The sequence below is a fragment of the Idiotropiscis lumnitzeri genome, chromosome 1 (assembly GCF_059441095.1).
Source record: "Idiotropiscis lumnitzeri isolate Australia: NSW breed Sydney's pygmy pipehorse chromosome 1, RoL_Ilum_1.0, whole genome shotgun sequence".
Taxonomy (NCBI): Eukaryota; Metazoa; Chordata; class Actinopteri; order Syngnathiformes; family Syngnathidae; genus Idiotropiscis; species Idiotropiscis lumnitzeri.
Window position 1 is genome coordinate 15,602,791 of NC_142391.1, and position 72,089 is coordinate 15,674,879.

The 72,089-nt window shown below is 41.4% G+C and overlaps 1 protein-coding gene across 2 annotated transcripts; it reads right to left on the minus strand.

Moving 5' to 3' along the window:
* Window positions 1-248: 248 nt before the first annotated feature.
* Window positions 249-50,027, minus strand: runx3 (RUNX family transcription factor 3). 2 transcript variants are annotated; one of them, XM_088312471.1, is made up of 8 exons: window positions 49,906-50,027; window positions 49,550-49,644; window positions 26,282-26,523; window positions 25,692-25,848; window positions 24,384-24,488; window positions 13,445-13,588; window positions 7,226-7,300; window positions 249-3,002 (listed from the first exon to the last, which is right to left on the minus strand). In XM_088312471.1, exons 2-8 carry the CDS (start codon window positions 49,605-49,607, stop codon window positions 2,533-2,535), a joined length of 1,251 nt encoding a protein of 416 aa, XP_088168597.1. In that variant the 5' UTR covers window positions 49,608-49,644; window positions 49,906-50,027; the 3' UTR covers window positions 249-2,532. The 2 variants fall into 2 exon arrangements, with proteins under 2 accessions (XP_088168597.1, XP_088168088.1); XM_088311962.1 differs by having other exon boundaries at window positions 7,226-7,303; window positions 49,906-50,024.
* Between the last annotated feature and the right edge of the window lie 22,062 nt (window positions 50,028-72,089).

Below are 72,089 nucleotides of genomic sequence, written 5' to 3' on the forward strand. Positions count from 1 at the left end.
CTTGGGTGGGATTTCCCTCAAAGTGGCCCATGATCACTTGTCATAATACTCCAAGACTTTCTTTGCACTCTCTCTTTCTCTCTCTCTCTCTAACTCTCGCTCCCTCTTTTTGCATGTGCTGTATGATATTGATACTGTATATGTATTGTTATATGCATATATATGTAAAAAAGTTATTGTATTTATATATATATATATATATTATATATTATAGTAGATAGTAGGATTGTCTGAAAAACAAATTATAACACATTTGTTTTAATTACAATTATTAAAAACTACATTATTTGCAAACTTTACAGGCACTCATACAGAAACATGAATGATAATACATACAGGGATTCTTTAAATTAACATCAGATGTATACATGCTTTGAGCATAAAAACAGAGAAAGCAAGTTAAGGTTTTTGGTACATTGAAAGAAAATGGGAATTCTTTTGAAAAGAAACAAACAAGTAGTAATGTGTCCGGCAAGCCAATATACAATAAAATACAATTCACTTGTACACTTTGGCTTCCTAGTTTTACATTAACAATGACAAGACTTTGACCACACATTTTTTTTTTACATGTATAAAAAGTTTTTTTGCGTTGTTGTTTGTTTTTTGGTTTATCTAGCTGCATATTTGTTTTTGCTAAAATAAAAGTCATCAACCACATTGAAAAGGGGGGTTAGGCATGTGCTTTTTCTCTGCAGCACAAGGAGTCAGGAATGAGACATAATAAGAGGAATAAGGCTGTGAATAGCAGCCCATGGTGTCGCCCACCTCTTGCCCACAGTCCGATGGGATAGCCTTCACCTCACCCGTGACCCTGAGGACAAGCGCTCTCAAATTAGGCCTGTATGATTGCATAACTTGGAGCTAATGCATTTTTTTTGTCATGACTCATGTTATGGAAGCTATTCTCTGAGCTAGATACCTGATACATAGAAGATGATACTGTGGGGGCGTATGAAATAGTCCCAGAGTCAAGAGCCCCTGGCAACAGCGATCTGTAAATTAGTCCAAAAGTAACATTGAGGGCCATAAGGGCTTCAAAGATCTTGCAGATTATCCAGAACAAAGGGCCTGTGAACAGTTAACAGCTTTCTCCTTTGGCATCATTTCCTTTGGTGTTGGTAAGAAGACACCGCTGTGACCCCCCCAAAGCCATACCTCTCTCTTCTTCCAACTTAAGCAATTGAAGGATCACGTGGGTGACTATGGGAGGAAGTGTGAACAAACTCACACACATCTGTGATGTGTAAATTAGGAGTGGCACATGTGTGAATTCATCAAATATGTACTGTACACCAACATGGACAAAACTAGCACATGTCTAGATTTGTGTGAAAAGATTTCAAGGGGTGGGGATAGGGGGAGGGAGTTCGAATTGGATAGTGCAAAAATTAAGCAAAGGGCAAATTTGTGAAATTTAAAAGATTAAAAGGCTTTAGTTATCCATCTCACTAACAAAGTCTGTTGGGCGTGGTTCATACAGAATAACGAATTATAGTGCATCAAAGCGACATTGGAAGACAAAAATAATAACATTAAAGCTTCAGGGTTTTTTTCATAATTTAGTTGCAATATATTACACAAATTCCAAATGTATACTTAACAACAAAACTTGATATGCAAATACTGTAAAAAAAAAAAAATTATATATATATATATATATATATATATATATATAAAATAAGAGGATGGACGAAGAGAAATGCTTCAAGGATGCAGGGGTATATGCAAACATTTCCTCAGAATTTGGCTCAAATAAATATCAAAAAGTAAACCAGTTTCAAAACACCAGACTTTTCTCTTTCATGGAAAAAAAATAGGCAAAGAGTTAAGGGTTTATTCCTGCATGGATTAAAAAGAACAAACTCTCCTCTGTACATTCCTCCAAATATTGTCCACCGTCATGCTCAAACTTGAGTCACTGGTGTCACAGCAGAGGACGTCCATTGTGCTGAAGCCAGCCTGCATACAGCATCACCAAGGCCAAGGTGTCAATTTGGATCATAAATTAGGACTTGTTGAGTATATGAAGACGCATAGAATGACACCAGGGGGAGTTTTCATTTTTTTTTTTGACATCATGTGTTTTGCATAATTCCAAATGGAAGCTTAGAAAGACTGATCGCTACAGCAGTGCAGCCAAGCCTTGGAGGGATGTTTGAGTCACTCATGGGGCAAACATTCAGTCTGGTTGCTCTCCTCCACCCTCATGAGGGCTGACTCAGTCTGAGTCTGTCCACCGTTTGCTGTTAACTATATGGCTTCTCTCAGCTCATATGGCTTTTTATAGGCTTCAAGGGTACATATCTTAGCACAGTGCAAAAATTCACGCGGGGTTTACAAAATGCGTGGATGTTTTGTCAGCGTCAAATGCAGAAAGTCTTAATAAGCGAGTGCCGCGGAAATAAAAGAGAAACATGCATCGTGTCTCTCTTTTTTTTTGTTTCATTTCTTTCAGTGTTCGGGATTTTGTTCATCATTCTCTTTGCTTTTCCACCCCTCCTGCATCATCGGATTCCAGGCGTCAGCCAGTCAGTAAGGCCTCCAGACGGATTCATCCAGACGGCCCGATGCACTCATGGCCGTGGGGGAATTGCTGTGGCTGCCGTCAGCGTCTACGCCGTCGCTCTGGGTGTTCAGGCCCGGGTTCATCAGGCTGTTGGCGCCACCGGTGCCCGAGGCCCCTGAGCAAGAGAGGAGACGGGTGGGGGAGCGCTCGCCCCCGGTGTTTGCCACCATGGAGAACTGGTAGGATCCAGATCCGGTGCCGTAATACAAGTAGGAGTTGGATTGGAAGTTCTGGCTCTGGTTGTTTGAGTAAGGAGGCGGCAGGTAGGTGTGGTATCTCGATGGGGCCGACATGCTGAGGCCACTAATGCCAGTGCTGGAAGTGTTGGTGGAGTAAGGGAAGGCCCCTGGGTAATGAATGCGGGGGTCTGAGAAGCGAGGGTCAGTCAGTGGAGACGGGAAGGTGGTCCTCTGCTGGAAGAGATCAGTTGTCCCTATGGGCAGAAGCAAACATCGGAGGGTCAAAAAACATTTTGGAAAGAGGGAACAGAGCTGTCTGCCAAGCATTTATTTTTTCATGATTTTTTGAACAATATTGATTTGGGTATTTTGGTTTTTGTCCACACAGCAAAAAGGACGTTGCAGAAAACTCTAGCCAGGTTTAAGATTCAACTTGAAAACCTCCCTGGTGAAGGGTGTAAATTTATTTTGTTTTTTTACTCCAAAGTGACTCAAATCTACATTTTTAAAATCTGCATGGATGTGTGGACGGATCCCTAATCTACATCTTTAAAATCTAAACAAGTTGGAATTCAACCTAAAATTGAGGAAAAGCTGCTTGACCAAGATTCTCGAATGAGACAAAGTGGCTTGGCATCAGCTAAACTCCTTCATATCATCGCCTGCCGGTTTGTATTGAGTCGCCCACCATCTCATTTTAAAACTATTAAGATGTGGCCCCGATATTTGACTGCGCTCGAGACACTGTAACCATTGTCTTGTGATTTTCAAGGCTCTACTGTTTGCCTCCCAATTAGAAATGTTTTCTTGGCAATGATCTTAAAAATGGTCATCTTCATCTTCCCACCACCTCATGAACATGAGTGAACACAAGAGACCCTCTCACCACATCCCACCTATCGTTCTTATGAAAACAGAAATCAGAAAAATATTCCGGTTTTGCCAGCGCGATGAAAAGAAGCTTTGTCAGTCAGCCCTGACGTGTGCTTTGTACAAACACAGGCAACTTGTTGAACTGTTGTTGTGTAACTCATCATAAATTGTACACAAGATGCAGACATGAAGACAACAAAGGCAAAGGAAAAGGGGAAGTCCGGGAACAAAGAAAACATTTATGGATATAGTTAAGAATGAATGTGTGTCAGACCTGTCAGAGGTGTCCTGTGTTAACCTCAGATAAATCCTCCAAGTAAAGACCGCAGTCTGACTGAACACATGCTAATATTTATTCAAGCGAAAACATGAAAAAGAAGCAGAGCTCCTATAGCGTAAGATCATATCAACCTCACATCCTGAGCTCAGGCAGCGTATCAGTCGCGCCAGTCTACATGCAGCTGAAGCGAGCACATGGCTTTGCCTGACTTGTCGCGTGTGTTCACTTGCCATGCTGCACAATTCTGACAGATTTTGGATGGAGGCAATATGGCCATAAGCCATAACCGTAAACGCCCTGAATCCAGTTGAGGCTTATAATAGAGTTCCTCATACCTGGTGACACCTGCTGCTTACATAGACACGCACGCACACACACACACACACACACACACGAGTCCATTTGTTTAGCTGCTTGTGGCTTTCATGTGTCCAACATGCCCACATGACTGCAAGTGTAAAATATGGATTTGGATGGCAGAAAAAAAGGATCTTGTATCAGTGAAGCAAGCAGTTGCATGCTACAGCCCTGAGGGGGAAAATGCCAAACTTGCGTGCCACAGTCTTGTTCAAATGTCTTTTCCCGATGTCTGGAGAACTGGGGTCCATTTTCAACTTAAAAAAATATTCCTTTACACTTTCCATTGGTCCTGCTGTGCGCTTTTTTTTTTTTGGTCTTCTTTTGGGGATGACGGAGTCTAGTGGTGGTGGTGGGGGTTGTTTCTTTTTCCAGAGTCTACCAGGCGCTGGAGTTCATATCTGATTTCACGCAAGGAAAATTCGAGCCTTCAGCTGCTGTTGATTCGGGTGAAGTGGAGTCGGCACACTAATTCCTACCGGACTCCCAAAAGAACTCTGTCTGTCTCTTTCTCTCTGTCTGTCTCTCTTCATCGTCTTGTGTCTGTGCTATTTTTAGGTCTCAGGGTGCAGTCCTTCAGCAAGGGGAGGGCTTGTGTGGCGTGGGGTGGCGGCGCGGCCCTTCTCGCACATGATCCCCACTTGATTGGAGTTGGTGGAAACGTGTCGGCTAAACTGCGGTGGGGATCGACTCCTGTGTACTTTCAGGGGAAACTGGACTGGACACATATCACAACATCTTAATGGGCTTGTGCAGTCTCCAAGCTCTTGGCTGGAGTCCAAGAGGAGCTCGCTACCACCCAAAACTCTCAGTAGTACAGTAGCTCCCTCTAGAGGAAAGGGCTACATAAACTGTTTTGGAATGCAGAAGCAAACTTTTTGCAGTCTGTTTTCTCTCTCTCCCAACCACGCTGCATACTTTCCTGCCCCCACCCATCATAAGTACAGGCCTCACTGTTGTGGCTGTGGTAACTGTGGTGTATCGTTGGCAGAGAAAAACTGAAACTAGTAGTAGCTGCTTGTAACCTCCGCATCCCCAAACCACACATGATCTCCATTAGGCTCATCTGAAATGTGTTTGCAAGGACAGGAGAGGAGATGGACCCCAGAGGGCTCGCTTGGCACGGTCCAAAGTCTGTGATGTTCACAGGCTACAAAGCGAGTAGCAGGGAACCAGAACTTTATTTTTTTTTTTATAAGAACACAGTGTTCCGTTGCTCTCTTTCCTCCTCTCCCTCTGAAGCGGAGCGGCACACACTTATTTAATTCTGGGGTGGAGTCCTTTGCCTCATTTTTGCTTAGCTCAAAAAGACCACTAGTCCACAGTGAAGCGTGTAACCCAGATTGGATAGGAGGTTTGACTCATTTGCTTATGAGGAAAACGGATTTTGCTTGTTAACACAAGGGCAAGTTTGAAACGACCACGTCTCGCCGTGGGATCGTGCACAATCGCGTATACGTGTGTGTGACTGTGCATGCGCGAGGTGGTTAGTTAAGAAGAGATGCAAATCCAGGTGCTCACCTGTGAAATGTTTACATAGGCTTGATGCAAACTGTGACGACCAGCGCACAGGCAATGTTGCCTCAGGCAAATGAGCAAAGGGAAAGAAATGGGCTGCACCGGGAATCATTTTCAGATCTTTTTCCTCATACCTTCCTTAACATACGACGACAAACTTGTGTACTGCACTGAGGTTTTCTTAAAGTAGGCCCCTCTGAGGTTAACAGGTTCTCTTTGAATAACTGGTTTAGGTAACGAGAAACTTGTATGCCATAATACATGCAATTAATGCTGATAACTGGGTGTGGATGACATAGTGCTGCCGCCGTGCTTCTGCTGTACAAGCAAAAAAAAAAAAAAAGAAAACCCAGCAGACTCAAGTGAATGCAGATGATTTCCAGTTGTTTATTTAAGTTGTAATGCTTTGAGGTCAATGCATCACGTTGAACGCAAATGTTATTTACCTCTTCTGCATGTCACCATGCGACACGCAAAAAAAGTGTTTATTAATTAATCATTCAAGGTTTGGTCTCCATCCTCGTTTGTTGCCATTGTATCCAAATTAATTAGCCCAACAGACCCTTTTCGCTAATTATAGTTTATGCTTCCAACATTGATGGAATGGTTTGAAAAACGAGCTTTTCTAAAATTAAAGAAGATTCTGTAGCAGGAGTGAACGAGGAACAGGATTTTGTTAATGTTCTCAAACCACAAACGTACACAAATGTTACACACGAAAATATTCCTTGTCTTTGTATTGACACAAGAATGGCAAAATTGATCATAGGCAAAGAAATGTTACTGGGTCAATGCGCGCATTTTGCGTGCGTACTCATCATAGTGTGTGTAGATGACTCAGTGCATGCTGTGTGGCGTGGTGGTTTGTGGTTGTTCGGGACAAATAGGAGAATAAGAGGGCCATTTGACAACTGAGAAAACCCAAATTGCCAAGAAACAAATGAAAGAAAGAAGGAGTGGGAGGGGAAAGATGAAGATGAAGAAAGTCAAGCAGGGTGGTGGCGTCCTAGGAATGTTCCGGGCTGTTCAAGCGCCCTACGGGCACAATGAAACAGACTCTAAAATTGTCAGAATGGCACACCCTGTGTTGTGCCCGCCTTTCCCCAGTCTCTACTGTACTTTATGATTATTCTCAGAGTCGGACAGACTACGATTTTATTTTCAAATCTCTGCTTTGATAAGCGATGCTCCTGAGCTGAGTAAACAGATCTGTTTCTCAGCACAAACCTCAACTCACCGTACTGCTTATTAAATAGACTTTACCTCATGAGTAATAAATGAACCACACATGCACATGCTTATGCAGTGTACCGTATGAACTGCAGACAAAAACACACGGCACGCTTTACATTCGAATAAAGTCTGGAAGAGTCATCCATTTTGTGAGGAAAATGGAAAAATTCTGTATAGTAAAACCAATAGAGATGACAGGTCTTGGCAAAGTCTCACCTGGCCATGGTCTGAGGTCCTCCTCCACCTTGCATGTCTTCAAAGAAGGGGTGTCCATCTGATCTTGCCACAGGGCTGCTGAAAAACACACATTGCGTGAATATTTTTGGACATAAAAGGCACAAAATTGTACTTTCAGTATTTTGTGGCGGGCATGCAGAACCGTGTGGAGGTGGCATATGTGCAGGGTGAGGAAGTCACCACCTGAGCAATATAAATAAAACTGAGTCCAGAAAAAACCTTCAGGACAAACCCGTCAAACTGTCTTGGCATTTGCAGACGTGTCTTCCTGTCACAGGCTGGCCTCTGCTGACTGAGCAGTGGGCAGTGACGGCCGATTTTCTCACCAGAGTGAGAGCAGCCTTGGAGAAAACATGCCTGATGGCTGCTTGGCAGATATTTTGGGGTCTTGCAGGCGAGAGACAATGATGGGGCAGTGGAGACTTGTGAAAGGCAGCAGCAACCCAGCCAGTAAAGTTGTCAAGAAGCAAGCGAAGGTCGAGGAGCTGCTGGCCCAGCGCGTGGGACCCTGCTTCGCACTCAACGGTCACACCGCAAAAGGGCTGACACAAACAGGCTCTGTTTGCTCTTGGTCTGAAATGATGCGCTTGACTCAAGTCAGCTCGCACTCACTTCTACAAAAAACTCAACACATGGGCACGCATGGGCCAGTCAACATGTCTTTGACACGCAACTGATACATTATATGGACAATAGAGTTAAGCCATTACACCCACAGGTGGGGAAAAAGGTGGAATGGTCTTCCTTCAAAGACTTTTACCAGATGTTTGAGGATGCCAATGGGATTTTTTTTGTGTTGTCGTTAATCCAGGAGAACGTTTGTGAGGTCAGAGTTCATTGATGTTGAATCAGAAGTTCCGGCTCACCATCTCTGTTCTAGACTAACCCAGAGCTCCTTAAAGGTGTTGTGATGCATGATCTAAGTTCTTTCACGCTCAGTCACGCGTGCCTTTCGGGAGCTTTTGTATGCGGGGGTACAGTCATGATGCAACAGAAAATGGCCATACCCAAACTCTTCCGCATAATTGTTCAAAATATCTAGCTGAAATGATGTCTCTAAAGTCGAGCCACGTGGTGTCATGTCTTGCTACTGCAAATGAGTCAAGTCGCTGTTTTGTCAATTAGGGCAAATGTGGATGCCAAAAGCAAGTCGGGGATGGAACCTAATGTTCACCTATAGCCACACTGGGCACAGCATGTGTAGGATCCACGCTTCCCCTTCACTTCCTCTGCAAAGGACCAAATCAGCACTCAGTCCCCGAGAGGTCCTGCACTCTGGCTCACAATGGCAAATTCTTACATATAAATGGCCTTATTCAGACGGACTTGCAAGCAGCTGGTGTGATTTGCTCAAGAAAATAAACATTTCCTTCAAATATTTTGATTGGCCAGCAGACAACATCAATACCAGAAGCACAGATTACCCCTGTTAATAAAAAGGCCCACCCCTGGGTGGAGTTGGGGGAACGGGTGAAGCTGCGAACGAGGCGGCTATATCGCTAATAGCCAGCTTTGGGGTGTCGTTTTGAGGAGGACATAAATAACAACAAGCTACTTTTTGAAGTTTAATGCGCAGTGGCCGGGAAGACCTTTGAGCCAAAATGGCGTCCGTCCTCGTGACTTTGGGTTCCGCGACGCCTTTCAGATGTAATGCGCTCGCCGAAATGAAGCGTGTCATTGAGAAACAGTCAAAGCGGGCCCTTGTGCTGGCTTCCTGTTTCACTTAGGCCTTAGGCGTCGCAACAGGGAGAGAATGCGAGAGCGCGAGCCAGTGAGAAAGAAAGACGCCAACGAGAGCAGGGAGAGGATAGAGAGCGTGCTCGAGATGTGAGGAACATGGCCTTGGCTCAGCTATGTTGGACATTTGATATGTCTTTTGAGCCCTCAATTATAACGTGAGCAAAAACAAACACATGGGCTGAAAATTTTGAAGCTCTTCTCGAGGGCTTGTCACCCCACCACCACCACCCCCGCCCACACTTCCTCTTTCCCCCAGACTCAATAGAGACTGTTCATGGTGCACATGTAGTTTCTATAATTGCATAAATGTAAAACTAAGCCTAACTCTGATGCAAAATTTACACAAACAATAGAGCCCGGTAAAATACAACTTGCTCTCACTTCTCCATTTTTATTTTTTTTTTTTACACATCTAACTTGTTTTTCTTGAAACATTTTCAGTTCAAAGTATTGGTTTCAGGGTCAAAAAGAGAGGGTAACCACAAGAGAAGCTTACAGGCACCATAACAAATAAACTTCATGGCGGCCATTGGCATATTGTATAAATAGTGTCGTGTTTTAAGGACTGGTTTGGTTGCGTTGGCCTTGGAAGAACAGCTTCCTGCTGAGGTTTGGCACCAATCTTCTTAGAGGGTGACGGCTACACTTTAAAGTCCACGCCATAGCTACCTGACGGTGCAAATGTCCTGTCTCGCTCATGCACCTAATTGGCTGATCATGTCACTCTGGATGTGGGAATTACTCAGATACTCTTGGCTGCGATGGTAGCAGAACGCCACCTCGAACTTGGGGGGCCAGTCGGCTTGTTTATGTGGAGTAAACACTGTGGTCAGTGTGGACGAGGCAGGAGGGGCCTGGTTATGTTAGGCTGGTCCTCCATCAAACAGGATTTTCGTAAGCCCAGTCCAGAGGTAATAGTTTGGGCTCATAGAACAAGAAGGCACAGCTGTAACAGATGTGTTCCGTGGAACAGGAGGAAGTCCGGGAATTTGCCCCGAGTCTCATTAATGGAGACAGTGCAAAAGAATTTGGAACGCTACAAATTGAGGTTGATAATTTCTGCCTTGTTCCATCACTGATTTTATCAACATCATCATCCGGAGTGCTCATTGGGGCAAAAACACACATTTTCAAGTTCTTATCAAAGCGAGTGACTGGCTGAACGGATCTGAGACTCTACTTCAGAGCGGAACACACACATACACGCAGAGGGGCTGGAGGAAAAATATGTCAAGTGATACTACCTTTGCTTCCTGTTGTTAAAAAAAATGTTGAAAAAAACTCCTTTGTGATCATTAGAAGCCGCGCCACAAGCATGTTGCGTTTTGGCTGGATTTTGCATGAAAGACAAAACTGGAATCATTTCCAAAATGATGAAAATCACATTGCCTTGTTTGTTTATTTAAGCAGTAGTTGGGATTTATTTCGGGATATTGCAGTGGTTAACTTCGAGTGAGACGTGGCCTGTTTTTGTTATTTTTTTTTAAAGACTCTGATGACATCGTGAATATTATGTTGCTTAAAAACAGTTGAGTTCCAAATCTCCAAAACATTTTGTTGCTCAAAGTGTCATTACTGTTGCTCTTTAAGTGACGAAAGTGTCTATATAAGAAGGCGAGGTCATGGTTAGATGCAAAAGGATTAACACGTTCTATATCACAGGAAGACAGCAAGTTGCCACCCACAGACACATGCAGTGCACACACAGACGATCTAGAATAACAATTTAGAGCTCTCAAGCGTCAGATCTGCTTGACTGCACGAGTCAAACCCTGAATTTTTAACCGCACGCACACAAACACTCCCTCCGCAGTTTGCTGGGAATGAGCTACATGTCTAGCAGGCTTACCTGTAACCACAAAAGAACAAAAACAAGCAGTGAACGCAACGTCTGCCAAAGTGCAGGAATCCTGTTACTGCTTGCACCGTAATGAGCTCTTAATTACCCTGCCTGTCTGGGACACTTGTGAAGAATTTGCATTACTGGCATGAAACTGTGTACGTGTGACTCGTTCTTCATCGGGCCTGTGGGGCAATTTTGTGTGTGTGAGTCCAGTGTGTTGAGCAGATGCTCGAGATCTGCTGACAACAAACGTGAGCCACTATTTCACAGCAAAGAGAAACAAATATTTCAGGCAAGGAAATTATGCAAGGTGACTTTAGGCATAGACGCCACCATGCTGTCTTGGTTTGTCGCAATGCTCCAGCTGTTGTAATGGTGAGGTTTTGCCTTGTGTTGATGAGCGAGTGATGATTCAAACTAGCCGGATTAAAAGCACCGGATCGGCACATTACAAGAGTGGCTGACTGCAGTTTTGTCTGTTTATGTGTAAACACCTCGTCTAAATGGGTTTGATGAAAACAGGAGTCTTTTGTTTGAACCTGCAAAACTGCTGCCTGTGCATGAAGCCTTCAAGTAGTGTGTCTTCATGCTCTTTTGCCTGGTTCATATTCAAAAATAAATATATAAATGCCAGCACCCGCAACCAAGGTGTGAATTTTAACACCTGAGACTCAACGCCCACACCTCTTTTGATTGAAAGCATTTATATGGCAACAATTCTAATTATGTTAACGAACAACCCACACTTTGATGAGTTCTGTCCGAGAGGGATAGGCGAATGTATCTATTCCAGCTGTAAGTTTATTACTACCACAAATGCGGTGTGAAAGTTCTTATGGACAAGAAGGGAGGCCGCATGTCTGTTATTTCATTATTTTTACAGCACTTGCCCTGTGGTAAGCCATCAAGACGCTAATACCACATATTAAGGTGTGTGGGTTGTACTGCCGATCCCTTTCTCTCTTTTTCACACACGCCTCCTGTTAAAGGCCTCCAGCCATTGGCAACACAAAGGCCTTTACCCACCCTGTTAGGTTCTAATCACGATAATGTGTTGAGTCTGCTCAAGTGTGTATACAGTGCGTGTGTGAGTTGCAACATCACAATGCCCACAAGCCTCTTCACAAGACTCTTATGATCTAATTCCTGAACTAATTCTGGTGTGAAGCAGAAAAGATAAGCGATGCTCTATGTCTCTCTTGAGTTATGAGATGGCCTCCCATTTCACAGTCAACACGAATAATTGAAATGTGACTGTGTATTGTATTTTATTTTTTGCAGACAGCATAGTAGACATATATTATTATAATTTTTTATTATTATTATCATATTAATATTGTTATTACATTATTATTATTATTATTGTTATTGCAGCCAGCACCTTATCGTGAAAATAAACATTGCTCCACTTTTACAATTGACAATACTCTAAACAGAAGTGCCAGAGTGTGACATTGAACTTAAATACAGAAATGGCATTCGTGAAGAAAACAAACAATACATGACTCTTTTTTTCAGAGAGACAGATTAAGATACAATAATTGCTGGCTGTTTTCATTGCCATCAACAGTGAGTTTGGAACATGTGGGAGCTATGTAAAAGTCTCCGTGTTGTCCTTAGTCAGCTGGTAGATACTGTAGAGCCTACAGGTCCATTCTGGTGACTCAGTGCTGGGTAAGCTGAGCCCAAGGCCAAACAGTGGTGAATGGTTGTGATACACACTGATAATACTGCAGCCAATGCACCCACGCACGGTCTCGGGCTCACAAACAAGTGGCCCCGAACACAGCAACGTGCTGATACGAAGGTAATGAGATTCATTAGCCATCATGAGAACTAAAGAGTGGGTGGGAGCAAGCTGTGTGTGTTTAGTCTGCGTGAATCCAGACATGGAATCTTGTTAAAAAGTCTCTGACATATGACAGAGAACGAAACGAACACTCATCTTCACTGCAGCCATCGCCCACGCACACATCACACCACCTAAGTCTGAGTCCAAGCCCACTACCCCGCTGCTCCTTACAGCCACCCCGCCCCCCCCAGCCCAGTATTCAGCCAGTCTGAGAGTGACGTGATTGCCAAGGTAGCGGGCAGCTGTTACATTCCTGAGGCTGTCGTGTGTGGAGTGCAGAGGCCAACTTCTGCACCCACGCCAAGTTGGGGCTGGCAGCATCCGCCGCAGCACCTGGCCGCAGCGATGCACGCTGTGGGGCCTTGGACCCACCAATGCAGGGCATGTGGGGACAGAGGTTACATGGACTTCCTTTCAGACAAAAAAAAATGTGGGGTACACAAATAACCCCTTTCCAATGTTCAGTACAGTGGAATATTTCAATAAGAATCCTTCGATGCACTACTACTACTTATGCACTTTTTGAACGGAGATTTGTGAGACAAGACAAAAGACTAAAATTCTAGCACTGTTCTGATAGTTTTCCATGGTTGATGGTCAGGTCACACCAAATGCGTGTGGCCAGGAAGAATTATTGGGGCTCAAGTATGTGCCAGTCGCACCCACTTGGTTCTTTAGAAGGCCAACTAAAAAAAATGACGTTCACATGATGGGTTGTTTTATACTGTAGGTAGATGCAACTGATCATGTGACACATGCTCACCTGGTGTGGTGCTGAGGTGGCTTTGGGGAAGAGGCCGAGGATTATTGTTCACTGGACCTATTCGCATGGTTCGCTGGTAGCGCTCGATCTCAGACAGCCTGTCCGAAAATTGCTTCTGCGAATCTTCCATCTTCACTCTGTGCCCTAAAAGATAAACAACAGTGAAAAAAATGTTATTGCAACAATCACATTTAGAAAAATGACACAGAAAAAAGATTGTTCACAAAACATCAGAACGTAACAATGAAATGTGCATCGCGTGCCAATGATTTGGACTGCAAGGACCGCTGTTGCTTCCTGTTTTTATTTTATTTCTTTTTTTTCACAGTCACCCGGGATGACGTTATACAAGGGGCCAATGTAACCTCCTGTTTTCAACCTCCAAATGCGAAAATATTGTTAAGAACGCTGGCAGACCTTGAAATACATGGGCGAGACTCAAGCGATACCCGAGCCGCACCTGCTGTCGTGTCATGCACAGATAACAACAGTAAAAGTGCGAGAAATTATTTGTTGTAAATGTTATTTTCCTTGAATTGTCAGAGCAAGAAATATTGACCGAACACAAATCCAGCTTCGACCGACGCAGCACTTAGTCATCGGGAAACTCCCGCGCAGAGCTCGAAGAGCATGCAGTCATCAGTATTTTGTGTTTGTGTGAACATGAGCTCACTTTTAGCAACCTTCACGTAGACCCCAGAAGATGAACCCAGCCCCTTTTGCCTTAATGTTCACAATTAAAATAAATAAATAAACAAATAAACCTCTTATCGTGGCTTTTATGTGGACACTCACATGTCCGCTCACATGTACACACACCACACACTTTACATTTATCTGGACACACCTTAAATGTCCGAGTCCGGATGAGGGTTATTCCCTCTAATGGGAGGAAGAGATTTTAATGTAACTATCAATGCACCAAAACTGTGTGTGTGAACCGGCATGTATACATTCTGTGGTTTTCTCATTGGCATCTCTGCAGACTACCCTAATGTGAAGTAATGGCTGGATTTGAATATTTTATCACTATATAAAGGGGGCAAGGCAGACGGAGCAATATGGATTTTGCCCGTCCTTTCTCTCCCTGACCCATGGGCAATATATCTTCACTTGGAGGCTGACCCATGGGTAAAGTTTCCTCTCGTTTACCGCACTGTCCATTTGGTTGTGCCCACCGCCTCCCCTCCATCCTCTCTTTACCAACAGTATAGAAATTTCAACCTCGGTATCCCCCACCACCTACAACTCACGTATGCAAGAAGACACACACTCTACTGGTGTGTGTGTGTGTGTGTGTTTTCATATAATATCATCTGAAGTGCATGCTGGCCATCTTTTATACGTCAGCTCCGATGGCCCAGCAACAAAAAGTGCGCGTGTGTAAACGAGAGACACACTAATGACTCATCTGTCTGAGCAGACACAGCAGTTGTGTTTATTTTTTGGGATGTTATTCCGCCCACCGGGCCAGCCTGTGCCATTCCCAAGGAACATGCAGGGGAACACACTCGGTTACACTATATGGACAAAATGGCGGCACAACTGGCCCTTAGGAAGAGAAATTCGTTTGTTGCTGTTGTCTTCCAATCTCCTGGAAGTTCTTTGTCATCATTTTTTTGCCGGCTATGAGTTGGCCAATGTTAGACGAGGGTGCCTGATCAAATTCTTCCGCACCAAACACATCCAACCATGCCTTTATGAGCCTTGCTTTGTGCAATGCGACAGTCATGCTGGAACAGAAACGGGAGTGCGCACAAAGCCGGTAGCTTTATATTGGCAAAACGTCTTGGTGTGATGAAGAGATAAGGATGAAGATTCTGAGGAATTTAGGGGAGGACAGCATGGTTAAATAATACTGAACAAATTGGCCTCACAGTCGAGAGGGTGATGAGCTCTCTGTGTAGATTTTGCACTTTCTTCCTGTGCTTGTGAGAAAAAAAAAAAAGCTTCTGACATTGACCATATGTGTAAATTAAGTGTGAAGATTGTGTGTCTCTGTTTGGTGTGAGATTGGCAAATGTTCTAGAAAATTAATGCATGGGCCGAGTTTAAAAAAAAAAGAAATTGGTAAAAAGTGACCAGTGCAAACCCCTGTTTTGAACAACACACCGTCACACTCAATTATAAAACGAGGCTACCCACATTTTTTTTTGCGTGGTTTATTCATTCGACCCAACTTTTGGGTGAAGCAAAAGACTGATTAGCTGATGAAGCAATACTTGTATTCACATAAGTTTATGTTTTATTCACATGCAGTCCACTTCTTTTTTCAACCACGGAAGGAACGAATGAAAGTCAGACCCCCCCCCCTTATTTCCCCTCTCACACTCACATTATGACACACACACACACACACACACACAAACATGCACGCAGTCAGTCGCCCACACTGAGGCTACTGTCTGGTCTGGGGGCTGCCAGGCGAGGAAAGCCTCCAAATATAGCCCCTATATGTGTCCTTGTGTAGTTATTAAGAGATTTACACCACCTCAAAAGGATCAGGTCAGGGAAATGATACATCCCACCGATCACTGCCTGGAGAAAAAAAAAAAAAGGCCGACCGGCAGGGAAAAAAATGATAATTGGCCAGTTTTTCGAAGGCCGCAAGAGGAATAGTGTGCCTCTTTAGTGATCATTCAAGCTGGCCACAAGCACACTCACGCACTTGAAGACTGCTTCCAGAGGAAGGTTATAGTAGGGTGAGAGGGTTATTTTTTTTGGGGGGGGGGGGTGTAATAGCGGCTTCATTAGAATGACGCCTGGAGCTCATTAACACGGGGCCCACAGATGCTGTTAACACCTCTGATCAAGCGAGAGGAAGCGTTAAACGCTCTTCCTCACCTTCTCAAATGTTTGCTGAAACGCTCTCGCCCAACCTGGATACGTCCCAGTTGAGTTGAATTGAGTGCGGAGGACAGCACGCTTTGACTCATTCACTCATTTTCCTAAAAACACTTTACTCTAATGGTCGGTTATTTTCTTTGCTTCGTATTGTTGAACTTTTGCTCCTTGATACTAAACGGAATTTTTGGGCGTATGCGTCCGACCCGTATCTCCCAGTTAACCTCCACGTTCAGGTTAATGCCGTCTCTTTGGCTTGTTGACCTCAGTCGTAGAAGCGCGTCTGGAGCGACCGCTGTCGTTTGACTTCTACTCTGCAAGGCCAGAGGGGTGCCGGAGAGCCACTGCAGCCCCATTTCAGAGGGGTTTTTGTGGTCGGATGAATATTTTATGTGTCAGGGTGCACTTAGGAGAGAATGCCCTGTTTTTTTTGCTATGATATCATAACCACAAGATAGAGCTGGGAGACAGGGGCCAGTGCACACATGAGGCCTAAACAGCGGCGCTCAATATGTAGCCAAGTAGAAATGGATGCTGTAGATTTACTAGCCTCCTTTCTGAATCATCTGAAAGCATTATGGAAGTCTATGAAGAACAAATAAAATGCTTGATATAAAATGTCTGGTATTAATAATGTACTGAGAAGGAATGGGTGTGTGTTGTGAGTGTTATATTTCCTAATTGTGTTTTATCTTGATGGCAAAACGACTTCCCTAGAAGCTTCTGCGCTATACTGCGTTTAGTGGTGGAGCTGCGAAAAGTTGTTTTTCACAACATCGGCCCGCCACGGCGTTTGAATGCACAACGTATTAACAGGAAAACCTGATTGAGTTGTGGCCAACTTTCCCGCCACAAAGTATCAACCCAACATGGAGACAGTATTGGCCCGCAGCTCTCTGATCAACTACCATGACCTATATCCTTCCTTCATCCTCCACTTGTTCCCTCTATGGGTGTTTGTCTCCATGGAAATAAAGAAACGTGCCCCCCTTCCAAACGAAGGCACATTAAACACAAGCTCTTTTCTAGTAAAGGGCTGGGTGCTTTTTCAGGGACAAACTGAAACTCTATCTGCACAGCAAAGGGCAATACGTGCTTTGGCCCGAACCCAAGTCTGCACCAAGTATATCTGAAGTGTAAATATTTGTATTTGCAATATAAATGGACTTGATAGGCTACAGATAAAAGGCTACAATTGAAGTGGACTGAATGAATCACACATTGAAATGAAAGCTATGTCCGAAATGTAAAGTGAGTAGCTGGCTGGCGTGAATAATGGGAAATATATCGGCGTGCTATTTTGAAGACATTCAATTTAATTTGCACAAAAAGCCCGTGTCGAATGTTCAGTCCGTTCATCAAAAGCTCAGCTGTGGGACACGATCCAAAGTTTGTTAAATTGTTAAAGTGGAGCAACAGTTGAAGCTTGTGAGCAAACTTCCGTTTCAACAAGGTTTCAACATGTGTTGAGTAAAGTCATGCACACCTGTCTTTCTCTTCCTCCTGAGCCACTAACAGCCTTGTTGCCACCCAGCCAGTCTTTCCGCCTCTTTTTCGTCTACTTCCCTTTTTGTTTTGTTTTGCACTCGCACCAACGCACAGCCCAGAGTGGATCACCGCAGCAGTACGCGGCTCGGTGCACCCATTGCCACCAATCACACGTTTAGGTATCGCGACTGGTGCAAATCAAAGTTCTTGTTTTGAGGCTGACCCTGAAGGATGTGGTCGTTCCCCTTGGTTGGTGATTGTGGCTGTCTCGTCTGGGCCTAAATGAGTCCGTGCACGCCGCACGCAGACGTTACACAACTGGTAGCTCGTTTACATAAGCCTTTTGGTCGTCTTTGGGAATATACCACATTTTCATCATCGTGCAGGATATGTGCAAAACGGCAAACTTTTATCTTTTCAAACATTCTGCCATCTTTTTTCATCGCTATCTCCCCCCTTCCTCGCCACAGCGCTCCGGTCCCTCGGGCAGACGCAGCATTCGTCTCGGGGGGACGAGAGCAGTGTGAAAATCCCCCTCTCGTTGACGGAAGTTGCTACATGAGACTGCTTGAGCAGAGAGCGCAGCCTTCCTTTTCTGATAAGATGATAACACTCATTGCGTGTATCTGCTAAAATGTGTGCGCGCGTGCGTTTGCAGAGGAGGCAGTGCCAGTGCCACAGAAGGGCAGGCAGGCCTTCAGGGAGGCAAGTTGAGGCAGGCAAAGAAGAGCAAAGAGTGCCAAATGCACCCGGATTCCCGACCAACACAATAGGGCCCGTAGCATGCTTCAGAGCAATCAGCTTGCTTTTGTGCTGCCGCTCTGTGATGTGTGTTATGACACTGTCTTCTGGAGGATATAAGATGAGCTTTTTTGCCAGGCTTTATTTTTTTTCTTTTTGCCTTTTCCACTGGTGCTTGTGAAGCACAATAGCTGCAATGGGCTCCAGTGACATTCTATTAACGCAATACAGCTTTTGCTGTGATATAGTGGATCAAACTTTTAAACGTGAATGGGTTGTTGTGTTTGTCTGGGCATATATGTGTTGAAGTTGAAGGCATCGAGCGAAAAGTGGTGCTGTGGGAAAGGAAAGAGCTGCTGTTGCTGTCACATACATAAATACAGCATCGGTAAAAAGTGTGAAACGGCTTCTCGCTGCATACTATCTCCTGCACAATATCATGCATTTGCTCCTCGCTACTCATGACAATTGAGTTAAAGTGACGTGTGAAATATAAAATGTGTGACTTTTTCCGCGGTGCGAGCAGGCAAACGCGCAATGTGTCACTTTCACACTGGCACTAGAAGTGGGGTTACAAAGAATGGGCCTCTCTTCATCTGTGATATTTCCGCTATGGTTTTACATGCCGAGGCTTCCCTCTGTGTTTACCCACACAGGATTACCACCTTCTGTACTCCTGGAATGACATAAAAGACCTTGCTTCACCTATTATTTGCTCACTGTTCCAAACCAATAAAGTCGGAAGAAATAAACATCCAAACCACATGGTAGTGGTACACAAAGTCCTTTCCAGTAACCAGCAGGTGCTTAGCCGCGCCACACACACATCAACACACACACACACACACACACTGCACTTCACCCCTGTGCCCGATGGCTGGGCGAGAGAAAACGGTTTATTGTCATAATGCAGCCGAGGAGAAAATATTCCCTCACTCATGGGCCATTTATTTTTCTAAATGCAGATCGGAACTTTTATTGAATTATGCCTGAAAGCTTGTAATGGGTCCCTCCTGTGTGGGTCCGAGTAAATATGGAAGAGCGAGGACACACAGAGCGAGCATTTTACTTCCCCTCGTAGGTAGGTAAACAGGAAAGACGCTTGGCTGGTGCATTTAGCGGCTCGAGGGGAGAAAGGAGGGAGGCGAGCAGTGGCGTTGGCGGCGCGTCTGGGGCATTCTCACAAAACGTCTTCCTTGGCGGCATACTTGCATGATCGCAATGAATTCATAGTGTTGTCTTAGGCCTCTGTAAATAATTTGGTAATTCATAGTGTGTCTGGGTGATCTATCTGGCGTCAGCAAATATAGGGTGGAAATTTTTGTCTGAGTGGAAAAAGAGAGGGCACTTCAGCCTGAAGCTATTGTGGCTTTCACAGACATCAGCTGGCTTAAAGAGAACATTTACACTCTTTCACTTTGACTATCTCTTGTCCTCCCTCTTTTGGTAGTAGAAACGGGATTAAGAATAATTATCGAGTTAAATTGCAGTGAAAATGTAACATTTATTCAAAATGTGTTAGAATAAAATTTTGAGATAAAATTGGCTTTCTTACTTATCACTGGGACCAAGTAGTAGAGTCAATAAGTAGAATCACCGGCAGCCAGCTAATCAACTGCTTGGTTCGTTTATACTGTATAAAATCATCTTTTTCGCATCTCTGTGTATGAGTGAGTGTTACCTACAAAAAGACAAAGAGAAGTCAGGAGTGTGTGCAGGCCACCATGTCTCCAGGTTATGCAGTTCATCAGACAGTCGCAGCGCAAGGCATTAACAGTCAGGAAAGCACCCAGCACACGCCCTCCCCTGGCACTGATACACCCGCAGGCCTGTCTTTCAAAGACACCCATCTCCATTTTCAAACATCAAAGTTGCCTTTGAGCGAGCAATTCGCACCGAGGCCGAGCCTTTCATGTGATTTGTGGAGCAGGGGCGTGGCCCACGTGGCGCCGACTTAAAGCGATGGAAGCACCTGGCAGGTGCATGAGAGGCACAACGCTTACGCGCGCACACGCACGCACGCACGCACGGGGGCAACAACATCCAATAGAGCCTTTTGTTGACTTTATGGAAGGACTGCAATATCGTAGGAAAAAGAAGCAAATGTCATTGTGAGTCTATTTGCATACTTTGGACTGAATGTGTGCCAAATGCAAATAGCCACACACACACACACGCACACACGCACGCACACGCACGCACACACGCACCCATTCAGTGGTGTTTTGTTGCCTGTATTTATTCGACTGGGTGTGTGCAGCTACCTCCAACTCCAGGAGTATAAAGGCGGACTTGGGGTTTGTGTATATTCGTACGAGTGCATGTGTGAATGTGTGTTCATAATCATTTCAAGTGTCACTGTATGATATATTTCAGAAATTTGAGCAGTTCACTCACTTGTTCTATTCAGCAGCTCAAAAAGTATTTTGGATCTTTAGAGGAGGAAAATGTTTGGAAGCTAGTCTGGCCAGTTTGAATTCTCTAAAATATGTGAGTTAGGAATCGAGCTGTTCATTTTAAATATGACATTGACTTGAGAAAGACATTTTACAGATGACTGACATTTTACACTCAATTTTACATTTCTGACTGCCTCTAAAATTGACATACAGAGAGAATATTACTGACTTGAGAGAAAAACTGGCAGGTATTAATTTACCAATACTTATCAATACGTTTATGTGAATGTAATTGTGATGAATAATAGCACAGTTCAATCTACATTTTATCTCTCAAAGGTAACAATACACAAAGTTTAAAAATATTAATAAATGCTTCTGTGACAGCGTAAACACCGAACATGATATAAATCTTTCATATAATATTTAATCAAGTGTCCTGTGAGTTTGCACCTTCGACATGTGTTATATTAGTAAGGTGATGTCAGTCGCTGAAAATACAGACGGCCATTTAAAAATCCAACTTAAACGCGATGACTTCATGAAGGTTCTGATTCATCTGACAGCAAAGAGCGATGCAGCTACAGAAATACAAACAGCGCAGTGCATCAGCAAACCCGAGAGTGTATAGCGAGCGGCTGATCTCATGCATAAGTACGGCGTTGAGAAGAGCACCCAAAATATAGTTGGAGGATTCACCGGCGAGAGGAACCATGCAGGGGTGTGTGGTGTGAGGGAACTGATAGCAACGACAACCAATTTTTTTGAGTGTCTGTTGGTTTAAGTCAAAACTGCTTCTGAGAATTAGAAGGGGGAGGGGGGCTGGGGGTTGGGGGTGGGGGGGTGCTTTCAGTTGCGACAGTTGTGCTTCCAGTTTGGCCTCAGCAGAAGTTTGATAATAATACGACAGATAGATCGAGTGGAGTGACGCATGCCGGATGTGTGATGAGGAAATCAGCAGCGAGGGAGACAAAAATACTTGGCTGAACATTTGAGTTGGGGACATAAGTAATGTGAATTTGCAGCATGATGAAAATGAGCTGAATCATGACTATAATTAACAAACCCCTTCAGTGCCATGCAAGCACACAAACCCCCAACTATTACACAGAGCCACATTTGGTTTCTCCGCACGGCACTGAGGAGCGCACGCAATATAATGGGTGAAGGCAGGAAATGTTGGAGAGAAGCAGGACTGAAACGCACAACTGCCCCTGAGGATCAGACTTGTTATGAAAAAAAAATGGAAAAAATGTCAGTTACATGTGTTGGTAAAAGTGCCTCTCTGTCTTCCTTGCTTGTAAATGTTGCGCAGACGATGTCAACTGGTGCCTTGTGGTTAGAATTGGATTATTTTTATGGTCTTAATAATTTCTGAATGGCCGTGTGTATACATCATGTGCTTTGACATGACATTCTATCAATGTACTTTTTATGAGGCCCTTGATTTCCCCCTTCTATTTCTCTTTTGTGGCTCAGGAAGGTTCAACTAGACCGAAGAGGGCATTTGCCTGTAGCAATGAATAATAAAACATTCATTTACAAATTTAATTAGAAATATAATTTCATCCAACACAAACGCTTTACTAAAATTATTGTCAAAACATCATACAGAGAGGTGTTTGGAAAATTGAGGCACAATCAAAATGGGGTGTTTAAGCATTATCTTTATCGAAGTAAATGCGAATACAACTCTGTCTACACCTCAAAAAAGTTTGAACATTTTATACTATATTACATTGGGTGAACCTTCATGCATCCGTTTTGGCCGGGACCTAAATCGGTCGTGCCCTATATTAAACAGCGTCACCTTTTCGAAATGGGCCAGTGTAAAAGAAGCATGGGCACCCTGACGCCTCAGCTGGAGCCGTAACATTTTGACAGACAGACAGGAGACGTCCTTTATGCATGCGGTTATTTCAAGCGGAGACTCTTTGCAGATGTACATGTGAATGCACGCACATGTAAACACACACAGAATCAGATTGAAACTATCCACAGGCGCATATTCACTGTTTATTATTATCTGGTCCCGCCCTGTTTGCACTCACTGTTCTCTCGTCGCTGCAAATAGCGTGCAACCTTGCAGAGGGGCTGGGGGGGGGGGTGTCGGTGGGTGCTGAAGGCCCACTCTGAGTGCCCCTCGGCCCCTCTGCCAGGCATACACCCCTCCATGTGGCACATGATACCTCTCACGCCGTGCTCTGTTTTGACTGAACTAAATCCCCCGCTGTCCCAAATATCCCTGTGCACAGACATGAGCGCAAGCTCCAGCTATCCGCTCGTGTGGACCGCTCGGAAACCCTGCACGCTAGAACCATTAAAAACTGGATCTCTCCATTGGAATGGTCATGAAATCCTACCCGTCCCATCTATCCCACCTTGAGCTCATGAAAAATGGCAGGCATCGCCTGCGCACATCAGGCCCTGACTCATCGAAGGGCTGCGCTGCTTCATCCGTTAAAGCATATGAGATTGAGAGCTTGACAAGTCGCAGCTTCCCTGCTGGAGATGACAGTTGCTGCGAGTCAAGCTGTGTGTTAAGTCAGCAATTTACTTACAGTTTATGGTTGGTCAAGTTTGACTCTTGGTCTGATTAGAAGGTAAAAGATATTCCGGTGGGTCAAGGGAGTTTAATGCCACTTTTTCACCAAGCGGTAGGATTGAACAAGCCACAATAAAATTGAGGCCGTAAAACTCGTAATTGTGGGACATGTTTGCAAGATGACGCCAGCTGTGTCAGCTAAAAAAAACAAAAAACATTTGGAGGCAATATAAACCACTAATGAAACCAACAAATATGAGAAATCTAAGAAGGACAACAATAGAGGACATCTATTGTTTAGTGTCATTGTTAACAATCGTGTCTACGCAAAAGATACTGAGGTGATTTGCATGAAATCTTGGATTATTGCGGAAGTCTACATCCTCACTTTTGAGTTATAAAAGGGTAAGCCCCCTGCCCCCCTGGAATTCAGTTGAATCTTCTACCCTAACATCGTACATAAAATACCATAACATAACATAACATGAGATTTTTCTTTTTTTTTTGTGGGCAAAAAGAAAATGTTCAAATGAAACTCGAAATAAAAAAGGCCATAAAAAGCATTTAACAGTCTTGATATTCACTAACAAAAAAATGTGCAACTCAACTATTTTTATCTTTTTTTCATTTATTTTATTATTTTTTTTCAGCGCTACACTCGTTTTAGTTTGTGCCGGTTTAGTACTTTGGTTAGAATCCTAATTTTGCATGTGTGTGTGTGTGTGTGTGTGTGTGTGTACCCCCCCCCCCCCTCCCCACAAAGGTGGATGTGCTGATTCTCTGATGACCCATCAACAGACTGTCTCTGTTGGTGACTGTACCACAGCAGCTGGTACCCCAATGTGTGTCTGTGCGTGTGTGTGTGTGTGTGTGTGTGCGTGTGCGTGACTGTGCGTTTGTGCATGTGTGTGCGTGTACTCACTGCGTGGTTCACGTGGCCCATCCACGGTGACCTTGATGGCGCGGTGGTAAGTGGCCACTTGAGGCGGTCCGGTGAAAACAGTGATGGTCAGAGTGAAGCTTTTTCCTGCGAAAGAGCATTGCATGTCATTTAAATGTCTGACTTTTATGTCATTGATTAAACGCCTTTGTTTTTTAACAGTTTATTGTTTCCTGCAGCCTCTAAGCGTCGGCAGCTTTCGTGTCGCTGAGGCCTTTGGCATTGAAAAATAATAAATGGAAGAAAAAGAAGGGGAAAAAAAGCACTTGGGACCACCTCAGTTGAGGGCCTGACAGTGGTTATATGATTTGGATTATTGAGAGAATGTGCTCCAGATTGCCAGAAAATGCTCACAGTGATCGTTTATTGTTCAACAAGGCGGGATCTTACTCCCATCTGCATCCAAGTCAGTGGAGGGGAGGAAAGTGGGGGGTCTCGTCCCATGCAGACATGAGAGAGACATCTCTTCTTAAAAAGAGACTGTGTGGGAGGAAGGGGGTAAAACCATGGTGTTAATTTACTGCCCAAATCATATGTGTGGGCTACCTTATAATTCAAAGACAATAGGCTGCTTCCATTGTTTGTGAACTTCAGAATAAAATACACAATAAAAGGCGCCTACAAAGGCCAGAAATAGTTCTACTGAGATTTAAAAAAATATATTGTAACATAGCTGGAAGACTTCTCAGACAATACAATCATTAAATCTATTTGACCCTTTCATATATTATTAAAAAGGCAGGGGTGCCTGGAATTTGTAGCCCCTGTGGGAAAAAATAGCTTTTGCCTCTATACCTCAATATGTAAATTATGCATTTATACGAATATAAACTTTTTAAATTATTATTATTATTTCGGTCCATTGTCCGTTATAGACATTTTATGGTCATTTGCACCCGGCGGTGCCCCTGACCATAGGCCTCATCATTATTATTTTTATTTGCAAAAAATAATTTGGCACAAAAACAATGCAGCGCAAGCTCGCGCACTCACGTCGACTTAAAGGAGGCCAGCAAAAATCAACTGAAAAGATGACGTTCGCCACTCTCCATCTCTCGGGATAGGCTCTCGCGGAGAGTAAATTGGTCACCCCGCGGATTCACAAAATCTGCGTGCACCCTCACGCACGATACACAAACCGCGCGGGTACACAATATTATACAGTTTGATTTTTTTTTTCTTAAGAAAAATCAACAGACAAAGGGAAAATGAGAAGATGCTTTTTAAAAGATTTTTTTTTTTTGTTTATATTTGATTTTGCTGTGACAGTATTTGTGTGCGCGTGTTCACCTCGTCCGCTCCTCCCAACGAAGCGCAGGTCGTTGAAGCGGGCCACTTGGTTCTTCATCACGGCGGACGCGTTCCTCAACTCGGCCGAGTAGTTCTCGTCGTTCCCGGCCATGACCGTGACCAGGGTGCCGTCAGGGACATCGCCGAGGGCCACAACCTGCATCCGCGAAGAAAAAAAAACGACTGGACCGTCACCGTGGAGCCCCCAAATCTGCATCCTTTTATAAATATTTTCCCCATCACCATACATGATTAGAGCTGGGAAAATTCGCCTGAAATCACGGTTCCAATTCATTAAACTAACCTTAAATATGTGCGTGTCATGTTTCTATTATGCTAATTTATTATTATAGATGCAAACGTATGGCGACTTTGTTTCCCATTTAGGCGCCAGTTCCACATCACGTTTTGTATCCATTCTAATTACAATTACATATGCTTTTTTTTATATTTAGATAAACGTGTGTTTAAAATTTACAACTGGATTTCTGAATTAATTCACGTTTAAAATTATCTTCATTTTGTCATGCATAAATTAGTTCAATTGCGCTTTACGTATATGGTTAACAAAATCATAAATAATATCTTGCCTTAAAAGCCACGGGCAGGGTCTTGTTGCACCTCCAGTGAGACGGCAGGACTGAGCATAGAAAGTTGGGGCTGTCGGTGCGGACCAGCTCGCCGGCGTGGTCTGCCAGGACGTCCACCACATTCCTGGTGTCGGGTCTCGCCCTGAGCGGGCCCGGGGTGGCCATGGCCCCGTTGCCGTCTACGAGCTTACTACAGGTGAAGGACGCGGAGGGCGGCGTGAACCGTCTGGTGGTGGGCGGCTCTACGGGAATATGCATCACAACAACAGCTCGGGTCAGTGTCAAACTGACGGGAGGGTCGGTGCCGAAGTTTGCACAGCTCTTCAAAGTCTGCTGTCTTCTTTCTTGAGTGCTGAGGATGAAGGCGACGGCGCAACCGACGGAGAGGAGATCTCTCAACCACAGATTTGAAAAAGGGATGATTGAGCGCTAGATCATCTGGTATTGAATCACTAAGAATGTCTTGTGACACTCGTTAAATGCGTAATAGCAGTTAAGGAATATAGAGTTTGACAACGACGAAGAAATCCAGTCGTGGTGTCAAAAAAAAGTCCAGCTGACTGACTTTCACGTCTCAATGATTGCAATATATCTAAAAAAAAAACAGTTGATATAAGGTACTTCAGATCTCACAAGGCTCCAACAAAACAGCTACAGCACCAGCGAAACGGTACCAAGTGTCCTCCCGCGCGTAAACGTGCGTAAAACTTTATCCAGGTCCTCGTCCCAAAAAGAAAACCAAAAAACACCCCAATCGAGGGGCTGCCGGGTGCCTGCAGAAGTGTTTCACTCCAAGTTATCCACCGCAGAGCAGATTAAGGACGCGCGAAGACGTCGCGAGGCTGAATGGAGAGCTCAAGAGTGCCGCGTATTATTTTACCCGAGTCATTTTAGTCTTTAGTGGTCGGGAGAGTGGAGATGGTTTCCACCAATGAATCTTCTGGGTTGGGCTTTCAGCAGACCAATCAAAGTCTCCGCCGCCGCTGCTTCTTCTGCCTCAAACTCAATTATTGAGCCATCTCTTGCTTTCATGTCTATACGTTTTGGACAAGAAATGACCAGTGTTTATCCTCTTTTAATGAACAAAATAGCGTTGAAAAACATTTGGGGTAAACTTCAATTAGTTTCATGTCGACTATGAAATGTGACATAAGTATAAGTAACACATATTAATTTCATTTAATCACCTGACAATTTTGGATGTCTGACAAAAAGCAATTTATTTTATGTAAGTCATTACTGACGAGTCAAAGCGAAACGTTTTCTCCAATATATTTAATTGAGAACTTGTAATATTGGGGGAAAAAGACAATTTTGGTGTCTTTTTTCTCATTGAGGCGAATTTTTAATGCTTCTCTTCACTTTTAAATCTAAATATATTTATTCATTTAAAAAAAGAGCCGAACTCTATAAATAACCGATTACACTTGAAGCGGTGAAGTAAATTGGGCAAACATGTTTAATGGATGAACGCAAGAGTGAATTAATTAAAGAGCAGCCGGCTCAAATCTGCATGCAGTTCTGCTTGCACACGCTAGTTGGCGCATTTGCCTTTAATTTCAAGTGGACTCAGCGTGGAGGGAATACTTTTTATCCATCTCGAAAATAGATCAAATGATCTACATAAATAGCCGCTAATGCCCCTAAATTCAACGATAGATTTTTCTATTTAATACCTTTAGGGAAAAAAGGTATATTTTTGCACCATCAATTTTAAAATACAACCCGCCAAATGAGAATTAAAATGATCTTGAATTGTCTGCATTCATTCGTTCAGTCGTAGCACACAATTGACTGTTACATGTTCACTTATACACTGCTGACTTTGTCATTAAATAATGTATTTTTTTTTCAACGTTTTTATGTATTTATTTTAAAGTGCTCGCCGAACAATATTAAAGCGGGCGCCTAATGGCATACGTTTGCCATGTAAGATTTCATTTATTAGAATTGTTAATTTGGGAATTTATAGCAATGGAACTTGTGATTTAGCAAATATAAATCGTTATAGAATTGGATACGAATTAAATGAAATGAATAAGAACTGCAATAGCTATTTAAAAAAAACACACACACACACACACACGCACACAAATAATTCACACATTAAAGAATCCGAATTATGCTTCCGGTGAAGCATTTACAATGAGGCTACTTCTTTAATCAAACAGTTTTAATTATTTTATCATCTTTAACTGCGCGTTTTTTTTTAAATCTCGTTGATCAAACACGTCTGTGCTGTATTGCCGTCTTCAAAGAGTATCATGATTGCCCTCTCGTTCTCATTGACAAGTCACAGGCACGGACTTTCACACAACAGTTGACAAACTTCAAAATGCATTCTCCGAGTTTGAGCTACAAAAGCACAAAGTATTGACATTTAGTAAAGTGTTTGAATTAACAATTTGATATATGTGAATTAAATGTAGTAAAATATATGCCATCAATATGTTTTAATGGAAAAATACATCCATGAACTATTCGTTGTATTTATTTATTCATTTATTTATTTATTTATTCGGAGGCACATTTTTTTGGAAGGCTTTCGAGCATATATTGAAAAGTGGTCGATTGCTGAATATTACTTCACAAGGACCCTTAGGGGGAAAGTATACATATATATATATATATATATATATATATGTATATATATATATATATATATATAAATATATATGTATATATATATATGTATATAATATTTTTAAAGCCTTGTGAATAAATTCAATTCTCACACTTCTGTATATTTTTGTTGCACACCACAGCAGAAGCAGACCACACACATACACACACACACACACACGCACACACAAAGGCAGGCAGAAGAACAAGGAGAGATGTCAGCGTCAAATGGACCCGCAAACTTAATTTAGTGCCTTGCTTAAGCGCACCTCGATTGCAGTAAGGATGTAGCGTAGCAGCCCCCCAACAATCGCTGCTATTGTTTGGTTCACAGCAAGACTCAAACCTCTCTTTACAAATCCTTTCAGAGGAGCCGGTGAACCACCACCACAACTGCCCCACCTTCCTCACCCCAACATGATCTGACCACATAACCTCTATTTCTAGTAAGGCTCAATGGGAACAATGACAATACTTGTGATATTTTAGTCATTGAGTTGGTTCATTATTAAATTGTGACCACACACTCCAGTTATATGCTCCGGCCCGGCCTTAATGTGGCCTGTCACATTTAGACCTCTGCATTTCAGCATTCACTTTCTACAGTTTCAGCCACATAGATCGGCGCTCGCCACTGCCCTGAATGGTTTTTAATGATTTAGGTGGGTCAGGCCTGAAATCAAGACAGAACTGCTGGGGGACATGCAAAACCTCAAACTCACCTCAGATAGGCCCCAGCATTATATATATATATATATATATATATATATATATATATATATATATATATATATATAGTACATTTGTCCAGCTACACAATTGTTCAGTGTGTTAACAATAATAATGAATAATCTAAGATAGTCTTTTCCACTTGTGTGACAAAATTATGAAAAATCCGTTACACCAAGCACCTGTGTCAACGTTATGAATTAATTGTTTTTTAGAGAATATTGTTAATTAAGGTTAGCTTCTTTTTACACTTTAAAACAATTCTTCAGTAGTAATGTTTTAATGGTAATTGTTTCTATTTCCATTCATGTCCTAAGAGGAAAATGAACTAAAAGCAAACCAGTCAGAAGTCGAAGAGCATCACGCAACTGAAAATGTTCATCCTTATGAATTCCACTGCACAGTTGTCCTCTCTGTGTTTAAAACCAAAAACAAACTGAATGTGACATGGCTCGCATAAGTCAAAGATCAAGTAATGATTAACACAACTGAAACCTTATTAACATGGAATGTAATTTTGTCGAAGACACTGAGATCTTTTGGGTTCATGCATCGATATGCCACCCACTCTGCCTCAGAGCCACTTAAAAGTCACTTTGAAGATGGGTGAAACCTCAGCTATGCGAATCCTCTCCCTGTTTCAAATTCATTTTTTTCAGTAGCTTGATAGAATCTATTAACCTATGTTCAATTTTGGGCTATTTTCAGACATAAGCCTTTGGATGGGTAGCTATTCATTTGGAAAGGGGGCTGTGGAGCCAATTAGACCTCGTTTGAGGTTGGGTGATGACCTAAGACAAAGATTCTATCTTTAGAGAGGCTGCGGCCATCACACATTTCTGTACATTCACAAATTACAGGGCAGGCTTTGGCCCTCAACCCACCGAATACATTCCTTCCCAAAAGTGTCTGCTCAAATTTCATCTGGAGGTTTGTGCTCAGTGGAAATATGAGTGCTGTGAATGGACAACTATGAAATGGAGTTTTATTCCTCCGGATTAAATTAGGACCACTTCAGGGCTCTGGGTATTTTTTTGTATGAATGATGAATTCTGCGGTGACTCTGGAACGTTGAGCTTGTTTACCCGTTCCTCCCCGTTGTGAGCCAGTATGCTATTGCATTGGACTTTTCTGCTCCATATAGTGGAGCGGAGTGTCTGTGATTAGATGATGGAATTCACCGAAGCCATTTGCACAGGTCCCCTCAAAGTCACTTCATACATTGTAGACAGGAATGATTTGTTGAATGGTTTACATTTTGGACTCTTGTTGCTCTGATCACCGCTCACTTTTGATTATACAACGTGTCAGCACGTCACATTTGCCGGTCAGTTTAACACTGAGCAATTAAATTGTTTATATATATTTACTGGTTTCGTTTGAATCACAAACAAGCCTGTTTTCAATAATTCTATAGTTTCAAGCCGGGCTTTGACTATCTGGCATTCAGAGACCTTGAAAAACGAACACATTTTTAGTCCTGAGCGTGGTTTTACGAGTGCTGGTTTGCCTTCTATTCCAGACTTTTGAAAGTGTTTGGACTTACAAGTAAGTCCATTTTTGTATTTTCAGGGTTCAATGAAAGCAATGTTACCTTCTAAGAAACCGACTGCTTGTGTATCCTTGAGATTTAGGAACATACTGTCTGTAGCCCTTTCCACCCTGGAAAAGGCACGAATACAGTACTTCCATTGGAGTTGTGTGGAGCCCGACGCGGTACATTAATAAAGATAATAATAACCTGGATTTATGCTGCACCATTAGGGGACAGAAATGGACCTTACTGTACATCTATTTCTGTCAAGCTTACTATAATTCAGGAGAGTTGGCAGGCAGACACGCAGGCTGGCAGGCAGTATAAGCGCATCGTCATTCCTGTGACCCGTTTTGCAAGACTGATTTTGCCTTAAGGTTGGTCGGGACAACATCTTGTTTTTCAAAATTGTGCTAAATGTGTCAAATACAAATAGAGGCAACTTGCTTCGGTCATGGATCAAAGTGTGGAAGTACAGGATGAAAAGTGGCCTGGCTGCCTCTCTTTGTGAGCTCAGGTGGTTGTGATGCAGCTATTTTTAAATTCACAAGCTGAGGAAGAAGAGAATAGAAGACCTGTGCCTCTCCAATGTTTACACTAGAAAAACTGGTGACGTAATTACACATACAGACCCGTGCAGAAGTTGAAAATAAACATCAAACCAAAAGATTCGACCTGTAATGTTTGATCAATTATTTCTTTGTTGTAACCATGTTTCTTGCCACTGCATTTGGGAAATCTTGTTTATTTTATGAAATTTCCCTTTATTTCCACCTCCTCATGCTAGTCACCATCTGAGTCACATACTTGTGGGCCGGAACACCCCGCCTCAACCAGGTTGTGGCTCAGATCAGGCAAAATGGTTGTTTTGGTCACTTCAGCACGAACATCGCGCCCGAGCGGATTTCACAAGTGTGCGCTTGGGTTGAGGTCAGGACTGCTGGCGGGCCACTCTCTTCTTTTTAATCCCAAATTGTGGACGACGACAAGCCTCAGATGACACCGCCCCTCACCATCACTTTTTCTCCATAAAATGGTGTGACTACTGATCCAGCAGTCTTGTTGTATTCTCAGAACTCATAACTAAACATAATGCTGTCATGTTTCCGTTCCTGTGTGGGTGCTGACAGTGCAAACATGCTTGGTGGTGAAGCTCAGCTGCCCTGGCAGGCCTACTGGGAGCCCTATGAGATTCGTTCTGGATTGTCCAAGCCAAAATGAGTAAGGAAGCAGTCTTCTTGAATAGCGGTCGTCTTCGGAGAGCGTTTCTGTCTGTCTTGACATGCATCCTTTTTACCAGGCATCACTTTGTCACACTGGGGGTACCAGAAGCTCAAAACGAGACACGACGGCAGCAACAGAAAAGACGTTGGCCTTGAAGATTTGCTCCATTTTAATGGCACTGTGTAAATGACCTCTCTGCACAATGTGAGTTTACGTCCCACTCAGTGAACGTTCACAGTGACATTTCCGAGTATGGATGGTTGTCTTTTGTCTCCTTATGTACCCTGTGATTGACTGGCGACCAGTCCAGGATATGGGCTGCCTTTCACCGGAAGTCATCTGAGCTAGGCTCCTGCTCCCCACAAGCCATGAAAACGGATGGATTGACCGATTGGGTGCAGCGTGCATGTTCAGTTTTGCTGCACTTCCCTCAATTGCGCGTTTGTTGCAAATGGGGCATTATTGAAAAGGGACTTTCTAACATGATGAATTAATAATTATAAATTAATAAACGTGGAATAATGTAATTAGATGTCTAAATGGCATTTTATATGCAGAATCACTTTTTTTTTTACATTTTCCTCAATTTCTACTCTAATTTTCTTATAATTCTGTTTAAGACTTCCATTTGTTCCCAAACGCTATCATGACTACATATTCACAGAGCCAATCTCGAAACTATGTACATGTGCGTGTTGTTGACGTCTCTAAGCCTGGCAGCCACATACACTGCAAGCGTGCCGAATTGGGATGAGACAAAACACTGGAGTAGACAATGAGCCCATCGGCCTCATGCATCTTTAATACTCTGCTTACGTTCTATAAAAGGTGCAGAGTGGAGCCGAGGGCTTATTAAAGCCTCCTGAATCAATTGAGCAAAATAATGGCTGTTGGGGGACAACTCCACCTATGTTTATATTTCAGTCTTCAACGTAAATTGATTTTTAAGGGCTTAATTTTGAATGTGCCAAACATTGCTGTGTCTCTAACATGTTATTGTGTGAATGCCTGACTCGGTGATTTTGCTTTTAATGGGAGAATACCGTTAACTTGTCGCACGAAACATTTTAGCAAGGTGCTTGCTACTTCTGTGAATTAAATGAAGGCACAAAACAAAGCAAAATACTTTTTTTTTATATGATTGTCTGGAAAGGACAAGTTTTTGAAACATCAGTGGGGGTTCAGAAAGGACCTTCTATGCCTCACTTTGTACCTCAAGATGTATTCCTTCTACAGTAAATAAAATAATAATAAAATAATTTGACACTGACATATTGGTATTATTAAATATAAAATACTAAATAAAATGTTTACAATTACCAACAGTGATAATAATTATAATCCTGAGGTGACAATTTGATAAGTTCATATTTTTTTCAACAAAACCATTCTATTAGTCAGTCCCAATATGGGTCAGTTATCTTTACAAATTATTAACACGTCTAAAGTGTTGAAAATGATTGTGGACCTTTATGATGGGATGTTGATGGCTCAACAAATGCTCTTTTTTTTGCTCGTGGGTTTCGCTGAAAAAAATAACCTTTTGGAGATGTGGCGATTCTGCCAGCGATATTCGAAGAGAATTGTGATAGCAGTAGTATGTTACATGAATAGGCAATTATGATGGAATGATGATATACAGGAAGCATTTTGCCTAAAAAAAAAAATCTCTTTACATTCACACACAGAGTCCAAAATATTATGTGTTGTTTAGTCATTTCTGATTTGAATATGTGACCTGGATGCATAGCTGGCAATAATTCCAGATAGAATAGTAGCCTAATATCCTTCCGTGCAACAGTGATGAACACACACAACATAATGAAACAGCGGCAGACAGTGAACAAGGCAGTCCTGGCATGACGGTGCCTTGTTTCTAAAAGGGCATTTTGGGATGACATCATTGCTATGTTTTGCGGAATGCGATTTTGTTTTCTCCACTGTTGTTGTGTAATGACCAAAATTTTTCCAAATTATACTTCTGAAAGTATTTGCCGTGAACAAGCATTGGAAGACGGGCTTGGATAGAGACACGCTAATGTTGACGAATAAAAACTAAACGGAGTGCCTGCTTCTGTTGAAAAATGACATTTGTATGAACAGTGATGGTCTGTATCGCGAGTTACACTCTGATATCGGGTAGCCCTCATTAGCTCAAGCGCGTATGCCCCTTGCCCCTTTCTTAGCACACACTCGCTGTAAAGCCCGGTGTCACGGTGGCTCCACCCTCACATCATCCATCGGGTACACTCACCCAATGATGACAGTTAGCAGTCTGTGATGTGGTTCGTGGGCCTGTTTATTCGTTGGAAATCCACTAAAAGTAGCACTGGAGTAGAAGCTCACCAAAAGGCCCCCATGCTATTATAGGAGCACTTTGGGCAGACTTTTGATCTGGTGGGTTTTGTAAATAAGGCCCCGCCTTACTGCGGCCACGGCTTTTCCATCTATATTGTTTAAAGTGAGGGAAGCTATTTGGTATCAACACTGCTTCGGAAGCTGGAACTAAATATTACAGTAAGCCAAAAACTGCTTTGCTTTGGACTTGTGCACCTAATGAGAACAAATGTTTTAAAATGAACATAACCCCATTCCTTTTGCGAAGGACAGAACGTTTTTTTTTTTTTTTATAGGATCTTTATTTACACTGTGAGCGTCCATACAACTTTTACATTCAAATAGCTTCCATAAATACATCAAGTCCCCCATTTTTTCAGCGGCGGTTTTTCACAAAAGCTATAATCATTTCTCATCTTTCTTTGTCTCTTTGTCTGTTTGTGTATTTGTGAGTGACAACACACACACGCACACACACATGCCGTGTTTCTCCTTTGCTGGCGAGAGCTTCTGATGCAAGGACGGCAATCTGTAATCTGTAGTAATTGCATGTTGCAGAAAAACATTTTTCCGCTGTGGTAATCGCTGCAATATGTGCAGTTGCGTTGCCAAAGTGACAGCACCCCCGCCCCCCTACACATAAACACACTCACGCCACACAGGATCCTGACTCACTCTGACTCTGCCGAATGTGTCCAATGAAAATTTTGGAGTCCATTTCTCAGGATGGCCGCAAGCCAGAGACACTAACAGAGACAAGTAACTGTTTTATTGTGACAAACCGGGGATTGGTGGGTGCACTCACACAGACAGACACACACACCTACGGTACTGCCATGTTGGATTCAGCTTCGGCAAAAAGTGTACAATTCCTGTCAGTGACAGTTTAACTGCCATGCAGACTTAGTGCCAGCTCCCACACAAAGATCAGGGGACGGATGTTTGACTGGTGCTTCACACTTGCCTAATCACTTTCAACTTGAAAACAGCTACTATATGCCAGGGGCGATTTTAGGATCAGAAGTTTAGGAGTGCTCAGCTCACGGCCTGGAGGTAACGTTCCCTTTCCCAGGCCCCTAAGGTGAGTGCGAAATACGTTGGACCTATTTTTCGTTAAATGCAATGAGCAACATGTATAACCTGTTAACAGAAAGTTACTTATATACTGTGTAAAACATTGTCTTTGTTTTACTGCGACCTAATCTTAGTTACATTATAATGTTAATGAGCATCAAGCTTGTTACGAGCACCTTGGCTTTAATATTATCACATGCACATGACCTAATAGCTATCTCTCTCGACAAATCAAGAAGAGGGCAATGGTGCTGTCTATGGCTACCTAAAAGTTTTCAGAGCCAGAAAAAAATGTCATGTGACTCCTCCCTAACAATGTACACAGTGAGGTAGTAATAAGTTGTAATATAATAACAATAGTGTGTCAGTATCAGGTGTGGGGTGGCCACTGGAATTTTATCCACACACACACACACACACATATATATATATATATATATATATATATATATATATATATATATATATATATATATATATATATATATATATATATATATATATATATATATATATAAAATATAAAAATATAAACATAAATATAAATAAATATGACTTGAGGGGCCTTAGCGATGTGCACCATAATAGATAGATAGAAATCCCTTTATTGTCATTGTACTCAAGTGTGCAACGAGATTAGAGGGCTCCCCTCTCCAGTGCAATACAACAATAATACAGACAAATATATAAATTAGATAGCAAACACTAATAAAAAGTAAAAAGGAGCACTGTGAGGGGGAGCTGTTAGCCGCTGCGTCCATGCGCGCCAAGCAAACAGGTGATCATTTTTACATGTCTCATCTTATACGAGCATCAATCAAGTGTTTTCTTTCTTGGAGAAGTGACTCATATTTGTCAAAGTTCCTCATGATTAGTGGAAGTTGAAGCCACATGAAATGTAACACATGCAGTGAGAGTCTGCGGCTAAACGATTACAAGTATATGTATTCATCAAGCCATCCATCGCCTCCTTTCTGACCACTTTGACACGTGTCAACGTGTTTTATATTTGAGGGCATCACTAACCTGAATTGACGGTTGAGTTCATAATGCGGGTTGACCTCTAATCATCATGCTACCTCAGAAAATAACCCTATTAACAGCTGTATCGTCGCCCTTTGCTTCAGCACAAACCCACACAAAAATACCACGCGGGACAAAGTTTTGGGATAACTGGTTATTACGTCATTACATCACCAAGAAGTGGAAATCCAAGTAAATCTATGGTTGTTACCTCTCTGGCGAGAAGCACTTTTCCAAGAAGACATTCCACCAAATTTTGGAGTGTGTCTGTTGGATCTAAGAAGGGGTCGGTTCGAAACCTCGATTCTATAACCAATGGCAAACATTATGAAATGACTTTAGGAGTGATAAACAGTACTTTTCATCAATCTCGCTTGAACTTTCTCTGATTGCGTTTGACAGATCAGCTTTGCACGTTGTGGTCTTTTCAAGAACCATTGTTTTCAATTTCCAACCAATATTTTCAATTGGATGGAGATCTGAACTATTTTTGGGCCAAGGATTTGACCTTAAGTGTTTTCACAATTGTTGCTCTATTTCTAGATGCATTATCATCTTGAAAAATGATTTCATCATCCCCAAATGTCTTTTAAATTGATGGGATGGGATTTTTTCATGTTTAAGTGTTAATGATGGCTTTTGTCTGTCTTTTCTGTTTTTATTTCAAATTTCTTTAGGTGTTTTCTTACAGTTCGGTCACAGACATTGACTCCAATTCCCCCCCATTTGTTTCGCTGTGCATTTTCTGGTTTTGACGACATATTGCATTAAGTCTTCAGTCTTGATCCTTAGATGTCTTCCTTGGGCCACCAGTATGCCTTGCCTTAAACAAGCCCTCCCATGTTTTTCGTGCTTGATCCACAATTTCGACACAGCTGACTGTGAACATCTTTTGCAATATTGTGTGGTGAATTATCTTCCCTCTTTTGTCTATATTGACATTTCTCATGTTGGAGCCATGATTCATGTCAGTCCACTTGGTGCATCAGCTCTCAAGGTGTGGTCACTCCCATTTAACTGGAGACGAACTAATTAACTTAAGTCGATGCAGGTCTTAGTTTGGACAATGGAAATTTACGGGGTGATTTTATGATTCCATATAGTTTTCCTATTCTTGGTCTAAAAATGTAACTAACACTACCACACCTCATGGATATAGCTTTCGTTTTGTGTCTTGTCTGTATCTGCTTTTTTTCGACAAATTTAAACAACCGAATGAACTGCTGTTGATTCCATATTTCTTTCCTGGGTTGGAGTCCATCACAGTGGTGTGTGTTTGACTATTTTTAATTTCAATTCTACTCTGCCCTACGCATTCAATCATACTACTGACTACTAACAGTCATTCTGAAAGAGAAATGGGTCTTCATTAACTTTTCCCGCAAAGCTGAAAGCACATAAAAGCAATTGTCTCAAATGTCATAGTTCATCAATTAAGAGGAGTGTCTTGGCAATTTGTCCGTGAAGTATACTGTGGAAATAAACTGTTACTTTTCTCAACACACATTCACGCGCACACATGCACACCTAGCCTACTGATCAGTAATGCTCAGCGACATTTATAGGCACGCAGTCATAGACACCGAGATTGCAACCAGACTGCATGTGCAAAGCTTTTCCTCTCTGGGCTGCTGTAGCCATCCAACCTCCCAGCAGTTGAACTTTCCTGTCTCTAATGGAGTCTTTCTGTCAGATCAAACAGCTCTCACTGACGAGGAGAGGAGACAGATCGTAGAGCTGGAAGCCATTCAGTCTGACAACCCAAACACATTTGACTGGCAACGTAGCCTGCCTCTACTCTCCCAACGCTGGAGATTCCACACAAATGCAGTTATGCCACTAGAAAGGGGGAAGAGGCGTGGAAGGCACAAAGACAAGGCCGTCATAGCTCAGTCTTTCCTTGAATGAAATTGCATGTGAGCCAAATATTAAGAAGCATGCTTGGCTTCCTGCAACCACCAAGTCATTAAAACAGAGTCTGTAAACCACATTTCTTGCAGCAGACAATGCCCCTTTGTGCTTGTCTCTCTCCTCTTGCTGGAGGAAACACTTTAAAAGTTCCGATAAGAGAGGGAAGATGCACAGAGAAATGAATGGAAGATGGATTGTGTGGGAGGAATGAAAATGAGTGCTGGGATTTCATATGTGGTCAATGGAATGAATGCCAGTTGAGGCATCTTTGCACTGCATTTCCTTTTGGTGCATTTGAATGGTTATGAAATCCCGTCTTGAGAAAAAAAACACTTTTTTTTTTAAAGATTGGACTGAAGTGATGTAAAGGTCCACCTGCAACCAGGGGTGTAGCGTATATTTTTCAGTGGGGTGGCCGGGGTGATACGTTACCTAAGTAAGGGGTGTCCAAGGTTGGCCGTGAAAGCATTCTTTATCATACCACCCACTGTCAGGGTTTTATGAAATAAAATTCACATATATCCACTTATTAAAGCCCATCACATTTATCATCAAGCAGGAGCAAGTCTTACTAAAAGGCAAAGTTTAGCTGAGCTTCATTTTCTAGTTCATGACATTTTCTTTCCTCTGTCTTTACTTTTGTGTATCTTTGTCTCCTTCGATCTCATGCATGGATTCACTACTTAACAGCCACACAGCGATCAAATTACACCCAAGGCCAATGCCATTTTGTATATTGTGATCAATATTCCATTCATGCAATCTGATCTAAAAAGCATAGACATAAAAATCTCTAAATTCTTCACAATTCTAAACATTGTTTTTTTTCTTATACTGCTTCCACTACTACATCCAAGTGAAAAAAGGCAGAGAATTACAAATAGCAACATTTGACACCATCAATGAGGTATTTATTTGCTTTTTTTTTTTTTTTACTGCGGTTATCTCCAATAGCTTGCCACTCTGGTGTAGCGGTTTTAGCTACCAAGCCAGAAAAATATCTTTCACTTTGATGCATTGCATTTCTACACCTCTGCACGCAACATACACAATAATGATAATTTTGTTTAATGAATGCGTCTTTGAAGGGATGGCCATTATGATATTTGTAAAGACAGAATTGGATACTGTTCTTGTATTGGAATTCCAGCATTTCACCTATTGTCGTCAGTGTTTGTCCCTTTCAGCTCCAAACATTACTGTTACAGGGTCATTCCAGGTTCTGTCACACTCATTCAAGTGCAAAAGGACTTCAAAGGGCCTCCTAAATGTTGAATTTGCATTAATTTCCCTCTTCAGAGGAGTTCTGCTTCCAGAGCGCCATCTGACTCACCGCAAAATCCATCCAGATTCCAGCAGCAAGCCCGGTGCTGGTTTCCTGACAAATGTCCATGCCACTTTTCTCTGCAGACCCGAGACAACTCTTGGAAAGTACTTGGCAGGCCCTCTGGGCTTTTAATTGTAAGGAAACAAAGGCGTGGCGACTCTCAGCCTGCATGTCAAGGAGCTCCAGAGCCTACTCAAACACACGATACTGTCATGCCTCGCAAAAGGAATATTTGGCAGTCGACGATGATTGTCAGTTATTCCAATTGACTTCTATATGAAATCTAATAAGGAAAATGAACCATCTCCACATGTCACATTTAAGAAAAAAAAATCTGCAGTGAGAACAAAGAGCGACAGCCCAGAATGCACCAGTTAAACTTACAACTCTGGGCTCCATTCCCAGACCTGCACGCACCCAATGGAATACCTCCTTTTAAAACTGCAATAGTTTTGGACTGGACTTGATTGGATTCCAGGAAACCACCCATGTGTCCGAAGTGACTAAATGTTTCCTCTCATCATTTTTGTCGCTAATCAGCCGTGGCGTTCCCTGCGTACCGTTAGCACCCAGGCCACATGGAGCTCGAACATGGTGAGGGCAGGACTTTCCCACTTTGACTCAGAGCCTGAGGCGTCCACATGAGGCTTCGCTGTGACTGCTCACTAATCCTCTGATTGCAGTGTTTAGGCCCCACTCTCTGCTGCTCCACGTCAAGGCGGCCACAGCTAACGACAAGCTAATGACACGACGATGACAAGGAGCGTTTGTAAATCCAATCAGTAGCATGGAGTCTGGCTGCCTGGTGATTAGGTTGATCAAACTCTGTGCTGACTGAACGACTGGCCCGCTCCGTGCCTCTTATGTCATCATACTGATTAAAGAGCCCGTCAGTCTTTCTCACACAAACGTCTTTCTGCCAGGTTGGCAGTGTCCACGGATAGCTGTCATGTTACGAAGCATTAGACAAATAGTATTTGTCATGCCTTTTAAAGGAACGGTCCAGTGAGGTTGGCCCATTTTTTCATTCAAAAACTCTCTTTCTGTATTTTTTGACCAGGAAAATGACAGAAATTTGCATTTTCAATTTTATCAATTTATTTTGGCGAAATAAGTGAGTAACTAATCTCCAAATGCCCCTTTCGGCTCAGATATATAGCTACACCCCGCTCCCTCTTCCCATGTCCTAGTGGGAGTCAGTGGAGGGATCAGACACAATTTGTCTATTCAAAATGATTGTACATACTTTGTACATCATTGATATGTCCACAAATGGTGTTTAATCTGCACCAAATTCACATGTCAAACTTTACTTCCGCCCACTTCAACCTCTGAAAATTACTGTTAGCCTATACATTGGTTAGTTAGAAGATAAGGAATTGACACAATGCATATCAGGAGTCTGTTCATAAAACAAATTGCTCATAGGTTGTTATATGATGCACTCAATAAGGGTAAGTAGACTTTTAAAATTAAAAGACTTATTTCGCACCCTAAAATATTTTTATTTTTATTTTTATTTTTATTTATTTATTTATTTATTTATTTATTTATTTATTTATTTATTTATTTATTTATTTATTTTTATTTTCAAATAACAGAATAAACAAAATGTCCAATGGATATCTTAATGTTCTGTAATGGCTATTTAAATTAAGTGTGTGAAAAAAAATACATTTTTGTCGGTTATATGTTTGTGCACCATGAGTAAATTATGAAACAAACAATGACTGAGGAATTTATTTTTAGAATAAGAAAACCAAAAACAAAATAATAAAAATAGACCAACATGCGATATGTGTTCTCTACTGTGTAATATTCCATTCAGGAAAAGAATGAAGCATTCAACTATCACTTCATACTGGAGTGATGCCATTTGTCATTTTAACCAACCCGTCATCAACCATGTGTTGACTGAGGAGAGCAAATATAATATTTTGTTAAATAATTGCTTGTTGTAGTGTGGTTGAGATTAGTCTTCATTGACAAGGAGTGAATTGTTGAAACTCCTTAAAAATAAACTGAAAACTTTTGTATAATTAAGAATGACTGCCTACGCTACATGAGTCATCTTACTTGTATCTAAGATGAAGACACACATTTGAAACATTAAGAGGGAAGTCCCTCATAGTTTTGGGTCAAGACCTGGAATGTTTTGTCCGCGCCGTGTGGGTAATGCCAAAAGACTGACACATGAGCAGACCATATGTTTGTCCTGACTCGCCTTTATGATTTGGTCAGACAGTATTTAGAAAACAACAAAAATGTCGCAGTCATCATGTTGACATGCATCCCCCTGACTCAGCATGAGGAAAGAAAAACAGGCGGTGAGTATGATAAAAATATTTGCAGTTTATGAGGACATTTACCATAAAGGTGCTTGTGACTGCTCTGACCATGAGACTGCCACATACAGCAGACGATGTGACCTCACACTACTAGACTACATCAGAGTCGACGGGGAGGCGACACTTGTGCTGCATGGCTGACAGGAGTCCATTTCATTAGTGTCTTTGACGGAACAACAACAAATGAACAGCTGACAAAGGACCAGGCTTAAGTTTACTTTGGGGCAAAATAAATACGGTATAGGGATACTTGATTAGTGTAAAATGGATCAGACCTAAATCATATAAAATATAATACTGTGCCAAAAATGCTCATCAGTGACGATTGTGTGCGCATAAAAAATAAAATAAAATAAAAAATAAAAAAATAAAATAAAAACTTTCCAACAATGAACTGATTCCGCCTACCTCAAGCATATTTGATTAATTTTGGTTTATATGGCTAATATTTATAATTTACACAATGTCCACACACCACTTGCTGATTTTAAAATGATAAAAGATGACTTCATTGTAATATCCTTTCACACTTTATAAAACTCTGTATACATTTTGACGTGGTACAGGGAAGAATTGCAAACACTCATCATGCACGCCTCTGATTACTCTGCAAATATCGATGCGATTGTCTCTAACTATGATGCCGACCGGTTAAATTGTCCACATTTTCAGCTCACGCAGGGTTTCAGAAAGTGGAGGTACATAAGACCTGTTCTATATGTCCCGTTGCTGTCATGGCATTGCAGAACAGCAATCTGGTAGGTGCTCAATAGGAAATCTTACTGAAAAACCTTAGTCACTACCATCAGCAAATCATTCTGGAAATATTTTGTTGATTAGCATACCCAGGAATTTGAAATAGTCAAGACCTTTTACAACACTTAGCAGAAAACGATTGTGAGTGTTTGTGAAGATAGAGAATGATGATTTTTTTTTTTTTTACAGGATTGTTCAAAATTGTTCACAAAGATGTTCGCCAGACATTCGGAAAACAGTTTTAATGGCCGCAAACTGTTTCTCTTGTCGCCAAGAATTTTTGAATATGATCACTTCGTCCCTCAAAGATGAAAATGCAGTGTATTAAATTTATTGAGCGCCGAAATGTAAAATTTATCAAAAATTATCAATTCTATTTGGAGTGGTTGAGATATCGCCTGACTAGGGGAGTCACAGAATACATGTGCTGAGGCTACGTGGAAGAAAAAAAGTTACAGAAAAGTAAAAGTAATCGGATTACAGGTACATTTAAAGAAAATATGGATTAGTTTCCAGAATGATATTTTTAGTGTCATGGAGTATTGTACATTCAGGGAAAAGAGCTGAAATCCCTAAACATTTTTATTGCAGAATAGTTAACAGTCTGTAAAGAAGTTGAGGAAAATCAGAGTAAAGAATCAATTATTTCACATTCTGCAGCATCTCCCATCCTATAATTATCTGCATTCTTCCGCAACTGTAATTATATTTCTTCTTTACTGGTTACAGGACCGAGTACTGGCTGCGATAGCATTTTAACCATGATTAAAGATTCTAATGTGGAGACATTTTTGTCGGTGACAAAGATTACGAATCTTGTGGATGAGGCGCTTTAGAAATTTCCTTGTGAGTAAAAAAAAATTTAAAATAAGAAAAAAAAATAGTACAATAGTTTCTTCCTTTCCAATACTAGTGGTTGAACCGACGGTGCAATTTTGGTTATTGCTTAAAGTTGATGGTCACATGATTTGTTATTAACAACACAACCTGGCTGAACTCAACACTGGTCAGACGGTTTAGCAAACTAGCAGCCATTCCTCAAACATGTGGAAATATTTTACAAAAAAATAACAGGTCTTTCCTCAAATACGACAAAACTATATGCTAGCTGAGGACCAGGCCAAATCTTAAAGTCAGCGATCAGCGAATTCACCAAATGCCCTCATGTCATATTGAAAAGACAATCTACAGTGATGACAAAACAATGACAATTCGCCAAAGTGAAAATGAACGGTGATCAACTACTTTTCGTTCAAGCCTTCAATATACCAGCCACTCTTTTTCTCTTTTCCGCTGCCTCTCCCACTGACTTACCCTAACCAATCACAAATCACACCCAGACATCAACAAGGTCCCACAGACAGGTGAATCTTCACAAACTCATGAAACAACAACTTGAGTTTTGTTTCGATACATCATTGCAAAGCTTGTTAGACGACTGTTAGCTTTGTGCTTAGTCACAAGGAGGCTTTGCGTCTCCTGCTCATGAGGTTGTGTGTAATGATAAGGACTTGAGTCAGCGGCCATGTGCCCTGAAGCAAATCTTTGTCCATTTCAAGTTGCAGTAAAGTTTTTTTCATACAATATGGTAAACAAGACTGTTATGTAATGTAATTATTACTAGGTCAATTTCTACTTCTAGTTCTCATCCCATGACAATGTTATAACATTCCAATTTAAAAATCATGATGTAAAATTGTGCTATCCATTGAAAATTTCACAAACTCTTTCTAAACTCGTATTATTTTCCATTACAATAACTATTCTCTTATTTATCTAATTTATATATTTATCTGAATTATTGTTGTATTGCACTGGAGAGGTGAGCTCTCTAATCTCGTTGCACACTTGAGTACAATGACAATAAAGGGATTTGTGATTTCTGATTAACATAATTTCCCTTCTCTTTAACATCCCACTCATTAAACACATTAAACTTCTTAACGGGAATATATTTCAGTTAGCGCAACCCCGTAGTGACACATTCCAAAACAATGTCATGCTGCAACTCCCTCCATAAAAATGGTGGCTGACAATGCCGAAACCACTTCATTAAGCAATGGACTGCCTTGAAAGGCGCTGTATACATCTATTATTAGTAGTAGTAGTTGTAGTAGTACTACGAGAAGTTTTACTATTATTGTTATTATGTTTTCATTACAGGATATTCATTAATAAATATACATGTATATTTCAAATAATAAATTAATCAAATGAGATACATCTTGTTACACGAACCAAAGAAAGGACATTTTGCGACTTGTTGACACACAATTTATCCGTTCAAAATAATACTTACAAAAACATCTTGTTACATTTTTACGTATAATTCTTATATAATTTTTTCAATAAAGTTTTTAAATTTCATTGAAGCAACATAAGCGATGATAGTGAAATTATTTTTTGACTTGAGCAATGCAAGCATGATTGCAACCAACAGTGAGTCCTGATGCAACTACCTCCACAAATATACTGTCGGGGATATGCTATACTGATTTATTTCATTTTTATTATCTTACAAAAGCACTACTGCAAAATCCCCTCAATCGCTGGTTTCCAGTTCACAGTCCTGGTATTTCATTGATTTTTTTTTTGTTTGTGGTATTAATTTGATATTTTCCCCATTTACAGCAGCTGTATCATCATCATGATCATCATTGTCGTCTTCATCTGAGTAAACAATTGCTCAATAGTTTTGTGTTATTCTTTAATCTCGCTCTTTCTTAATGTACATGCTCGAATGTTTGCATGATTTAAAAATGTGTTTAAAGACCTTAAAAAATTAAGTGCAGTAAAATAAATAAATAAATAAAAATGGAGTCAGGTTATCCCCTTAAAGACAATTCTCAATCATATATATAAATATATATATATATATATATATATATAATTTTTTTTTTCAAGCAACAGTCAGAATTTTACTTCCGCTAAACAATTATAATATATAGTATAAATTCCTGCAATATTAGATCCCCCCCTCCTCAAACATGGTGGCTACAAATTCTATGCTGAAAAACCTCCTACTCCTTCATATACTGTAGGAGGCTGAATGTATTGTGTAGATAAACTTTCACATTGCAGGGAATTTACTCGGGCAAATCAAGCTGCCGCTAAAATGACCTTACCTATATTACTACGCCGGAATGCATGCTGACTTTTGTGACTCAATTTTACAAAAACACATTCTTTGCAGTCAGAGGAACCTTTACAGCATAAATCTTTATCAGATTGGCATCAAGGAATTTTGCCCCGTGGTTGCTTGCAGACCACCAGAAAATTGTATTTACTACTACACTTAGCACGACTCGAACCTTGACCCACTCGAAGCTCAACATGGTGGTTTGAGCCAAAAGTGTAGAAGGGTGGAGGGGGCTTTAACATTAGTCAACCACATAATCAGTGCGCCCCTCTGTACTCGCTGCATAGAAGCCATCGTACTTGCAAGCCCTAAAAGTGTTCCCCATAAAGTTGTGTTGACAGACAGTGAAAACGGCGAGACAGACCAAAAAGTAAATAAGTACCTCCAAAACGTTTACAGACATAATCAAGTCCAGAATGTTTCTTCTATCCAATATGCCTTCAGAGTTTTATAAATAGATATTATACCCAGCTAAATTGGAGACAGAATTTTGCTTCTCTTGAGCTGACATGAGTTTTCTATTATTTGCTTTCACTTTAAAATATTGAAACTGTTAATATCTAGTTACAGATTTCAGCTTGCTCAGCTTGGCATCTCGCGGGGGCCTCACACTCAGCAAGACTTTCAAGCGCCGCCAATCAAGCCCATTTATTTATCTCAGAGAAATAATCTTAATCAAATTGTTATTGCATTTTTGCCATTTGCCAGCTATATCGTCTTGAAAATGTAGTCTCTTTTTTTCCAGTACACTTTCAATATGTCAGTGTTTTCCTTTTTTTTTTTTTTTTACTGCGGAATTTATTCACTGCGAGTGATCGGCATGCATTCAAACTACCTTTTTATCACACTGTATGTGTCTACTCGGGTTTAAACTCCCCAAAACAAACCGGATCACCTCTCACAATCCTTCAAAATAACAGTTACAACTGTGGTGAGGTGTGGTGCGTTTCTCACATTTAAGTACGCACTGCCATTCATACAGCTGGCATAAGGCAAACGCATAAAACCATTCCCACTCTAATAAACCTCTGCCTTTTTATTTTTCTGCCACAAAGGGAGCTCGTTCGCAAGACTGTAACGCGTAACAGTGAATTTATGTGTAAAAAAGGTTACATAATAAATCTAGCAAAAATTATTGTGAAAGGAGAGCCTAAGAAAATACAAGAAGTAAAACGTGACCAGAATTACAATAGCAAGTCATATACGCTGAAAATTCTTTGGAATTCTTTACCGATCCGGCCAATTAGCTAAAAACACATTTTGGGAATCAGCTGGGATTTTACTGTTTTATTTGATTGGTCCAGGTCCATCGCATGATATGAATGCGGAACATACATGACGGTGGAAACTAATCATTATTATTCTCATGCGTCTCGTGTCTGCCAAATGTTGCTTTGTTCTTAAATAGTGTGGAAGCTGCACAATAGAAGCCGTAGCCTCATTGTGGTTATTATCAGTGAGCTGCAGCAGCAGCATTGCGAGACTGAATGAGATTAGCGCCTCAATGGCTCAAATCTCTCCATCGTCTCGTAACATACCAACAGTTCGACCGGTTACTTTGTCCCGCAGCATAGAAGGAGTTAAATGCCACGAGAACAACAGCTGGCAACTGTCTGGCTTGTGAGCGCCTTGATGCGCATGTGTCATATGTTTTATGTGTCCCAGTTAATGCGTGTGAGTTTTAGCAAAGGCCTGAGGTTTCTGAGGTGAGGCGTGCTCAGGCCTCTCACGCAAAGCGCATCTGATGTTGCCCATCACATGCGAGCATGTCTGCTCCAAGATGGTTGCCACCATGCTAGACAAAGTGATGAGAGGAAGTCAAATGAAGAAATGCTCCTTACAGCAGAATCTCCTGATGCCTAATTGGATGATGGCTTTATTCCATGAGCAGCATGTTGCACCTTATAAAAGTCCAAATTTGGGAGGCCAGGCATTCCTCTTAAGCTTGAAAAAGAGAACTTTTGCCAAATTGCAATGCCAGTGTAATGCAAGTTGTGTAGCTAACCACTAGAGTATTCGCCTTACACGAGGTATCCCCCAATTGAGATGGTTTCAGAAAGAGCTGGAGGACTTCATCACGCTTGGCCTTTGTTCTCACATAGTTCAGTTTCAGACTACTGACATTGTGAATTGTAAAAGGATATTTAATTTCCACTGGTGATTACAGTTTTACATGTTCCGCTCATTCCCCACCACCATTTACTGTATTGTAAATACGGTCTCATATCCCGCGAGATTAAATTAGGTGCCACCAGAGCAGAATATTTTAGAAGTTTGAACATCCTGATAGATTGTGTGGCTGAAAAGTGAGAGAAGTACAAATCCAGAGCGTTTTAGAAGAGAAAGAGTGAAAAAAGGCGGGAGCTTGTCATGAGGAAGTTATAAAAGTTTCTGTAGAAGCGTAAGTGAACATCGGAACATCATCCGTTGTCATTGTGGTCCCATCAAGACGACGAGGATTGGTCTCATGTGAGTCACAGATGTACTGTTTGCTGATTTACAGACTGTGTGAGGCTCCACAGATTTTTAAAATACACTCTGCAAGCGATTAGGAGCTCTTGTGGCTGTCTGTAATTAACACTGGAGCGAGGCCTTAATTGGATGGTGATTTTGATTTCCTTCTCCTGCTTCCATTTGCCGACTTGACAAACTGGCAGAACTCTCTACAAGCTACTTGATGACACTTTCCAAAACCTGACCATCACTTGTTTATTTATTTTTCTTTTTTACTCACAATAAAAGAAAACAATGTGATTGGAATTACCATGACAACAAATGCTTTGTTCATTAAGGCTAGTTCCAAGTATAGTGCACTCACCTCACCACACAGACCAAAAGTACCTACTGGAAGTAAAGCAGCTTGATATGTTTTTTTTTTTTTTCACTCGCACTTTTATTGTATTGCAGTGTTCCGGTAAAGAGCCCAATCGCATGGAGCTTGTATTCTCACTGAGAGTCTGTGGTGAGAATACCATAATGGTGCTGCTCCATCAAGCCGACAGTAAAACACAAGGAGGCGAGGAAGAGATCTGCAGCAGCCGCAACTGGATGAGGGCAATTGAGCCAACCGTATTGTCGTATCTAGCGGTGCATGAAAAGACACATCCGCCAAACTTTGTGTATTGTATCGCTTAAAAAGAAATGCAACATTCAGAGCAAGAGGACAGTGAGGGAGATTCTTGCATGGGAGGGGGTTTGAGGAATTAGGGGTGGGGGTTTACAGACGGGGCGGATCAACACTCACCTCTGAGCAGACTGCTGCTGTAGTTGGAGAAGGAGTCAAAGATGCTGTTGGATGCCATGATGGTGAGCGTCTCTCAGCACTTGGCCTCCACCAACCTTTGGGGAGAGACGGACGGATATGAGCTCGGCAGGACAGCAGGCGTTCAGCTCGTCGCCTGTTTGCAAGCAAGAATTCGGGGTTTGCAACTACCGCAGGAATCTCAAAAGCCACAAGCCAGCAGAGAGCAGAAGCATGCGTTAGTATCAGCGCACGCTGGAGAGAGAAGGTGGAGGTCAGGGACGAGAAGTTTCGAAGAAAGTGAAAGAAATGGTAATTGGCAACAGAAGCAATTTGACGCTGTGGTCAGGTGGGCTCACCTGAGCTGGAGATGACGGGAGGCCCTCCCAACTGACCTCAAGGGACGGGTTCGTGGTCCTCTTTGACACGATGGGCTGCCGAGTCTGAGGTTAGCAAGGCACCCTGATAGCGTGCTCCTTGGTTCTCTCGCCCGATGTTGGTACCCTGACACATGCGTCAGTGCTAGTAAAAAGCTAAAAGCCACAATGCATCTGCATCCTCCTCGCCATCCTCCACACACACAGGCACAAACTCTCCCCCTCTGTGAGTGGTGGAGCTCGCGTCACATGTGACGTGAGGTCACCGGGCCTCTCCCTCCCCTCCCCTTCTTCCCTCGCTCGCTTCCTTTCCTATCATCTTTTGCTCGTTTTTTTCCCCCCCGACGCTTTCTCTTTTTCACTTCGTACTTTCCATCATTCTTGCACTCAACACACTCACTTTTCATTGGGCATCCAAGTTTTTGGAAACATTCTATTTTCTTTGCTGTTCAAATCAGGCGGCGGCCTCCGCCGTTGTGGTTGCGCTGAGGTTTGTGCAGGGCACCCTGATCAGTGCACCAGAAGTTTAACATTAAAATGTTTTAGGCCAAATGCACAACAAACGCAAGTGAGAAAAGAAAGAGATTGAATGTTGGTCTTGGCTGCACATGGACTTTATGTCTTGTACAAGTTTTATGTTTTTCTGACATCTGCGTTTGTATCAACCAGTGGTTTTGGGCCTGCAAAACCTCCGCCCTCACTTACCACTTGATAGTATCGTAATCTTTGTCAAATGAGAAGATACAGTAGCAATAGTGCCGACAGTTTATGGCGGGTCCTCTCAGAATGAAAATATTTGCCGGGTACCGTGTATTCATACATTATCTAATTTATATTCAAACCGATGGATAGTTTAAAATCTTTGGATTCTAGGGCAAGGGTCACCAACATGGTGCCTACAGACACCAGGTAACTCCCAAGGACCACATGAGAGGCCTGCGGCTTGCTCTTAAACTAGCTGACCAGTGATGGGATGTTGTCATTTCTTGGGACTGTTGTAGAAGTGATCATTTGAAAATCTAAAAATGACACAGCCAAAGGAGGAGCATTTAAATCACGTTGGTCGAGAGACAAATTTGGTGCGAATAGAAATTTCTGTGCGAATAGCCTACCATGATTCCTCAAGAATAGCATGCACCTGTGTATATTCATTTAATTCGTATTAAATTGCTTTTCAAAAGTATTTTTTTCTCATGTATATATGTTCCCTCGATTTGATGCAGGCGTGGGCAAACTACGGCCCGGGGGCCACATGCAGCCCATAGTTTTAATCTGGCCCGCCGAACTTGAAAAAATCAAATGAATAAACCTTGTTAATGTTTTATTTTCTAAATATTGTGGTGTGTCAAAGACGGATATTTTGTTGGAATGCTTTTGTTCATTTTCATTTAAAATTAAATGTTTTTTTTGTTTTTTTCCCGATGAGGTGAGGTTACCAAAACTCTCTATCCATCTGCTCCTGGTCTGCTCTGTCAAATTTTAGAACCCATTGTGGCCCACCAATCAAAAAATTTTCCCACCCCTGATTTGATGGTATCCACACAGACAACTTGAAATATTATCCATGTAGTAATTTATTGTGTTCAGTCCCTTTTTGTGAAAAGAGTTCTCTTACCTCGCCAACAGTCTTGGGTGTAAGAGCGCGTCTAAATACGCCAGCTCGTTGCCACAGCCTGCTAATTGATGTGCTAACATGGTGGCCATGTTGTCAGAGGCATTGCTTGGATCTTTCGCAACCAATTTCCATGTTCTTAACAAACCTTTTTGACAAGACCGCAATGCCGTCATGATACTTGGTGAGTAGCAAAAATTGTTATTCATATGAATTTGTAACATTATAAATTAAATCTATATCGGAATGAAAGTACACATTTTTCAAAGCCCCTAGGTTCAGAGAAACAGCGATAACATTTTAATGGAAAAACATTTTAATACATCGTTTTGTACAATGTATAATATACTCCCTTGATCATGGTGATTTATTTTATTAGTTTTTTTTAAGCGTATTATTTCGTGAGAAATTCCCATTCCATTAACTGTCAAACATCATTTAGTCAAGAATGACCATAAACACTAGTTATCATAAATGCGTGCCAATGATTTATGAATATAAATCAAGTTGTCTTGGATTGTATTGCATGCACATTGCATTTTGTTTTCAAATTTGAAGTAACAGTTACCTGTCACACTCTGTTAATTCCAATCAATTTTTCATTTATTCATCATCATTATTCAGTGATTCAGGACCTTTGTACTTAAATAGGGCAAAAGTATTCTTTCTCTGCGTTTCAATATCAACCTATTCAGAGCCAAGATTTTTTTCTCTTCGGAATCCTAAAAAAACAAAAAAAGTTAGTGCACGAACGAGCTCTACAGATGATTAGAAATTCCCTTCCAAAATCTACTAAGGTAATAGTCAACAAGTAGGAAGTCACTGATAACACAATATTGTATGCTTTGTGTTTGGTCAAGGTTTTTTCTATATTGTTAGTCTAGTAGAGGTTCTTTCTAATCAATTGGGCTTTTTAATCTATGAAATATGAATACATTTAATTCTTTCTATGGCAAGGCAGCATTTTGATTTAAATCTATTTGGGCGAGGCAGATGTGGGTTTCCTTTGTCTCAGATGACCACACGTTTTAATGTGGAGTTTCCAGGTGCAACTTGGCTGGCAAACCCGAGAGTTAAACCAAAGCCTTTAAAACTGGAGCGGACAAGGCTTGTTATTCCTAAAATTTACGGCAGTTTTTTTTTTTTTTCCCTTGCCAGCAATGTATTTTTGTCATTGTGTTAATCTCACCAGAGGTCAGGGATGGGCTACTGGAACATTTACTGCGGACCAATCCAACATACTAACGATTATTTGCAGCATATTTCCACAAAGTTTATTGTCTTGCAATATATATGTTGCAAATGCGAGCCCATCAAATTGCACACAAGCTTTCCTACCAAACGAAAAATACATTTTCAACTTATAAGCGAGTGCCGGGACACATCTCCCCACCGTGCGCCGCCATGCAATAGAAATACAGTATAGATGCGTAGAATGCATATTGTGTTTTACAATAATACTTAACCATATTTATAATTTCATATGTGCCCGTGGATGAAATAGTGACGTTTGTGGTGAAAATATATGTGAGCAGCATGCGTAATGGTCTTCTTACATTCAAATGAATGGAAGTGCGCCCCTCCCTTTAATGTACCTCCATTTTTTTATCCAATATGTGTGAGTTTGCCCGAATACACCCAAGATATACAGTATGAAACTGTAGATTTGCTTACATTATTATCAGGCCCTCCTCCGTCCAAGGTGCACGAAATAAGAATGGTGCTAACATTAGGACCACTGTTGTCATTTTTGCTCGTCTCATTTTGAGGGGAAATAGATGGTAAAGGCATAGAAAAAGGCATTAAATGTTGCGAAAACTTCAGTAAACTTCCATCATTCGCCAGCAGTGGACCCAGATGTTCATCATCGTCAGTTGTCATCATTTAAAGTGCATCGGTCCGTCAGTCACTCCGCCCCCTTCGTAGCTAAACATTTCTTCACAGCTATTTTAGGCCTGTTAAAAAATTCTATTTACAAGGGTAATTTTATTCATTCAGAAACCGTTTGGACCACTTTACACAAACAAAATACAAATTGTCATGTTATTACTGCTCCTCCTGCTTCCTATTGCCAAATTGCTTCTGTGTCTTTTTTTTCTGGGTTCTTGGCAAAAACGCTGCTAAATCGACAATACCGCCACTCACTACCTCACCACACGTGTGCATGTAAAGCAACTTTCCAAATAAAAGAATTGCATCTTTTCCAATTTGCTTTGACCTCACAGTCACCGTGAAGGCTGGTTCGAAACTTTGGGCGATGTTGTCCCTGGCTGTGCTTTGCCCACAACTGCCACAGGTGGGCAGACTTATTTAACTACGCATGGTCACATGTTTATCATAATTGGTTAAGATGACGGACTTTTTGGACGGGCGTTTGCTATTAGCAAGTTGAAGCGGTCGCACGTACAACAAGTGCTGAAGCTTGATGTGATTTGTTGTGATTGTTTGATGGGCACATCTTTTCCAATATGTTAGAAAATGGATTTAACGTAAATATACTGTGTTGGTTTTGCAAACAAAGTAATTTTTGCTCCTGTAAAACAGCACTCACCAATCTATTTGTTTATACATATTCACAATTACAGCATTTTACACAGGGATATAGTTTTTTTTTTTTTTTCAAACCACATGTCCCCTTTTTTGTATTGTATTGGAGGAGGACAAAATGCAATAGACATAAGCATCTGTGTTTTTTTGCAGCATCTTTGTTCTGATGAAGTACAAAATAGTTCAACGCTAACATTTTCACTCGAACTGAATTTAGGACAACGCTGTTTTTTTTTTCTTACTAAGTTTCACAGGACTGAACAGATTTGGAGGGAAGTAACGTGAGCTTGGTGACATCAATGAGAGCGCAGCGCATGCATGCATGTGTGTGTTTGAGCGTGCTAACGTGAATGCAAGCACAAATCACTGGCCTTTGCAAACGTGTGGTATCCTCACTTCCTCTTGTCTGGTGTCTCCCAGCGACACAATGACCACGTCTGGCGATGGGAGCGCATAACCAAACCACCGTCTGGTCACTCATGTGACCCACTTTACTTCCTATGGTTTGTTTTTCACACTGCCTTGTGTACAGATGCCAGCCCACGGTGTGTTCTGCTAATTGCTGGACACGACTGCAGCATGGACCACAGCATGTGTTTGTATGTGTATATACAGTACCATGTTCTGAATGAGTGTGTGTGTCAGAGAGCTCTTCCCGGTAGCCCGCACTGCCCCTTAAATGAGCAGTTGCCGTGGAGTTAGGCGGCAACGCAGGCTAAATGACACGGCGTGTCGGCAAGTGTGGCCGAATACTGAGGCCACAGTCGTGGCCCCAGGGCTTTTATCAGTGTGTCCACACGGCCACTGTAGGCCTGCGACTTAACCTCACACACAGCGAGGCTTCCTCTTCCGACACCTCTCTTGCCTCCCGACGTGGCCTCGGCCTGGGCCTGCCAGCCGAGCGACAGATTACAGCTCAGCCTCTGCTGCTGTCGCTCTGGCCCATGCTGGCTGGTCACATAAAGGCTTGCCAGCCAATTGGCACTCAAACCTTCTGTGGCTGGTTAAGATGCAGCAAACAAATAAACAAGGAGTCGGACATACTTTCTTTTCCCAAGGGCCGGTTCAGTCAGCGTACAAGTCCGAGACGTGGGCTCATCTGCGCTTGTTTGAAAAGGGTGAACCTCAGGAACTCAGTCATTGGATCATTGGTTTTACAGCCCACATTTAAAATAATGTATCCCACATGCATTGTGCGAGTCTCAGGTAAAAATACACACTGTTTGTTATTCTTTCAGCTGTTTATCTCACATTTTAAAGAAAGAAAAACATGGAATATGGGTTTCCACTTGAAGGAACACAGGACCATCCCTCAACTTTGTGCGAGAATAAGCGTTGGCACCATCGCAACGTGGCCCAAAGTCGACATTTGAGGAACGCGCCCCAGTCAAGGCCTTTTACTCACTCTGCTGTGTTTTTCTTCTTTGTCTAGGTAAACATCTGCTTCATGTTTTGAAATGAAATCTCATGGCTTTGCACTGCCCATGACTGTGAGGGGGAAAATAGTCTGAAGATCATTGTGGCTGTCTTTCACTCAATTCTTTTTTTCCCTCTGCCCAAGCCTTGTTTATCAAGCCCCTGTATTTAAGCTCAATATAACTCCTGTTTTGCTGAGAAAACTGTGGTGGTTTAATCACTGTCAGTGGTCCTACGCCTCTCGGGTGTGGCTCGCGACTCAAAAAGGACCCAGTGCGGTCGTGCGTCCAGCTGCAAAGGGGCTTATTTTGTGGTCTAAAAATTGCAGGCTTCCCCATATGTTCCCCATAAACGTGGAATGCAGCGTGGGACTTCAGGAGGCTTTTATAATGGAGTGGCCGTCATTGAATCAAACACCATGGCCCTTCCTGCCTCAGGGTTAGGCCTTGGGAGCCCATTTTAGGCAGCACCAACAGGTTCAATGCCCTAAATGTTGCTCGCACCTCATACTGGACCTTTGCCTCCATTAATTGAGGTCGCCGCTCGCTTTCACGACGACCCACCCATAGTCTATTCTCATAACTTTATACACAGGGATATTAAAGGCGTGTTCCCCTTAAAGGCACCTCTGTGTAAATTTAGTTCGCCATGAAATAGTTCAAACGCTACGGCTTATGAAAGGTAGTACAAAAGCTGATGCATTCAAGATTGTCACTAAATGGTGGAATTTTATGCCTAAAGTTTGAAGGAAGGCCACTGAAGTTTTCATCTACTTACACCAGTGCAAACGGTAAATTTGCTGATTTATTTGAATTGAATAAACAAACTTCTATTATTATTATTATTGTTGTTGCTGTTTTCTTTTTAATCCCCCTTTTCAGTTTGTGTCTGATTTAATTCTAATTTGTCATTAACCCAGTGACATGTGGTTGGCTTTAAATGCCGCGCTACTTGAGTGCATATGAAGACTTAATGCTTTTAACCTGTGAATGTTTGCCCGTATCTTCAACAAACACTCACCGGACGCTTCATTAAGTACACCTGGATAATATAATGCAATTCAACACAGGCATAGCTGCATCAAAAATCGAGCACATTCCAAAAATATGTATGCTATTCACAGCGGTATCAATTTAAAAATGTTTAAAAAAAGGTTTCAAATAATTTGATCATCTTAAAGCTGCATGAAGCAACTTTCAGTGCAGCTGTACTCCACGGGCTGAATTGTTGAGCCGTCTCTCTTTGGACCCCGTTAGATGAAAGTATGTGTAATCAATTGTCTGGGGAGTATTCCAAATTTCTAACAAGTGCAGCAAAGAAGCATTTGAGTTCTACCGCTGTTGTAGCAGAACACGTATGGCACACGCGTGCTGCTTTTGTTGCAAGCGAGGCACTCCCAGATGCGGCGGTTTTAGCATGCAGTATCACGGTTGCAAGTGATCACTAGACCCATTATTTATTTATTGGCTCCAGCAGACATGAAGACTGTGCTAACCACACGGAGAGGAGGGGAAGGCAGGGCTAGCAGGATTGCGTTTTGCCACATTGTACACAATGCAGGCCGCTGAGTATACCGTCGTCGGTGCAGTAGTCTCGACCGTTCGGGGAACTCAGTCACTGCGCTGACTTTCATGGGGAAAAAAAGGAACACTCATTTGATAGGAAGAGACGACACTGGCGCACAAAGTTGTCACATGTGTAACTGAGAATTTACAGGTAAAAGAAGCATGCTCCAACTGCTTCACTCAAGCCTTTCCTGTTATTTTATAGCAGTGCCAAAACAAACACTGAATATCCCGCTTTTTTTTTTCCAGTGCGACTGTTCAGAACCTTTGCTACTATTGGCAACGAGCTTCAGTGCAAACTAATTCGACAATTTATGGCTATGAAATATATCATGTTTTCCTTAAGAAATGCAGAACAAAATAAATGTTTAGTTGGTCACAGTGCCCAACTCTCAGCAGGCATATTGAGGGATGATATGAATTTATTAGAAATGACTACTTGTAATAAAAAGAGTAAAAATGTGTTGCCTGATTTTCAGGAAGAGGGAGGAGATTTTTTACCAATATTTGTATAACTACATGTCATACAAAATACAAAACTCAAAAGCCACAATTCAATTTTTCTATTGCTTCATTAATCAGTTTGCTTTTGCATTGCATTGATTCTTATCACAACTCTCAACATTGCCATTTCAAACATATAATAAAATTAGTTACCAGTATGTTAGATTTATATAAAGTAACAGCAGGATAAAATATATATAGTGTATATCTATACAGTATACAGTGTATATGGATTAGAGCGCATTGAATATTCCAACATTTAAATTGATACTCTTATTCCTCTATAAAAGTTTATTATTTTATGAGAAGTCTTTTTAAAGACATATTTTTTCATTTGACACATTTTTTCTTCTTTTGCTCTTCTTTGATACATTTTTATCCATTAATATCTATGATGATAATTGTTTTTCGTATCTGTATAACTTAATGTGACATTTTAAACCCATCTTTTTGGCTGATTATTATTATTATTACTTTTATTATTTTTTTTTTTAGAAATAGGACTATTTCTTGTCCCTGTTACCATAACAAACTAGAGTACCTTATATTAAATTTATTGAGGAATGGATGGCAAAATTGTAGTGTGTGAGATAATATTTGCTTCACCTGGAGCCTAACGGACTGTAGGCAGGGTACACCTTGAACTGTTTGCCAGCCAACAACCATTCACGCTCACAATCGTACTTAGGGACAATTTTGACCTGAAAAAAAAAACAAACAAAAAAAAAATATACATATATATATATATATATATATATATATATATTTTATTTTTTTTTTTGTTTGTTTTTTTTTGTTTTTTTTTGTTTGTTTTGGGGATTTTTTTTTAGGTTTTTTTTTCAATTTAGTTTACAGTACTTACTTCCATATATATATATATATATGTATATATATAGGGTTCTAATTTGGCTCAGGGATTCCTGTGTGGAGTTTTCATGTTCTACCCATGCCTGTGTGCGTTTATTCTGCTTTCCTCCCACATTCCAAAAACATGCATGCTAAGTTCATTGGATGCTCAAAATTGTCCCTATATATATATATATATATATATATATATATATATATATATATTTATATATATATATTTATATATATATTATTTTATTTTTTTTATTTATTTTTTATTTTTATGGGGTTTTTTTCTATTTAGTTTACAGTACTTACTTCCATATTATCGTGTGAGTGCGTGTGCGTGCGTGTGTGTGTGTTTTTTGAACCACTTGATTTCACCAAAGTGGTAAGTTCACACTGCTTTGAGGCACCACATCATTGAAAGAAAGTAGTCAGAGGGTAAAGTGCGGCAACATCACATAAAAGCACCCATAAAGCCGAGACCTATGTCACCCCAAATGCCCCGTTGAAGCACACTCTCACCACACACACTTGCACACACAAACCGAACCAGAATAGAGCATGGTCTTGCCACAAACCCAACTGATCCCAGTGACCTCAGTGTAACATCAGAAATGTCTGCTGGAATGCTGAAAAATTGCAAAGCTTTATTTTCCTCTTTGCCACCTGATTATTAAAGCTGAAATATTTGTTTGACTTTTCTCCAATGTATATGGGTGTTCACATTTTGCAGTGTTGCAGGTGTGCTTTGCGCTTTCAGTACATCTGAATGTGCACGATCTTCCGTGCTCTCATACGTACTTCCTGTGGTTCAGACGTGGCTTTTGGATGTGGCAGACAAGGCTGCTTGTCTGAGAGGGGCAGGATGTTTCTCTACTGCAGATGCACAGCGGTTAACGTGTGCTTGCGAGTGCACTACTTCTTCATTAAACGCTCATGTTCATTTGAAATTACTCCAACAACATATTTAAATATACAAGTTAGTGTGTATTCAATGAAGGCTTTTTTTCTGCTTTATATATTATCTTGGAACTTAACCGCAGTTTCATTGCTGTTTCGCCACCCAAACAAATTCAACAGACCAGTGGCACCAACTTCATGCTTCTGGCAAACATTGTCCGCCTTTGAACAAATAAAACACTGACAATATGGTTATTTTTGAGTAACATGCCCAACATTAAAATCAGATATCGTCATAACTCTGCCATCCTGTGCGTGCGCGTTTCTTGTGACCTGCTTTCATATGGCAACCCACATGTTTCGGTACCTGACCTAAACCAAGCGAGGGAAGGGGCGCTCAGGAAATCCAAGACCAAGCGTATGTCTGTCAAACTGTAAATGCAGGCATATGTGCAAAAAGTGTAGTCTCTCAAAAGCCAGTAACATGATAGCAAGCACCGTTTTTCTCCAAAATGTTGTTCTCACTTTCTCCTTTAGCCCTCCCTCATGCCGCCCTGCTTTCGTTTGTCTCCTTCTGTCAAATACGAGCAGTGTCTATTCGGATGCTTTATGAGGTGTTGGTGACGCACGGCTCTCTTGACGGCCTTGTCTCAACTCCCCAAACACGCACACACACGCACACACACACTCAGCTATGCCTCTATGACTCACAGTTGATCCTCTGTGCTCTTTAATATCAGAACTCATTGCTCTTTGTCGTTCATTTTGGTGCATCATTACATGTGGTGGCGGTGTGTGTGTGTGTGTGCGTGCGTCCGTTTGCGTGTGTAGGCATACAAGTGGAGCACCAGCCACTGCATGTCTAATCTAGGGGGTCGGGGCGTTTGCTGCTCCTAATGAAGGCCACTCAGGCGGTCTCTCCCCCTCAGCCTGTAATGCATCCCAGACCCACACGACTGAGAAGCAGATTATACTGCACAAATCTACCAAATTTATTTATTTTTTTTTTAAAGACCCTCCGATATATATATATATATATATATATATATATATATATATATATATATATATATATAGGGAACTTGTGAAGGCATCTAGAATTCCCTACAAAATAGTAGTTGACTTTCCAAATGAAAGCTTACGTAATGCAATGTTTGCACTGGATTGTGATCCTTTACAAAATAAAATTGCAAGTTAAATTTAGCAAGCACCTGGCACACCATGTTGAATAATCTTCAAAGTGCAGCTAATCATCAAGTTTTTAACTTTAACCGATTCTGATTCAAAAGTTAGTCAGTACGAGTATGCAATTATTTGAAATGCAGCATTTTCAAATAACCTTCGATAATTATAGATGATGGGTCAAATGTTGTGGAGGTTACGTTTGCATGCAATGTTTTTGCTCCCAGCTAAGAGATGACATGCAATAACTTTCAAGACCCAGTTGAGACATTTTTTTCTGATTCGCTGCTAAATACGTTAAATATGTTTGAAAATAAGCGCTGAAAATCTGCAGACTGAAAACAAATAAGTACAGATTTTTTTTAGACACAGCATTAAACACTTTTTCACCTTCCCGTATGTCCAGATTTTTTAGGCGTGGCTAAAACAGGGTCCAATCACGCACTTTGGCCACGTTGTTGAAGCAAAGAAAAAATATCCATGTATTAATATCTTGCATATCTGAACAGCAAATCAACATGAAGTGCAAGAACTTATTTAGTGCACGTTTTCACGAAAATCAATGCACTCAAACATTTTAATGTTACGCCACCATATGTTTGTGCAGCATGTCATTCAAAAGCTCCAAATGAACGGGTTGGCTCACTCACCTGTGTCACACAGTGCAGTTTGGGGCTGCAACGTTTGTCCCTGGTATGTCGCCTCTGCATAGCTGTCACAACAGCTACATGTCCAATTAAACATTTGGAACACTCCTAAGCATTGAATATATGGGTGGTTTGAAAAAAGAATAGTCCAGGAATGTGACACGACAGCCCAAAAATGAACTTGTTCTTAACCAGGTCAAAATGATATACTGTATGCTTTAAACCAAACTTTCCTGCATTGTGCTATGAAATAAATAAATAGTGTTCAAGAGTGTCGTGGTGTACCATTGTTTCACTTTGGAGTGAGCGCTTGGTACCTGAGCACCTAGCACTGATCACTCAAGTAGAAAAGTATTTTAAAATGAATTGTTTTTTTTTTATTCTGTCAAAAAACTGCGACAAATTATAAATTAGACTGAAAAGTACTGTCTCTGTCATGTTATTTAACGTTACATAACAGGATCACGTGGACACCACAGCTTACTTGGTGAGTTTTATTTTATCCATTCAAATTTGGCAACAATATTCTTCTCTGTGGTCTGTCAAATTTCAAATCATAAATTTAAATCGGGAAAAAATTCACTTCATGGGGTATAAACTAATGGATGCCCGAATTTTTTTAAAGGATAATATTTTTTTGATTCAGATATTAAACAATTTAAAACAATGCAAAAAAAATTATTTCAAGTGAAAAAGAAGAGCTCTGCCATTAAGACAGTTTTGCATCCTAATGGTTCGCATTTCTGTTACGCAGTTGAGAAGGCCTGGCTCAGGCTATCCTACAAATTCTTCCCATGCCTTGATGAGTTTCCCGAGAATTTGGGCTTTCACGACACTGCAAAAACATGCGATTGCCTGGCGACTCCGCCATTCGTATTTTCAAAGGCGTTTGTTATTGATCTTGTGCTTGTGTACCTCATGCTGGTTGTCAGTGAATTTAAACAAGTAAATTGCTGTAAACAGGTCAAGAAAATGCACACACTTTCAAACTAGCAGGTGCTTTTTGTATTCACTTTAGAAAACGCAAGACAATAAAGTACATCTGTTGATGATGACTTAGTGTTTGTGTTTGTGTGTGCGTGTGTCTGCGCTTGTACACACTGACTGAGAGGGACTGCAGACAGGTGCATGCTGACATGCTGGGGCTTTGTGGTTGTGGTCTTGTTTGCCGTGCAGACGAGCGAGAAGGAACTGACTCTTTTTATTCCTTATTTCTCTTTGCTGTTTGCAACTGTGAATGTTTGTGCGTCTTCTAACCACCTATCTACTATTCACGCATGATTGGATCTTAATCCAGTGCAAGTTGAGAGCATGTGAACCCTTCAGGCAAGTGGCAGGCCGCGGGCCCCATCGGACCCTGACAACTTTCTGAGTGGACACATGATTAAATTAAAAAAAAAAACGTTTTGGAACAAACATTTTTTTTTTTTTAATACAAACCCCCAATTTATTCCCAAATACTCTCACATTCAGTATGTGTTTTTCCATGAAAGAAAGGAGGTAATGGTGAAAATGTCTTTAGAAAAAATGGAAAACTACAAATATTGAAAAAGAAAATAATTAAAAAAGAAAATGTGCCGAACTGCAAATACGCAGGGGTTACCTGTGATTTTAAGTTATAATATCACCATTCACCACTAGATGGCAGACATGGTGATAAGTTACACTCACACCGGGTCTTATACTGCCCAACACTACAATGTGTTACTGGGAAAAGTGTTAGCATGACAAGATGCAGATCTACTCTTTATTACATCTTTATTTTTTAAAAAGCTATCAAACACACAGTTATTTCTTTATAATACAGAGTGTTTTAACTCCTAAGTGTACATGGCTGAGGAAAATAAGTCACTATCATTTTATTGACCCACAAGAAAACAGGAATTATTTTACAATTTACATGGCGCACGATCAAAGATGTGCAATGGAATGGTCTGTCTGTCCGTACTGAGCGGATGCTCATTTTGGGGATGAAGAGTGCAGGACGAGTATTTATTTATTTTTTATAAAGAGGAAGGACGAAGCAAGGACAGGAGTGGGTTTTTGACTGGGTTAAGTACCCGCTGACGCACGGGCAGAAACACAGCCAGCCTCTTGCTTGTGTAATCCGCCAATACACGACTTCATACCTGATGTAAATATAACGACACGCCGCTTGTCTCGTGCGTGTTCACAGAGCTTGGCTTTATTTTTCTTCAATCCCGACGAGAAAAGGAGCACTCGTCTTCCATAAAAAAAAAATTTACACATCGCCACTTATTCTGGTGATCTCCCCACCGGTTAAGAAAGCTGGCTGTGCCAAGACTGTAAGACCAACCAGGAGGTAGGAAACTTCTGCTGTGAGCCTTTCTTGATTTTTTATTTATTTTGTAATTTTTTATTTTCATTTTTATTTTTTTTGGGGGGGGGGGGGGGGAGTAGGGTTGGGGCAGACCAGTGAACAGTTGTGCTTTATAAAGACGAGGACGGACGTGGACGTACGACGATTATTTGTATGAACAAGGACAGAGGGACGATGACTGTCAGGTAGCCAGGTCGCGGACAGAGGACAGACCGGCAAAATGCCCATCTCTGGTTATGATGCATTCACAAGAAAAATAATATATTGTTGCGCCTTTATACATGTCGAGACTAAGTCAACATGGTTCAACGCTACCACATCCATTGCCACATTCTCACAGTAGTTGATTAACTACAGCACTCTACCCAGAATCATTGGTTAGCTTCTACTAAATTGAGTGATCACAAAGGCCGCAATGCCACCCACTCACAAACCACGTACATCCAAGTCCTGCCTGTGTCGCACACAAGATGTACCCAGACTGGCACATCCATTGTTTAAGTTCAGTGTAGGCATTATCACATTTGCAACGTGACCTCATCCAGTAGCGTGTGGATTATTTGGACTTTTCTCAGCCCTGTGCCAGGAACCAGAGATTCAAAAGAAGTGACCACAACAAAAGTTTGCTTGGTAATTTGCGTGCAAAAGAAGTGGTTTCCACAAACCCACACATGCACACACTTTTCCACTGAACACGTTACATATCGGCGTCATTGTCTTCGTTGTAAGAACTATGCATGGAAGAGAGCAGAAATGAGATTTTTGGAACTAGCATCACTAGAGTCCTAAACAGAAACAAGTGTACGTCAGATTTTATCATCATGATTACAATGAGACGAAAATATATTTGTAAATGTTCTTCAATTATACATCCAAATACAAACATGAATGCCAAGATGCACCACTGATCAGGAAAAGCAGAATAGAAAATGGATGGAGGGAAGAATATATTATAGAACATCCCGCTGAAGTTTTAAACCCAAATGAGGTAAACCACCTGAACGTTCACAGTGAGAATAAATTCATCTATGTTTTGACACGTTCAACCACAAGAATCTGGCAATGCTCGTGACGTCTGGATTCAATTGTCATGTGCCAGTCTAGAAGATAACAGAATCTAGATGTCAAGTCGATTATATCTGTATAATGCTTAATCACAAGACAGTCTCAAAGGGCTTCACATGCCCGCAATTGATAAATATCAATAATGAATCATACCAGATCAAACCTCCCACCCAGGCAAGGATGGAATGAAAACCCCATTAGAGGAAGCAATAAGGAACCTTGCGAAGGGACCCCAGATGGGGGAATCGTCCTTCTAGGGCAGAGGTGGGCAAACCTTTTGATTGGTGGGCCACAATGGGTTCTAAAATTTGACAGAGGCGCCGGACCAGGAGGAGATGGATGGAGTGTTTTGGTAACCTCACCTCATCGGAGAAAAAAAATACATTTAATTTTAAATGAAAGTGAACAAAAGCATGACAACAATATATATATGTCTTTGCAAAACCATAGTATTTATAAAAAAAAACACAAACAAGGTTTATTCATTTCATTTTTTTCAAGTTCAGCGGGCCGGTTTATTACGTCTAATGGGCCGCCTGTGGCCCCCGGGCCATAGTTTGCCCACCACTGTTCTAGGGTGACGAGGCTCCAATAAACGACGAGTGGGCAACATTAAACACATAAAATGGTGCAATTCAAAACAGCAAGAAAAGTCTGTTCAGTGAAATGAAGATGAAAAAAAAAATTGGTCATCACCACCGAGACTACTCTCCAAGCAGGAGAGGAGAGTTGGCGCGATGAGAAGCGGCAGTTAAAACTGGCCTATGTTTAAAAATACGCTTTAGATCGGGATTTTTTTTAGGGACATTTGCACCGTAGCAGCCCAACTGAATTCTACGAGTAAGTCATTCTAGAGCTATGGAACCTGAATAAAGAATGCTCTCAAACAGGGGTCTTCAATCAAGAAAATTGTGTTAGTGATACAATGATATAACAATGTTTTTCCTTTTTTTTTATTTTAGGACTCACTTTGTCAAATGCATTGCTGTACATCAGAAGATTTCGATTGCATGCAACCGTGCTATCAAATAAAGCTGTGGGTGCTTAAATTTGACACTTTAAGGCCAGAATAAAATAAAAACGTATGTTTACTCGCTGTAAATCTTACACTACTGAGCTCTTTGTGTGCGTCGCCAAATGATACAAAGCAGTCCTAACCTTTATTAGGGGGGGGTATGCGTACATAAAGTATATTTGAATTTTAGCTGATCTGTAAAAATGGAAACCCGAAACACTGTTGAAGGCTCTGATTTATTTGCCAGAAGTTCTCTTAGGCTTTGCTGAAAGGCAAACGTGTGTGTGTGCTAGATTGTGTTTCAGGTTTGTTTGTTAACGGCGTAGTGCGCACCGAAAGGCTTGCTACATCTGAGAGAAATAAGAGACAAGTTGGCATGGACGAGCCTTGACTTGGCACAGCTCAGTGCGCAAACGGGTTCTGGTATGAAGTTACATGGTAGTTTAACTCTCTGTGGCTTGACAACTCTATACACGAAGAGAAAAGAAACCATGACATGCATATCCCAACAGCTACCGAGCAGCTCAGGATCCTTTGGCTTGCATTTACAAATGCCTTCCCACCGGGCACCTTGATTTCTTGGACTGTCGAGCTCATTCAATAAGAAGCGGGTTGTTTCTTACACTTGTCCACCAGTGAGAGTGAATTGATTCATGACTTTGGAAAGCAATATAAAAAGCGATGGACATCAGCGTTTAGAAAAGTGGCACACATGAATCACTTCTGCCACTACACCTTCGTCAGGAATTTTGGTTTCAGACACTTCGTTTGGTGCGCTTTCCTCTTCAATTATAATATAAGTGTTGAATTTTAAAAAAATGATTTAGAAAGATAATAATTGACTAATTTTGTTTAAAGACACTGTTAGCGAATCTTTTAACCATGGTGGTTATTTTGGTTGGAGCTTGATCAAATATCAGAGCAGATTAAAAACTCCAGCTGCCTTTGCATGGCAACTCAACCATTTTATGTACTACTAATGTGTGCAACTTTACCTTCACTTTTCTGACATCTCTATTTACGTCATGACTTTTCTTTTGGGACTCGTTCTTCACAATGTAAGTTGTGTCTCTGCGCCTCCCCCGCCTCTCTTAAATCAAGAAGGCAGAAGTGAGAAACGGTTGAAAAGCGCGACAAGCGTCTTCCTGTTGTGTGTGTGCGAAACCCCAGACGAATGTCTAAGTTGCTCGCACGCAAACGCCGGCTGGGGAACCATGGCAACGGCAGGTCTCCACATACAGAAGGCGGAAGTGAGCCGACACTGAGGAAGTTATTGGTTTTTTGATGGCCATCGCCGTGGTTTCATGAGAAAAACCTTTGCCTCAGACGTCGGCTGCGCTGATGCTCAGCCGGCGTGGGAATGTGATCATCATAACGATGAGAGTAGTGACACCATTGGTATTACTAAAGGTCACGTCTGTGGAGACAAGTGATCAGAAATAGAAAAAGTATTCAAGTTGTGTACTGCAGTGAAAATAAAATGCTGCATGCGCTGAAATCCACTTCCATACAAAAGTAAAACTGTATTGTTCCATGTGAATTTTATACAATAATTTAAAAAAAATGAAAAAAAAAAAACAGATTCTCTGCGCCTGATAGTTCAAAAAGTTCCCCTGCTTTATAGGGCTCATACTCAGAAGGGGGGGGGACATTTTCTCGGGCTTTTACGGCATCGTAACAGCACACTCCCGTAACTTTGCCAACAGTGTGACCTGACTAGAACAAAATTGGCAGTCGAACCAAGGAGAACAACTAAAGAAATACGCGAGGCCTTGATGTCTTGCAGCTCATTATATTGTGACCTGACAACATATAATATTTTTTTTTTTTTTTAAACAAGACAATGCACGGCGAAAATCTCCAAATCTGTGGCGATATCGTCATTAATTCTTCCTGGTCTACGTTCCTCCAAGGCAGTTCTCTCCTCTGTTTTTCCACCGCATAGCACACAAAAATCACAAGGAAGATCTCCAAGGTCTGACCCTCTCCTTGTCGATTTATTTTTTACATTATGTTGAAAAAAAGAAGGAAATACTATCTATCTTTAAATATAGGCCTTAAACCAAAGAGTTGCCACAAAAATAAATACTCAAGTCAAGTACAGTTACCTGAAAAGCGTATTTGTACTTCCACCACAAAATAATTTTAATTCAGACAATGAAAAAGAGAAGATCTAAAGAGTGTCACCCAAAGTTGCATAATCATAATCATTAATCTTCAACTCATGATCACAAACACATTCCTTCATTCATGCAGGTGCTTCCCATGATGCACCGCCAGTTCTGCCGTTATCGTGTCACTGCTGTCATGGAAACAGCATGAGAGCTGTTTTTGCAAACCACAGAAACGTATCCATCTTTAACTTTGAACCAAGTTGGGTGTTTCATTTTGAGTGTGTGAGCGCATGCGGGGGTGGGTGTGTGTGTGTGTGTGAGAGGGAGAGTAGAATCCCGCACTAACTAACCTTTTCTACACGGACAGACAGACAGCTGCCGGCTGTCTAATGAAGTGATGCAACAATTCTAGCATGGTATTCCTTGTAAGCCCTTGCTAATATTGCTCGGATATCATCGCCTATCCAGCCCCTTTTAGGCATAAATGCGTGTTGTCTTGGGACTGTTGTGATATTAACCAGACTGGCCTCAGTAGTTTCTTTCTCACAGCCGTCACAACACTTTTTTTTTTTTTTAATGGCAATCACAATTTCCAAAAACCTCGAGGGAAGTGCCAACGCATTGCTCATTGCTGGGTGTCCTCATGTGGTCTCATGGTGGATGTATGTGAGACAGCGAATCTTGCAACACAGTTGAAATTTCATATTCAACTCTTAGGTTCTCCTTTTCACAAGCAGATATGACAGATGTGTTTTTCAATTTATTTCAGTCACAGACATGTCACGAATCAACATCATTTGGCCACAGATTGAAAGAAAAGTTGGTGGTGACATTGTCTGAATCGATTTATCACTGTAATTCAGAATCAAGTAAATAAATCAACTGTCCCCGTCGCTGATGAAGGAAATTGTGTGACTACTACTGTCCATCCAGCCACTTATTGTTTTATACTTTTTATCGTGTTCAAGGTGGCTGTGAATTAGAGAATTAGAATTAGAAATCCCTTTATTGTCATTGTACTCAAGTGTGCAACGAGATTAGAGGGCTCCCCTCTCCAGTGCAATACAACAATAATACAGACAAATATATAAATTAGATAAATAAATAAGAGAGCGCCTATCTCAGATGGAGCGATATGAAGAACAGTGAATTGTCACTTCCGCTTGGATATTTCTAGACAACTGCGTTAAACGGCGTTGAGTAAAAATACATCTTGAGAGAAGATTCAAAGCCTGTGGTTAGGTTTTAGCATTTTTACTGCTCTGAACCCGACTCATATGAACTGAAATAAAGTACACCGCTTGGAAGATATATGGCTAAGCTTTTATAATCTTGACACTTGATTTTTACTGTTTTGAAAAAAACTTTCCAGTTTTTGCCCTAGAAAAAAAAAAAAAGTACAAACATATTGGTAGTATTAATCAATACTGTATTAGAATACATTTATGTTAAAGGGCACAAATTGCTTCTCTGTACCCTTGTTTCTGTCAGTAAAACAGAGCATAGTAAAAAAAAAAAAAATCATCTTGCAGCATGTGGTTATACATGTGGCTGAGTCAATCCATATCCCAAAGCCACACCTGCCACAGCCTCAGCCTCAAAAGTACTCTGAGCTGGGCCTGGGTTTACCAAGCATGTCACAAAGCACCCATGGGTCCCCTCAGCAGGCACCCCGCAACCCCACAACTGATTCCCAACCAGGGTGCACTAGTGTGCTATGAGAAATAATTAAGAGCCCTGTGAGAAATGAGCCAATCATACTTAATTATTATTGATACATTTTTGTTCATCTATCAAGGCCAGCCACATATAGTGACAAACACAACCACTACATTAAACTTGTGTGCATATGGTAACAAGAGCCTCGTTATTTCCATTATTGAGATTTTTGGTGATATTTTAATCTGTTTTTCTAATGTGAAAAGGGTGCCTTGGCGCAGTGAAAGTTGCACTAGAGGGAATGAATCTGAGGCGATTTGGGATGAACGAACTGGATTCTGCGGTCAGACAGAGCAGCACCAGCTGGGGACAAAAGACACAACTAGAAACAGATCATGTGGAAACAAGCACCTGTTAACAGCTGTGCGGGGGTGTGCAAGTGTGTCCGCACGCGCGTGCACGTGTGCATGCGCCTGCGTGTGTGTGTGCGTGTATGTGCACGTACGTGCGTGCGTGTCTGGCTACGGAGCGAATGAAAAATGGGGAAGAAGTTTATAGGCTGCTAAATGCCAGACTCACCACAGGTGAGAGCTCCTCTGTCGACCCCATTAAAAGCGCACAAAAAAGAGCGTCTGTTCAACCACTTTGTGATTTAACATCCACAGCCCAGAGCAGCGATACAAAGATTCTCTCACAACAGTTTGTGCTGTGTGTTGGCACAGTTGTAAATGCCGTGTGGTTTGGCCTGCACAGAGGGGCATGCAGGCCATGAGGGGCTTCTGGAAAGTTCCTCGTTGTCGATGATGCAAAAGCATCAATGGCAGCGGAATCTTCGAAATGCATTTGAAGCTCAGGTGACTCAGCAATTTTTGGGTGAAATGGAAATGTGTTGTTTTTCTTAGAAGTAGACGCTGAAAAACTAGGTAACATATTTCGAATGACAATGTTGTCACCATTCAGTTCTTCATTTCTCAAGCAAGAAATTCATAATAAATATAGTCGGTTAAATAAAATTATATATATATGGTGCTCTAAATATGTTCGCAGTCAGAATTTATTGATGAATCACAGATTTGTCAAACCGTGGCTACCGCTTGTCTCTTTTGATAGCTCTGATTTTTTCACATGGGTTCAGTATTCTTACACAACTTGATACTCTCCCTCATTTAAAATAATATTAACTTAATATTTTAAGAATAAATGTACAATTGGTCTGAAGAAAACTCCCAAATAATGTTTTAAGTAAATAAGTTAAAGAAAATTCTTAGAGTCAACGTCAATCAAAATCATCACTTTCGCACCATAGCAAGCACCCAATATGGCAGAGAGGACAAAATATACCTTTTATTGACAATGATCTACAAAAGACACCACGTTAATCATCTACCGGCGTTGGCACGTTGTTCATTAAAACATTAACCGTCTTAAAGTTTGTTTTTTTTTACACATTTTTAATCAACTGAATGGTGAAGACTTGCTCCGAAGAAGTCTGTATGAAGGGCAGTTATGGTGGTTTATGGTCAAATGGACATATGACACCAGGTTAGGAATAATGCGCAATGAACTGCACGCACCACAAAAAGACACATTCGGTTAAAACGGTACTTACTGGTTTTTTTACTGAATCGTTTTATGTGTTTTATACCAATATATATAAATATAAATCCACAACTATGTTAGCCTAGGTTTGTGATTGATTTGACTTACAAACACAGCTGACACGACCAACCCCGCCCCTCCGCGCCGTATCAAGAGGTCAATCAGTAGACCATGATGATTCTTATTAGAACTTTTCTTGATGGCATTATATTTATTTCATTTCATATGATTTGAATGGTCCCCCCTGCGGGTGAGCCTTGTCAATGCCTTTGATTTTTGTGTGAAGGCAGGCAGATTCTATTAAGGTCCATTATAATGTCCAGTAAAAGGCCTCTCTTGTGCGGCCTGGTTTTAGGGCTCTGTTTAAAAGAAAAAAAACAAAAAAACAAAACCAATCCAAGCTTTTAGGGTTACTACATAGGAAAACCACCACTCCGCGACAATGAATATTTTACCTTGCTACCGGCAGTCGTGTAGCATTTAGTGACCACAGGCGGTGTTAAGTGTTCCTGACCAGAGGCAAAGGGGGCACTTAACAAATGATAATGCCCACTATCAGTCAGTGCTTTGGGCTGCCACTGTTGCCTGAGAGCTCCTCGGTGGCTGAAGCCAGACCACTCACGGCTCGCCACTGACCAAGCAGCTAACCACACACTCGACAGCCTCCAGCGCAAATACACCTCCACTTCCAGGTTGGAAGAGGGGATCTGGTAATCAGTGACATGACAGCTGTCGTTCTGCTGCCCGGTTGACCCAACGACCCCAGCAAAAGTGGGGGAAATGACCCCACCTCACCCACTTCAATGGAAGGTAGAGTAGTTGTTGATTTGGGTTTACAGTACGTCAGATCCAATATCAAATACAATTTGTGGAAATTCCTTGACTTGAACAGACTGGGTCATGCTGAGAAGAATTTGCATTCTCCTGATCAAGACATAATGGATCAACAGCCCCCGATTGTCCGTGATTTTTTTTTTCTTTTGTTTTAAATTCACAGCAGAGTCCTCCTGATTGACTTCTTCACCCACGGGGATGCCCAAATGTGATGTAATGTAATGTTGATGTGTGTTAGATGTCCACTTGCCAATCAGTTTCATATAACATGATAGCAATCCGCAGGCTCGAGATGGTCCAAGTCGATAAAGGTA

Excerpts from the sequence above, each read along its gene's own strand:
- runx3 (XM_088311962.1), bottom strand. The coding sequence starts at position 49,607 with ATGGCATCCAACAGCATCTTTGACTCCTTCTCCAACTACAGCAGCAGT. Across the intron at positions 24,489-25,691 it reads CGTTGGGAGGAGCGGACGAG|GAAAAAGCTTCACTCTGACC; the intron begins GTGAACACGCGC and ends GCTCTTTCGCAG. Across the intron at positions 13,589-24,383 it reads TGGGCCACGTGAACCACGCA|GGCACAGAGTGAAGATGGAA; the intron begins GTGAGTACACGC and ends TTTATCTTTTAG.